This window comes from Lynx rufus, unplaced genomic scaffold, assembly GCF_022079265.1.
Source record: "Lynx rufus isolate CCGP_SWC_20201006 ecotype Redwood Valley unplaced genomic scaffold, mLynRuf1.p SCAF_19, whole genome shotgun sequence".
NCBI classification, from domain to species: Eukaryota; Metazoa; Chordata; class Mammalia; order Carnivora; family Felidae; genus Lynx; species Lynx rufus.
This window is the reverse complement of record NW_025814833.1, coordinates 11,807,187-11,879,275: the sequence shown is the minus strand read 5'-3', so window position 1 is coordinate 11,879,275 and position 72,089 is coordinate 11,807,187. Positions and strand designations below refer to the sequence as shown.

At 41.1% G+C, this 72,089-nt stretch overlaps 2 protein-coding genes and 1 pseudogene across 2 annotated transcripts; 2 read left to right on the top strand and 1 right to left on the bottom strand.

The window, feature by feature from the left end:
- Positions 1-7,398: 7,398 nt before the first annotated feature.
- Positions 7,399-8,507, top strand: LOC124513750 (glyceraldehyde-3-phosphate dehydrogenase-like; annotated as a pseudogene).
- A 22,814-nt stretch (positions 8,508-31,321) lies between these two features.
- Positions 31,322-33,021, top strand: CT83 (cancer/testis antigen 83). Its single transcript, XM_047081763.1, has 2 exons — positions 31,322-31,401; positions 32,718-33,021. Exons 1-2 carry the CDS (start codon positions 31,322-31,324, stop codon positions 33,019-33,021), a joined length of 384 nt encoding a protein of 127 aa, XP_046937719.1.
- Positions 33,022-35,665: 2,644 nt separating this feature from the next.
- On the bottom strand, positions 35,666-59,096 carry SLC6A14 (solute carrier family 6 member 14). The gene is made up of 14 exons (XM_047082127.1): positions 59,049-59,096; positions 57,910-58,075; positions 54,268-54,399; positions 52,536-52,697; positions 51,369-51,507; positions 49,780-49,912; positions 47,512-47,652; positions 43,096-43,324; positions 41,578-41,703; positions 40,019-40,137; positions 39,492-39,591; positions 39,123-39,232; positions 36,780-36,947; positions 35,666-35,812 (listed from the first exon to the last, which is right to left on the bottom strand). Exons 1-14 carry the CDS (start codon positions 59,094-59,096, stop codon positions 35,666-35,668), a joined length of 1,920 nt encoding a protein of 639 aa, XP_046938083.1.
- Between the last annotated feature and the right edge of the window lie 12,993 nt (positions 59,097-72,089).

Sequence of the window (72,089 nt, the reverse complement as noted above, 5' to 3'; positions counted from 1 at the left end):
GGTACTGTCTCTATTTCTTTTTGTCTAGAAACACTAAACCACGTGGTAGCATTGTAGCACCACCTTCTTTTTTTCCCCTCTTACGTAACGACCGCAAGAGATTCTTCCCCACCCCACTCGCACACACCAGGTTTTGTTGGTTTTTCTGTGCGTGGGTGGTAACGTCTTAATGACCAAAGTACATTATCCCCACGGAGTCTTCTATCACGTTTCAATGGTATTCTTTGTTCACGACAAGAATGGGTGTTTAGCTAACTTGGTTTATGAAATGCCAGCTCTCGGTGAGTCCGCGCCTATAGACTTTGATTAGGGGCTGGATTTAAAGAGATAGTTCCACCCTGAACATTTCAGCAGAAGGGAGAAACTGAATGACTGGGAAGCTTGGGGGAATAGACGTGATTTTTTTTTTTTCAGCAAGAAGCTTACCATTTTACAGCTACATGTTTTTATCGCAGCCAGAACTGCTGCTCTCTCACTTGACTTAAAAAAAAAAAAAAAAGGAACCTGTGCTTAATGGGGATAATTTTTCCCTTGTAGATGCTCAAGTTCTAGAACTAGACAGCAGTGATGCTCGTACAACATTGCAAATGCACTAAATACCATTGAATTGCATGCTTTGAAATGGTGAATTTCATGTTCCGTCTATTTTGCAACAACGAAGAAGAAAAGAAGGTGGGGAAAAAGAAGATGACAAAAATTACAACGAAGACCAAGTCCTCCTAGGTGACTCCCAATTGCCCTTTTCCTATTCGTCTGCCAACCTCTAGCCCTCCTTTCCCCTAAGTGTGTGATAATCCTTGCTGTACTCGGTCTATCCCGGGCTGCTTTTTTCTGCTTCTTTTAGGTCTGCCTTTCTGAGTCAGGGCTGTAGGTTGCTCAAAGCAGATCTACATGGTCTCTTCAGCCTGACAACTTAGTATGTGATATAGGAAAGGTGAATCACCATGAGCCTCAATCTTTTATCTATAAAAATGGGATAACACCTATGGCACAGGGAGAGTTGGGACATTTAAGTATGGGTATGTTTAAAATGGTGTTACATACAAGACACGTTCGATAAATATCTCCTGTGTTGTCTAGCTCTGTCACTGATTAAATGTAGAATCGTCACCGAGTTCTTTAACCTTTTTTGCTTCTGTTTCCTCTGAGAGACTGAGGGAGAAGAGCGATGGTTTAACAGTAAGTCAGAAGATGAGTAGATCCTGAACAACAGCAAACAGCTTCAGCCCTGTAAAATTCCTCTGCGTTATTTTCATTTTGGACCACGTAAGACACAGTAGTGTGGAGACCCATATCCTTATCATTTCACGAAGAGCCGGTTCGTTATGTAATTCCATTCGATTTTATAGAAACGAGCAGGGAAGGGGCAGAGAGCGAGGGAGACCCAGAATCCAAAGCGGGCTCCAGGCTCCGGGCTGTCAGCACAGAGCCCGACGCGGGGCTCGAACCCACGAACCATGAGATCATGACCCGACCCAAAGTGGGACGCTTAACCAACTGAGCCACCCAGGCGCCCCCAGAGAGTCTTTCATCAAACTAGCCTACTCAATTTTTTTTTGTCCCACTAGGTTGACAGAAAGTGCATAATTTCACCATCACATATTTTGAAGTACTCGGAATAAGAACGTATGCGGTTGCCATTGAACGTCTCTCGTGTAGGTATTTTTTGTGCCAGTAACGTGCACTGATTGCTCCCAGTGAGTTACTTAAAAAAATCATTCTTTTATCTACTCAACCCAACCACTCGTATGGAAAAATCAAACCAACAAAAAATACGCATTGAGTGCTTGTGATTTGCCAGGCATTGTGTTTCTCTGCCCTCATGGACTTTGTGGTCTAACGGGGCACATAGAGATGAAAGTATCATACAAGTTCATGTAAAGTTACACTCTATGATATGCCACAAGTAAAGGTCCACGGTGCTATGAAACTGTATAATACGGAGATGAACCTAAAGCCATGGGTGTTGGGAAAGGATTATATTAGGTTATCTTGGCATAATGACGCACAGAAATCGTCTCTTAATTTGTGTACTCTAAGTTGGATAATGGTACCCCTGTTCACTCAGTCACCTAAACGTGAATTTCACAACCATCGTTGAGCTGGCCTTCTTCCTAGACTTCGGCTACATTCAATCACTGTATCCTATCCTCCTTCCGAGCAATATCTCACACATCTGAGCCTCTCTTCACATTTCCATTGTTGTTACCCACAATCATTGGCCATTGCCTCCTTGTTGGACTACCAGCAAGGTGTTCAATTTTAGTGGGCCCCCTTAGACCATTTTCACTATCCAGCCGTAATCACTGAGGCCGGAGTAATCTTTCTTAAATCACCTCAGTGTCTGCCTTAGCAACCTGTCCCAAACTCGGTCTCAACACGCCTTTCCGGTCCCAGTTCCCTCTGCTTCCCTACGCATCAACAGCACTACAGCAATTTCTTAAATACCATCTGCCTTTTCCGTTTCTTTGGACATAGGCTGTACTGTTCTTTCTGCTTAGAATGCCTTCTCCTCACTTGTCTGCCAATTACAACCCTTGTTTGTGAAGGATTCATTCCACGGCCCCTTCTTCCATTGTACTTTTGGGACTTCTCCCAAGCTGGAACTGATTTCTCGCTCTCTTGAGAACTCCAGGAACATTTTGTTTATAACACTTATGTGTTCTATTAGAATGTCTTGTCTCCCTTACTAGACCATAATCACATTAAGGCGTTTTCTTAGATTCTTTAAACCCACTGTAATGCTCCATTTAGTTCTCTGGGCAAAGTAGGTGATACAAGACATATTTGCGAAGAGAATGAAACAAATTTCACTACTCTGCAAAGAGCAAAATTGCCTGTGAATGTACTGTTATCAGGACATCTCCCCCCCTAACTCCAAAAGTTCTTGAAGTATCCGTCGCCAATCTAGGCTTTCCGTAAATGTAAGTTTAGCTATAGATATTAGATATATAGGTATATGAACTCATATGGCTTCAATATACACTATTTTCATGAATGGAAAATCTATACTATTTTTTGTCATTCACTCAATCTTACTTCCCAGGCTGACTTTTAATCCACCCATTTTCAAATAGTAAAGGAGAATGATATAACTTCTCTAGAGACAGTGTTGATCATGCCATGCTGTGAATCACTGAGAACACAGCATCGGAGCAGGGACTTCTTGGGATTTCTTCAAGTAGACTTTCCAAGGGTCACTTCTAAAGTTTGATGATTTTTAACTGGTTCTCAGCCAGCGAATTCACCGACACTGTGGATGAAAATTCAAAGAAGAAAACAAATGGTCCTGCTTTACAATTAGCGGTATGATTATTAAAACTTCAAAAATATTTTGGTTTATGCAAAGACCTATGTTTCGTTGACCGGATGCAATCAAGTACCTTTTGACAAATAGGACGCGAAGCCAGTTTTCAGGAATAAGGCTTTCAAAGCAACATATGCCCCAGATTTATAGATAGGTCTAGGTTATTATAGATTTATTTTGTCCTAGAAATGATCAGGTGTTTTATGCTTTGTAGGACGAACGTGAGCTAACATGTGCATTTGCTTATGGTTCCAAAGCCTCTAAGAAGTTTTATTAGCCTAGAAGTTTTTCTTTTGAATTAATAAAGATTTAAATAAAAAGGAAAAAAAGTGCTTATAGCATTGAAGCTCTCTGTTGCTCTGTTTGTTTGTTTGTTTGTTTGCTTTGTCTGATTACCAATTGTCCTTGTCATGAAGGATACGTCTCTTTAGGGATTGTGAAATAAGTTGCATGTCTCCTCTGGAACCTTCTTTCTGCCTCGTCTCCTTGGTGTGTTTGTCTTCCTGCTATCATCTGACGTACAAGGTCCTCTACCGTGGTCATCTTTTTCTCTCCTGCCCCGACTTAAGCAAGCCACTTTCCCACGTTAAAAGTTATCCCGTTTCTTCAGGAGTCATAAAGATAAGCGCTTCCCAACCATATTTATTTATTTATTCATTTATTTTGAGAGAGAGGGAGAAAACGCATGCATGCACAAGTTGGGGAGGGCAGAGAGGGGGGGAGAATCCCAAGCAGGTTCCATGCCCAGTGCAGAGCCTGACGTGGGGCTCAGTCCCAGCCCCGTGAGATCATGACCTGAGCTGAAATCAAGAGTCGGACGCTTAACCGACTGAGCCACCCAGGTGCCCCAGTGCTCCTCGACCTGTAATGTGCATACGTCTCACTGGTTTCTTATTAAAATGCTTACTGTCATTCAGTAGGACTCGTTTGCAGCCTGCGGTTCTACATTTCTTTTTTTTTTTTTTAATTTTTTTTTTTCAACGTTTATTTATTTTTGGGACAGAGAGAGACAGAGCATGAACGGGCAAGGGGCAGAGAGAGAGGGAGACACAGAATCGGAAACAGGCTCCAGGCTCTGAGCCATCAGCCCAGAGCCCGACGCGGGGCTCGAACTCACGGACCGCGAGATCGTGACCTGGCTGAAGTCGGACGCTTAACCGACTGCGCCACCCAGGCGCCCCCGGTTCTACATTTCTAACAAGCTCCTTAGTGATACTCACACCTGCTAGTGTGGAGACAGCACTTTGAATATCAGGGTGTTAGGTGACAGAAAAACATTTCAATCAATTTAACTTTGACGATCTAATCATGGCTTCAAAAGTTTTTCTCTGCTCAGAAAAACCTATGGGTTTAAATAAACCTTCAATAACCCATACGGAAACACGATAGGGAATTTTTAAATTCTACAGTAATACCCATAGGAGACATACTTATAGAAACAGCAAGGCTTACCGATTAGAGGACTCAGGAAGTGGATGTTCATTCCCCCACTTTACGGATGGGGAAACTGAGTTCTAGTGATATTAAAAAACTGGTCTGAGCTCATGAAGACCGTCATTGAAACCAAGAGGCTTTGAGTACTGATTCTCTGGCTGGAAAGATCGATGCTTTTTCTACAATGTAACTGTGCCTACGTGGTAACTAAAGAAATATGCCAGAGTCATAGACAGACTGAAAAGTCCTTCAGGGGATTGAAGACTTAAAATTTGACCATCAAGTTCGTTCATGTTGTAATCATACACACATGCACCCACCTGCGCATAATATTCCTACAACCAAAAGGGTAAAACTTTGTATTCACATACATCTCTAAACTTCCCATGCGGTAAAGTTGATTCAAAAAAAGGTAGCAATGGGCCTTCAATCAATGCAACTCATAGCTGAATTCAAGTGAAGAACTTGCTAGAAAGATAGTTTTGTTACTGTTTGTGGAGTGTTATGAATTTTTGCCCAACATTTAATTTCACCAGATTTGCTTATCAATTTGTAGAATTTCATTATTTATTTATTTATGTGTGTATTTACGTATTTAAAGCTTGACTGCTCTCCTCCGCGTGTAATTTTAATATCCTCTCTGCTGAACGTGTACAATATAATTTGGAATAAAATTCAAGGAGCACTAACAACGGTAGGATGCCAAGCTATAGGCTGATCTTCAAATAGAGGCCAGAATAATAGTCCCCATTATCAGCTTTCGGCCTGAAAGCGACCAAGAAATAAATAGGATGTAATGGGACGAAAAAAATCGAGTTCGTCTTATGGTGTGGTTCCTACTTCTCTGCATTCCGCCAGCCACCGCCATCTCTTAAACCTGAATAAATAAAGCGAAACATAAGAATTAGCACCTTATCGCATGTACAAAATTCAGTAATAATCCTAAGCAGGAATATTCTTTCAAGTGAAATGACTGTAATTTTGTTGAAATGGGTTTTTCTCCGAAGTTGAAAATACCCATACTTTAAACCACTTTTCACATTCGGTCTGTTCTCCTATGATTACAAGGCTACATTCACGGGGAAGCAGGAGGACAGCAGTTCCTTTCAAGTTGATTATGTGACTTGGGTCAGGGCCTTCGCTCTACCTTTGTCGGGTTCAGCTTCTCCTCTGCTATCCAGAGCAGGCTCTCATGGAAGACCGCTGAACCATGTCAAACCTGTAGGACGCGTGTGAAGCATGATCTGATATTTTGTAGAGACTGTGCTTTCCAAACAACGGGAACGGCGGGCTCGCCCTCATCCTCGCACCTCAAGATTGCTTGGGGCAGTTTCAGTTCCATCTGAGACAGAATCCAAAATCCTTTGGGGCGCCTGGGTGGCTCAGTTGGTTAAGCATCCGACTTCAGCTCAGGTCATGATCTCCCAGCTTATGAGTTCGAGCCCCGCATCAGGGTCCGTGCTGACAGCTCAGAGCCTGGAGCCTGCTTGGGATTCTGCATCTCCCTCTCTTTCTTTCCCTTCCCCACTTGCACTCTGTCTCTCTCTCTCTCTCAAGAATAAATAAGCAACAACAACAACAACAAAAAACTAAAAAAAAGAATTCACAATCTTTTGATGAACGAATCACCCATACTGGGTCTCCTTTCTGTGACTTACCCCGGTCATTCTGTCCAGTGTCTCACTCTATTTGCTTGCTTCTTTGATTTCTCCAACTTGCAAGGGTGCCTGGTTTGACACACCAATGATTTTAAATCTCCAGGCCATTGAGTGGAGATGAACAATCTCAGAAAGTTTGTTTGTTTGTTTGTTTGTTTTGAGAGAGAGAGAGAAAGCAGAGGGGCAGAGAGAGAGAGGGAGAGAGGGAATCCCAAGCAGGCTCCGCGCTGTCCGCACAGAGCCCAATGCAGCGCTCGAACACGTGTACTGTGAGATCATGACCTGAGCTGAAATGCAGAGTCCGATGCCCAACCAACTGAGCCACCCAGGCGGCCGACCAGGCGTAATTTGAACTAAATTAGCTCCCCCCGGGGAAAATAAATGGCCTACGCTTGAGAAATGTGAAAGCAAATCACAGGTTATCTCACTCAAACAAAGATACACATGCTGTGTGACATTTGTTCATTATAGAAAAGTGATATGAGGAATGTAGCCAAACATGCCCTCTGCTGGTCTGAATATTAGATCCCTAAAAGCCATAAGGTTTGTCTGCAGTGTTTGTAGTGGAGTATACATTTGTAGGTTCATATGTTTCAGACTGAATCAGAAAGGGCTCCTTTTATTTTCTGTGAAATGGTAAAACAGACACATCTCCTAGTAAATGATCATTAAAGCAAGAAGAAACGCCTACCAAACATACCTTCCCAGTGTTGCATGGAATCATCGTTATCTGAAATACTTGAGAACAGTGGCCTCTTAAACTACAAAAAGTAACGTATGCAGTAGCTTCGTCAGCGTAGCAAACTGACCTAACACCAAACTCTGTTCTAAGGACATAAAAACCCTGAATAAAAATATAGCTATTTTAGTAATCATAATGGATCTTGAAAGAAAAGTTCCCAGCTGACAGAAGTATAAAAAGAACTCAAGCTCTCTGCTTCTCCCTGTACAACAGAAGCCGCATTTTTCTGGAGTGGTGCCAGCTCGTCCCGAGACGCGATGGCAAAGGTTGGACTAAACCGATTTGGCCATATTGGGCACCTGGTCGCCAGGGCTGCTTTTAACTCTGGCAAAGTGGATATTGTCCCCATCAATGACCCCTTCATTGACCTCAACTACATGGTCTATATTCTCCAATATGATTCTACCCGCGGCACAGTCAAGGCTGAGGACAGGAGACTCGTCATCAATGGAAAGCCTACCTCCATCTTCTAGCGGTTAGATCCCATCAACGTCAAATGGGGTGACGCTGGTGCTGAGTGTGTTGTGGAGTCCACTGGGGTCTTCACCACCATGGAGAAGGCTGGGGCTCACTTGAAGGATGGGGCCAAGAGGGTCATCATCTCTGCCCCTTCTGTTGATGTTTGTGATGGGCATGAACCATGAGAAGTATGACAGCTCCCTGAAGATTGTCAGCAATGCCTCCTATACCACCAAGCGCTTGGGCCCTCTGGCCAGCGTCATCCATGATGACTTTGGCATCATGGACCACAGTCCATGCCACCACTGTACCCCAGAAGACCGTGGATGGCCCCTCTGGGAAACTGTGGCATGATGTCTGAGGAGCCACCCAGAACATCATCCCTGCTTCTACTGGCACCACCAAGGCTCTAGGCAAGATCATCTCTGAGCTAAATGGGAAGCTCATTGGCATGACTTTCTGTGTCCCCACCCCCAACGTGTCAGCTGTGGATCTCACTTGCCACCTGGAGCTGCAAACTTCAGCGACATCAAGAAGGTGGTGAAGCAGGCACTGGAGGGGGCCTTCAAGGGCATCCTAGGCTATACTGAAGACCAGGTTGTCTCCTGTGACTTTAACAGCGACACCCACTCTTCCACCTTCGACACTGGGGTTTGCATTGCCTCCAATGACTACTTTGTCAAGCTCATTTCCTCGTATGACCATGACTTTTGGCTACAGGAACCAGGTGGTGAACCTGATAGTCCACAGGGCCTCCAAGGAGTCAGGGCCCCCTAGGCCACCAGCCCCCTCAAGAGCAAGAGGAAAAGAGAGTCCCTCAGCTTCTGGGGAGTCCTTGCCCCAAATCATCCCCCAACACACTGAGAATCTCCAGACCTCTACACAGTTTCCATCCCAGAGCCCCTGAAGAAGGGGAGGGAAAACTGTTTCCCGTTATGTGAAATCCCTCCTGTCTCTAGTAGATGCAAACGCAAAAATTATTTTTAGAGCTATCTTCAGAAACTAGGGAGCCAGGGACTCCTACAGGAAAAAAAAAATCCTGCCTCAATAGGAGGCAGGCATGTGTGCGTGCACACTCGAATAGTAGACACATCATACAAATCACAGAAGTATACAACCTATCCTTTTTTAAACAATACTTATTTACTTTTGAGAGGAGAGGAAGGACAGAGAGAGAGAGAGAGACAGAGACAGAGACAGAGAATCCCAAAGCAGGCTCCGCGATGCCAGCACAGAGCCTGACCTGGGGTTCAATCTCACGAACCCGAGATCATGACCTGAGCCGAAATCAAGAGTCCGATGCTTAACCCACTGAGCCACCCAAGCACCCCATAGGTAACCTATCCTTAAGCAGTTCTGCATATATAGCACACAGTAAATCAGGGATAAAAGAACAATACCAAAAAAAAAGAACCCTAAAAATAAATATATTTAAAATGATTAATGATATTAAAGGGAATAGAGCCACGGGGGTGGGAGTGGGGGAATAAAAAAAAAAAGGCATCAGAATCATCCAATAAAAATTCTAGACATGAAAGTAAGGTCACAGAATTAAAAAAACTAAGCTGATTCAGAATTTAGGTAGAAAATCTTACGGAGAGATTAAGAAACGTAGAAGTGTGAATGACATATCTAACAAGCATTCCAAAGGAAGGAAATAGGAAGTGGAGAGGAACAATAGTGAAAAAAGAGGAGAATTTAAGGAAGACATGAATACTTAGGTTGAAAGAGCAAAGCTGCCATCAAGATAAATCGAATTAAAGTGACATGTTGGAGGGGTGCCTGGGTGGCTCGGTTGCTTAAGCATCCCACTCTTGATTTTGGCACAAAGCCTGCATGGGATTCTGTCTCTCTCTCTCTCTCTCTGTCTCTCTCTGTCTCTCCCTCCGCCCCTCCCCTGCTTGTGCACTCTCTCTCTCAAAATAGATAAGTAAATATTCTAAAAAATGCTTACGATCCTCTCTTTCTCTCCCTCTTCCTCTGCCCCTCCCCACTTACGTGCTCTCTCTCTCTCAAAAATAAATAAGTAAAGTTAAAAAAATAAAGTGGCATGTGGAAACAAGGGAGGAAAGCTATAGAATGACAAATGCAAAGAAAAAGACTACAAGTAATCCGAGGAAAGATCTATATTCTGCACCCCCCCAATAAAATGGCGATCACGCGGACAACAGATTTCATACCAACAACGTGGGCCAGAAGACAGCGAACATCTATCATCCAACAGCTAAGGGAAAATAGCTGCCTACCTAGGGCAGCTAAATATCCAAGAGTGAATGTGAAAAAGGACATTTTCAGACAAACATTGGAAGAGTTTACCACTCATGAATGCTTACTGAAAGTGTGACCCAAGACTATACTAAAATGAGGAAAAGGCTGAACCTTGAAGGAAGTAATGGAAACGCAAAAGGCAATGATGAATGAAGAAGTGGGCATATATGTGAGTAGAGCTGAAGAGGCATTGCTGGTGGAATGTATACTACAAGGAACACTTTGGGGAAGTTTAAAAACAAGTTGGGGGAGGGGGGCGGCGCCTGGGTGGCTCTGTTGCTTAAGCTTCCCACTCTTGACCTCAGCTCAGGTCTTGATTTCCGAGACGTGAGTTCACGCCCCACATTGGGCTCCATGCTAGGTGTGGACCCCACCGAAAACAAACAAACAACAAGCTGGGACTTCCACTTCCTGGAAGATGGAGATGTGTTTTCCCTATTCTGCCTGCTAAGTAAAACCGAAAATACTGGGCGTTATATATAAAAAACAGACGTAGAAAGACTCTGCAAGGTGGAAAAGAAGGCAAATCAACTATGGACTTTTGGGACCAAGGAATGATACATCGGTGAGTTCCGAGACAGGGAACTGTCTGAAGAAAATATATCTTCATCCCACGAATAGCAACAGGAGAAGACAAAAAGAAAAAAAAAAAAGCAAGCTTCAACAAGACTTATCCTCTCTAGCCAAAGAACCAGGAAGGCGAGAGCTTAACAAGACAAAAACCAGTCCACTGCACTCAGACAGCACAGAAAGAGCTGTAACCTGACTCCTACCCGTGAAAGAAAAGCCAAAGGGGCAACTTAGACATCCACTCTCACAAAGCGGCAACAAGGTTCTCTAACAGCCCCGATTATTAGGTGGTTCAGAGGAAGCCAAATTAAAAGCAGGAACTTTCATCCCCGCTGCTTGGTAATGAGCCCCACCCCCCTTGGGATCAGAGGATACCACGGCGGGGGGGGGGGGGGGAGGAAGTGACCCCCCTCCCCCACCCATGGTATCCGTGGAGACCACATGGAGAGCTGGAAGTCCATTTCTTTCCAACAGAAATGAGTTCGCCCCACTCCAAAACTCTGGTGTCAGTGGAAACCAAGCTGGGAACCTTTATTTCTCCTCCACCTTGCGGGAATGAGGCAGCTCGTTCTGAGTAGTGTCAGAAAAGAAGAGAACGTAAGCAAGCAAAACCAAACAAAACATGAAGATTTCAACAAACAGAATGAGAAAAGGCAATCAGTAGATGTCAGTGTCCAGACGAGAGAGATGTTAGAATTATCTGAAAGGAAAAAATTGGCATCCCCGTGAATGTATACCCACCAAAAGTACCCTTCAGGAATAAAGAGAAAATCCAGCATTCTCAGATGAAAGACAAACTAAGAGAATTTGTTGCTAAGAAACACACCCTAAAAGAATGGCCAAAGAAGTTCTCTAAACAAAAAGGAAGTGATAAAAGGGAGAACTTGGAAATGCCAAGAAAGGAGAAAGAACGTGGCAAGCAAAAGTAGGGTAAATACAACGGGCTTTTTTTCTGAGTTTTCCAAATTACATTTGCTGGTTTAAGAAAGGTATACCACTGTCTGATGTGGTTTTAAATGTATGCAGTAGAAGGGCGCCTGGGTGGCTCAGTGGGTTAAGCGTCTGTCTTCGGCTCAGGTCATGATATCACAATTTGTGAGTTCAAGCCCCACATCAAGCTCTCTGCTGTCAGCACAAAGCCCGCTTCAGACCCTCTGTCCCTCTCTCTCTTTCTCTCTTCCTCTCCCTGGCTGGTGCTCTCTCTCTCTCTCACTCATAAACAAACATTAAAAACAAAAAACTAAATGTACGCAGTAGAAATATTTAAGACAACTATATTATAAAATGGGGACAGAACTGGGACATAAAGTGAGGTGAGATTTCTTTTTTATTTAAAATTTTTTTTTAACATTTATTCATTTTTGAGAGTGAGAGAGACAGAGCATGAGTAGGGGAGGGGCAGAAAGAGTGGCAGACACAGAATCTGAAGCAGGCTCCAGGCTCTGAGCTGTCAGCACAGAGAACGACGCGGGGCTCAAACTCACGGACCTCAAGATCACGACCAAACTGAGGTTGGATGTTCAACTGACTGAGCCACCCAGGCACCTCAAATGAGGTAAGATTTCTACACTTCCCTCAGAATGGTAACAGAAGAGAGTACCTGGGTAGCTCAGTCAGTTAAGCATCTGACTCTTGGTTTGGGCTCAGGTCATGATCTTACAGTTCATGGGTTCGAGCTCCCCATCAGGCTGTGTGCTGAGAGCAAAGAGCCTGGTTGGGATTCTCTCTCTCCTTTTTCTGCCCCTCCCCCACTCGTGCTCACTCTCTCACTCTCCTTCTCTCAAAAAATAAATAAGTAAAAACTTCAAAATTAATAAATAAAATGAAAAGTTTCCTTTAAAGGGGCGCCTGGGTGGCTCAGTCTGTTAAGCGTCTGACTTCGGCTCAGGTCATATCTCGCAGTTCGTGAGTTCAAGGCCCGCATTGGGTTCTGTACCTGGAACCTGCTTGGGATTCTGTGTCTCCCTCTCTCTCTGCCCCTCCCCTGCTCGCTCTCTGTCTCTCTCTCAAAATAAATAAAAACCATGAAAAAAAAGCACAGAATGCTCTTTAAAAACCAGATTTGTAAAAATAAAAAAATAGAATTTACATTTTTTCTTAATGGATGATTCAAAGAAATCATAAAGGAAACGGTTATATATATATTGTAATTGAATAATCACAAAAATACTACATATAGGAATTTGCTATAAAGTTACAGTAATTAAATAGTGTGATATTGGCAAAATGAAGAGATTAGACTAATGAAACCGAATGAAGCCAAATGTATGTGCATGTACAATTTAGTATGTAACAGAGATGACATTAAAATTAGTTAGAAGAGTATAAGGTTTTAATAAATTGCCTTGGTATCGGGGCGCCTGGGTGGCTCAGTCGGTTGAGCGCCTGACTTCGGCTCAGGTCATGATCTCGTGGTTCGTGAGTTTAAGCCCCGCGTCGGGCTCTGTGCTGACAGCTCAGAGCCTGGAGCCTGCTTCGGATTCTGTGTCTCCCTCTCTCTGACTCTCCCCCGTTCATGCTCTGTCTCTCTCTGTTATAAAAAATAAATAAATAAACATTAAAAAAATTTAAAAAAAATAAATTGCCTTGGTATCAATTGAGTATATATAGGAAGAAAAATAAAATTGGATCTCTACATCACCTAATAATAAAAACCAATTCCAGATGGATTTAAAGACCTAAATGTGCTACATTGTATGTTAACTAGCTTGGATTTAAATAAAACCTTGGAAGAAGGAAGGAAGGAAGGAAGGAAGGAAGGAAGGAAGGGAGGAAAGAAGGGAGGGAGGAAGGAAGGGAGGGAGGAAGGAAGGGAGGAAGGAAGAAAGGAAGGAAGAAAGGAGGGGAGGAAGACTGAAATATGGAAAATAACACAACTTTTAGACAAAATGTAGGAGAATATCTTTATGACTTGGAGATGTCAATGGCTTTCTAATACAAGAAACCAAAGCTAAAAGTATGAAGTAAAAGACCAAAATTTGAACATGTAATAATTTACATATTTCTGTATGATCAAAGGCAAGGGTAAATTAGAATGTATGACTGGGAGAAGACATTTCCAGTACACATAAGCCAAAATCACATAGGGGATCAAGAATCCATAAAGAACTCCTATGTATTTGTTTTTGGAAAAAAGCAGTGAAAAGGTGGTCAAAGAATATGGACAAATAATTCACAGAGCAGAAATATGAAGAATCAATAAACACATGAAAGGATGTTCAATCTCCATAATAATCAAGAAATACAAATTTAAATAAATATCTTTCACAGCCAACAAGTTGACAACACTCTAAATATGACAGCGTAAATTTAGGCAAGGGTGTAGAAAAAAAGGTTCTCTCAAATGCTGGGCAGTTGGAATGCAGTTGTTGAAACAATTCTGGAAAGAAATTTATTTACGTAATGGAATTCTATTCAACAGTAAAATAAATGAACGAGGCCAATATGGATCCATCCCTAATCAAAATGAGTAATAAAGCAAGTTACGAAAGAATTCATACATAATAGTAAAATGTTTGTAAGTTTTAAGAACCACACAACAGAGTATCAATCTTAAAAAGAAAATAGGCAGTTATTGGACTGGCAAAAGTGAGTTTATTTGGCAATAACATGGGAATTGCTGTCCTGGGCATGCACATTAAGGCAAACCATAGTCAAGTTCAAAGAGCTAAGGAGGAGAGCTTGTTTTCATAGAGTAAAGGTGGAAGTTGAGGGGTTATTTTGAACAAAAGCTCATTGGAGGAGATGGAAAGTTCAGGGTTGTGGTGATTTCTCATTAGCTACGTTGTTACTAGGCAAAGAGAAAATCTTTCTTCTTCTTGCTGGGTACGTAAAGAAAGCTGTGCGGAATGGTATAGGAGTGAGAAACCATCTTTCATTGCTTCCCAACTCCATTTTGAATTAGGTTAGCTTTATTAATTTTCACAACAGTAATACACTATAAATGGTATATGGGAACATTTTGCTGTATTAACATAAAATGAGACATGGAAGAAACTAACTTTAAGATAGTGGTTATTCTAGGAAAGGAAAGCATATGGGAATAGGTTCAGGGTAAAAACTGGGCTGCAACTGCATCTGTAAGCTTTATTTTTTAAAAAAGACTCAAGGGGCACCTGGGTGGCTCAATGGGTTAAGGGTCCAACTTCGGCTCAGGTCATGATCTCAGGTGAGTGGGGTTGAGCCCCGCGTCGGGCTCTGTGCTGACAGCTCGGAGCCTGGAGCCTGCTTTGGATTCTGTGTCTCCCTCTCTCTCTGCCCCTCCCCTGCTCATGCTCTGCCTCTCTCTGTCTCTCAACAATAAATAAATGTTTAAAAAAAAAAGACTCAAGCAGATATGGCAAAATCTTAGTATCTGTGAAAGTGGAGGCGCCTGGGTGGCTCAGTCGGTTAAGCGTCTGACTCTTGATGTGGCTCGGGTTGCGATCTCACAGTTCTTGGTTTCCAGCCCCTCATCGGGGTCTAGGCTGACAGCTGGGAGCCTGCTTGGGTTCCTCTCTTTCTCTCTCTCTCTCTCTCTCTCTCTCTCTCTCTGCCCCTCCCCCGCTCACACTCTCTCAAAATAATAAATAAACACTAAAAAAAAAAAGAAACTGGGTGGTGGGTTTTCAGGGTCCAGATTATTGGAAAGAACATAAAATGTCTCCTAATCCCATCATCCAGAGTTGACCATTGTTAAGCTTGTAACACATTTCTTAGAGTCCCTCTGTTTTTCTCCCTTGGGTTCTTATTGTCTATCCTGTGTGTGTGTGTGTGTGTGTGTGTGTGTGTGTACCAAATCGGGATCATGAAGTTTTACCTACTAATTTCTTCATGTAACATCATATAGTAAGCATGTGGGCATTTGACATGTAGACATTTCAATTCCTTCCAATGTTTTCACTACTTATTTATTCACTATTATATCACTATTATTATTCACTATTTATTTCTTATAAACAAGAAATGGTGGCCATTTCTGATGTGCATCTTTGGCCCCACCTCTGAATAGTCTATTTTTTTAAAAAAGCTTTTATTGGGGCGCCTGGGTGGCGCAGTCGGTTAAACGTCCGACTTCAGCCAGGTCACGATCTCGCGGTCCGTGAGTTCGAGCCCCGCGTCAGGCTCTGGGCTGATGGCTCAGAGCCTGGAGCCTGTTTCCGATTCTGTGTCTCCCTCTCTCTCTGCCCCTCCCCCGTTCATGCTGTGTCTCTCTCTGTCCCAAAAATAAATAAACGTTGAAAAAAAAATTAAAAAAAAAAAAAAAAAAAGCTTTTATTTTAAGTGATCTCTGCACCCAACATGGGGCTCAAACTCACAACCGTGAGATCAAGAGTTACATGCTCTACCAACCGAGCCAACTAGGCACCCCTAAATAGCTTCTTAGGATAGATTTCTGGTGTGGAATTACAATTATGTTAATATTTTAAGGCTTTTGATACATATTTTGCCATATTGCCTTTCAGAACATTTGGGTTAATTTGCATTCATGTCAGTAAAATGAGTAGCCACACTCATCACTGAGGATTGGTATCTTAAAAATATTGGTCAAACATATATACCTCATTTTAATTTTTGTTTCTTTGATTGCCAATTAGGTTGGGCATTACTATTATTACAAAATTTTGGTCAATTGTTTCTCTTCTTTTTTACGTCCTTATCAATTTTCTATCAAAATATTCATCTTTGTTCAGAGTTTCCCAGTTCTCTTTCCATGTCGACATCTTCCCGTTCGAACATCACGTTGTTTTCAAAGTGTTTCTTTGATACATTTTTATGTAAGCAAATATCCTTTCTTTATTTTTGTTGTTCAAAACTTTCTTGGCTGTCTCATGTTTTAAAACTTCCAGATGAGTGTTAAAATCCTTTTCTCAAGTTTCAAAAATCCTATTGGGATTTTGATCTGAATTACAATAAACTTACATCTGAATTTTGGAAAACTTGGCGTGTTTATACTGTTTAGTCTTCCTATCCAGGAACATGTTATTCTTCCACGTTTACGTAAATCTTGTATCTTTCCCAGTGCAGTTTTGTAATTCTCTCCAGCCAACTTTTAATTGTTTGTTTCTGGTTATTTTGCATATGATGTTGCCATTTTAAGTGGTTTTCTGTCCCTACTATATTTTCTAACTAGTTATCAGCAATATGTGAGAAAACTCTTCAGTCTGTTCATTTCCTTTGTATTCAAGCATTTGACTAAACTCTCTCATGAGTTTTAAGAGTTTTAATGCAGAATCTTCTAGATTTTCTCTGCAGATATTTCTAACTGCATTCACTGGAATTTCTATGCCATTACTAAACAATTGTAATGATGAAGCATACTTGTCTTGTTCTTATTTTTTAGTATAAAGCCTCTAATATGTCACTGTGTTACTCCAGAAATGGGCGTTGAAATTTAGCAAATGCCCCTTTGGGCCATATATTGAGATAGTTTAGTAACTTAGTTTTCTTTTGCCCGATGGATATGACACAGTAAGAGATTTCCTGATGTTGTCACGCTGACCTTCAGGAATAAACTGTACTTGATGATAGTATTTTCTTTTTAATACTGTCCATATTTTGTTGGCCTAGCGCTTTATGTTAGTTTGTTGTTTTTTTTTTTAAGTAAATCGGTCTTTAATTTCTATGTGCTATATATCTGGTAAGATTTTGTATCAGGGTTAGATTAGCTTCAAAAAATGTGTTCAGGAGACTTCTCTCTTTTACCAGGATGTGATTTTTTTTTTAAACAAAACGACTGGCTATTCCATAAAAATATGAAAAGAAAACATAAATAATGAGCCTGGGATTTGGAATATAGCTTCCCAATAGAATATAAGCTGCAAGAAGGATTTTTGTCTGTTTTGTTCATGACCGGATTTCTACTGTCTAGAATGGTCCCTGGCATAGAGTAGATATTCAGTAAATGTTTGCTGAATAAATGTAACAAACAGTATCCTCTTACCTATTATAGTATTGTTTGGAAAGTTTCTTTTTTTCTGATTTATTCTGTATTTTGCTCAATAAAGCTCTTCTAGAGTATCACTTAACACACACACACACACACACACACACACACACCTCAAAAAAACTGGTCTATTTTAGACAACTGAAGCATAGGTGTGACTAGAAAGATAGTGTGTTGTACTTAAATCCCCCACTGATATTAAGAACAATTATCAAAAATGTCCACACTTTTCTAACACTACAAGTTATAACGAGGCTGCAAATTATTAAGAAAATTTTCAAGCGGGCATTTCAACGTTTCAGCGATAGACATAATGAATCGTTAGTCTCAATTCGAGATAGACGTGTAGCTCATTCTCTTAGTAAAAAAGCTAAAAGCAATTTCTCTTCCAAGTTCCTTAATACTTTCCAGAACATATTACAGATCTAAAGGTCACTCACAATAAGCTCTAAATGTCACTTAAAGTAAAACGATGTCACTGAAAATAAAATACCAAATTTCAGCATCGCCGCTCAGATTACGTAATCTTTTTATTTTGCCTATATTAGAACAACAGGGGTGGTCTAATACTTTTAACTCAAATATGATTAATTTTCAAAACCATGACTTAGCAAAATATATTCTGGTAATTTTTATGTAGTGACTTCTGGATTACGGCGTCATAGCTCAATGATCTGTGGGATATTTCGCAAATACCACATTCCACTTATTTATTTGACCCTGGATATTATGGTGCATTTCCAAATGAAAAGAAGCTGTGATTGAAAAGTATAGAGCAACCAAAAAATGAAATGAATCTACAATGCCCTCTGTTGATGAAATGTGTGATTAGAAAATGCATGATCAGAAAGGAAAAATTCAGTGTATGTTTCTTGGTTCATTTTTGTATCAGTTTAAATTAGTTTCTCTAAAGTATGTCTTAATTTCATCAAATGAATGTTCTGCTTTTATAGCAGCGAGCACAGAATTATATGTATTAGTAAGGAAAAAAATCAGGGGCGCCTGGGTGCTTCAGCTGGTTCAGCGTCCAACTCTTGATTTGGGCTCAGGTCACAGTCTCACAGGTCATGAGTTCGAGCCCCGAGTCAGGCCCTCTGCTGACGGTGCAGTAGGTTCCAGTCACGTGGCCTTGAATAGGTCTGATCCAGTCTGGCCTTGTTCCAGGAGAACGATAGAGAAGGAAGAGCCATTTCTAGACAATTAACGCAAAGTGGATGGGTGGTATTCTGAACAAGTCAGATTGCTATTCTCCCCTTCATTTTACCTGGTCTTCAAATATCAGCCAAGTCCTCACATATGATGGAGTTCATTCGTGGCTCATGGGTGCAAGGATGGGTTGGTACCTTGAAACAAAATCTAAATCCCCTCTTCTAGAAGGTTCTTCAGAGACTGAGAGACATCCTTTGATAGCTCTTCTCCCTCTCTTTAGTAACATAATCATAAATTTTGGTTGAATATATTGGTAGCCAACATGAATACTATATTTTTTAGCCACCTTTGCAGCTAGATTTGGCCATGTATCCACATTCTGGCCAGTAAAATGAAAGTGGCAGTAACACGTGTAACTTCCGGGAAAATGTCTTTTTTTTTTATTTTTTTTTTTATTTTTTTTTTTAATTTTTTTTTTTCAACGTTTATTTATTTTCGGGACAGAGAGAGACAGAGCATGAACAGGGGAGGGGCAGAGAGAGAGGGAGACACAGAATCGGAAACAGGCTCCAGGCTCCGAGCCATCAGCCCAGAGCCCGACGCGGGGCTCGAACTCACGGACCGCAAGATCGTGACCTGGCCGAAGTCGGACACTTAACCGACTGCGCCACCCAGGCGCCCCTGTCTTTTTTTTTTTTTTAAACGTTTATTTTTGAGAGAAGGAGAGAGAGAGAGAGACAGAGACAGAGAAAGAGAGAGAGTGAGAGCACACCCATGAGCGGGGGAGGGGCAGAAAGCGGGGGGGGGGGGGGCGGTGGACAGAGGATCCAAAGCTGGTTCCACGCTGACAGTAGCTTTAGCATGGCCAGCCCAATGCGGGGCTCGAACTCACGAACCACAAAATCATGACCTGAGCCGAAGTTGGACTCTCAACGAACTGAGTCACCCAGGTGCCCCTGGGAAAATGTCTTTAAAAGAGAGGACGCATGTCTTGCCACACCTTTTCCACCAGCCTGGTAAATCAGAGCAGTTCGGCCACATCTTGGATCATAATGTAGAAAATATATGTTGAAGATGGCAAATCAACAGAATATAAAAAACTTGGGTTCCCAAGACATTTATGAATCCCCTACTCATGCTGGACTGCCTGCCTCTTTTTTAAAATTTCTTTTTAATGTTTTTATTTACTTTTGAGACAGAGAGAGACAGAGCATGAGCAGGGGAGGGGCAGAGAGAGAGGGAGACACAGAATCAGAAACAGGCTCCAGGCTCCGAGCTGTCAGCACAGAGCCCGACGTGGGGCTCGGACTCACAGACAGTGAGATCATGACCCGAGCTGAAGGCGGACGTGTAACCGACTGAGCCACCCAGGCGCCCCTGGACTGCTTGCCTCTTAATCAGCTATTTTATTTTTGCTAAGTTATTATTTTGGATCTCAGCTACACCTGAATCTAAACCTAAATGAAGGGGCACCTGGGGGGCTCAGTGGGTTAAGCCTCTGACTTCAGCTCAGATCATGATCTCGTGGTTGGTGAGTTCGAGCTCCTCGGACTCTGCTGACAACTTGGGGCCCGAAGCCTGTTTCAGATTCTGTGTCTCCCTCTCTCTCTCTCTGTCCCTCCCCTGCTCTCTCTCTCTCTCTGAAAAATAAATAGAAAAAAATCAAAAATCAAAAAATAAACCTAAATGATAAAGAAGGAATATTGGGTGAAATTTTTCAGAGACTATGACACCGTCAAGCATTATGACAACTTTTACCACATATTCAAATGCGTTTGCATTAAACTTTCACTGAATGCGTTAGAGATACATTATATAAACCTAGGGTGAATTTTATTGTCATACAATGAAAAATATTGTAATGCTTTCTGGATATGAAGTACCTTCCTCCTGTGGTCATGTTGACTCATTTGTTAAGGAGAGTCTCGCTGACAGTTCAGGTTGAAGATAGGGATTATTTTGAGAAAACTAGGGTTTTCATTCTGCACTCATATACTTTTCCTTCAAAATCAAACCAAAATGGGCTCCCATCTCCCACACACCAGGAGCTGCTATACTTTGAGCTTAAGATGTATGACATTGTTGGGGTGCCCAGGTGGCTCAGTCAGTTAAGCCTCCCACTCTTCACCGGCTCGGGTCATGATCTCACGGTTTGTGAGTTCAAGCCCCGCGTGGGACTCTGGGCTGACAGTGTGGGGCCTGCTTGGGATTCTCTCTCTCCCTCTCTCTGCTCCTTCCCTGCTCTCTTTGTCTCTCTCTCTCTCTCTTTCTCAAAAAAAAAAGTATGACATTGTTACAGAGGTAGTTAAATATGGCAGCATACCCAAGAGAAACTTCTGAGCGATGACAGAATGTCCATAGTACAATTAAAAAGGGGCAAACACTTAAATTATATAAACAATGTCTTAGTATCATTTGATATTCCCTCTGTCAATTTCACAGCTAGAGAGATAATGAATTATCTGTCATTCGACCTGACATTATATATATTATATAGATTTAACGTATATCGCCATTTGTTAATCTTTTCTTTTTTTTTTTTAATTTTTTTTGTCAACGTTTATTTATTTTTGGGACAGAGAGAGACAGAGCATGAACGGGGGAGGGGCAGAGAGAGAGGGAGACACAGAATCGGAAACAGGCTCAGGCTCCGAGCCATCAGCCCGGAGCCTGATGCGGGGCTCGAACTCCCGGACCGCGAGATCGTGACCTGGCTGAAGTCGGACGCTTAACCGACTGCGCCACCCAGGCGCCCCTTGTTAATCTTTTCAATGCAGGAACAGAAAATTCATACCATAGACTATCTAACTCGTGATTCTTCTCTATTTGGGGATAAGCAAATGAGAGGACCCCAAATCAGGAGACCTGGTTCCCAGCGAACCAATTCTGAGACCTTAAGCAAAGCATTTAAATGATACCAGCTTCCCCTGTCAATGATCGAACGAAAAATCGCATACATTCAAACACCGGCCGTGGAAACACTCACCAAGTTGCCCACAGATATTTCACAATAACATCCAAGTGGCCGAGGAATGTGGTATTTTCAAGTTTAATGTTGTATGATGTATATGTCAAGACATGGGGATAATTGTAATAAAATTTACACGTAGTGTCCTCAGTATCCTTTTTTTCCCCCTCATTCTCTCCTACTCCTTTACCCTCACACAACTCTATTAAACCTATTTTCTCATTTTACTCCCTTCCACCTGCAGAACCCCATCAAGTAACTAACGTAATCCAGGTATTAAAAAATTGATGTCGAGTACATCTTAGCATAGTCAAGTCTCAGGAGGGAGAAGACTTTAAGTCTTCTCTCTAAACTGCGGAGTAAACAAAAGCTTTCACAACCTCCTTCCCTACGGGTTTCAGCTCATTGGTCGGGGGATTAATCTTCTCCTATGTAAAAATGAAGTGGCAAAGGACCAGCCCATGGACTTCAAAACCACAGTAAGTCGGCCAGAGAAAAATATCATATGATTTCACTCATATGTGGAATTTGAGAAACACAACAGATGAACACAGGGGAAGGGAAGGAAAAATAAGGTAAAAACAGAGAGGGAGGCAAACCAGAAGAGACTCTTAAAGACAGAAAACAAACTGAGGGTTGCTGGAGGGGAGGCGGGTGGGGAGATGAGCTAAATGAGTGATGGGCATTAAGGAGGACACTTTTCGGGATGAGCACTGGGTGTCCTACGTAAGCGATGAATTGCTGGGTTCTCCTCCTAAAGCCAAGACTACACTGTATGTTAGCTAACTTGAATACAAATAACATTAAAAATAAATAAATAAATAACCGCCTTCTGTAAGCATACGAGATAAGCCTCATTCTGATGGGAAATCAAGATCGAAACACACTTTTTTCCATCATATCCCAACAATAAGGTAGTCCTCTGTAATTCCTATCTGAACCACGTAGCTTTAGAAAATAGAACTTATAAGACTGCACCAGGTTAGCCTGTTAATAGTAATTAACTAAGAAGCAGAGTATTGTTGTTCATTTCCTATCTTTCCCTTATTTGGGACAATTTGAGCTGCCTCTTTCTCTCTCTCTCTCTCTCTCTCTCACACACACACACACACACACACACCCCCACGAAACCTCTCATCTCTCAGCCATCCTTCTAAACCACACTTACTTGACTTGTTCCCTCCTAAAGGGTTTAAGTTTTCCCATTGCCAACAACCTGCCTGTGTCTAATGCCTACCATCACACTTCATAATATCAAACGTATCCTTTCTGAGATATTTTCACAAGTACTAACAGGACTAAAATGTCAGTAACCTTTCGTATTTCCTAAAATCCAGCAAATCAAGAATATTTCACATGTCACCAAGTTTCTGGTAGTCACAGTACTTAAACAATAGCCAAAAGGATGAGATCTTCATTATAAAGGAATAGCTACTTGGAAACGCATATGTTCTACACAGTGTCAAACTGAACTCATGTTGTTAGGGACCCAGAGAAGGAATAGTCGTTAGCAAACAGAAGGACCTGGAAGGCACCTTTCTGTACTGTTTATAATACCCTTCTTGCCTCTATAAATAGGAAAAGGCACAAACAGGCAAATACAAATTTTTATTTTCATCCACAATTGTTCTCAAAGATAACAGAATAGTCAGAAACATCATTTCATAGCACAAACCAAGATTTTTTTTGGGGGGGGAACTGGGGTGGATTTTCATTTATGCTAGCATAAAAAGTAAAATGCTTACAAGGGGAGAGAAGTCATCGTATAGATATATGACCATTAAGTTAAATAAATTTGCAACAGAGACCGTTGCATAAGCACATTCCTGCCAATGGCCAAGATGTACAAATCTTGAAACGTTTGTAGCGAATATTTTGGAAACACAGTAATAATCAACAATAATTATTAGGAACTTAACTTTTTTCCCTAAATAAGGAACTTTTAAAAAGATGATTTAGTTATTTAGTTATTATTATGATTTAGTTATTTTCTGTATATTTTAATGTAATAATTTCCAGTAAAGGACTCATAAACCACCTTTATTTCTAATCCTAACATAGCATTATACGAATGTGTTTATACCTATATAAGTGTATAGTTACATGATAATGGGAAACTTCTGATCTTATTTTTAAAATCTAATTAACTTTACAAGCATATTAAATAAAACACTGTGCAAGGAATGTTGAATTTATCATCTTAATAAAACTGTAATCATTTTTCTAATAAATAAATAAATTATATACATGATCTCATATGTGTTCATTCCTCTCTAACCACGATACCTAGTCTAAACTCAACCATTTATCTTTACTAGAATCAACCATTAAAACTTCTTTCTGGGGAGCCTGGGTGGCTCAGTCAGTCATGCGTCCAACTGTTGATTTGGGCTCACGGCCATGAGATCAAGCCCCATGTCGGGCTCTGCTGGGTGTGGAGACTGCTTGAGATTCTCTCTCTCCCTTTGCCCCTCTCCATGTTCTCTCTCTCTTTCTTTATCTCTCTCTCTCTCTCTCTCTCTTTCTCAAAAACAAAAACAAAAACTTCTTTCCTTACAGAGAAAACTAGAAGCCAGGAAGTCAAGAACTGTCTAGTTCTTTTTATCACCATCATACATTTCATATTACTTATAAAATTTTAAAGTAACAACAAACATATATATTAATACTATCCAAAGACTTTCTTTATCCTATTAATTTATAGCTGTTATAGAAATAAGGAACAAGAGCAAATGAAAAATTCTGTTTACTGACCAATGCTTTATGCACTTTTCTTGCTTAGAAATTGTTCAGATAGCCAAAGAATATTTACTAATTAGCTCAATTTAATATGAATTTAAGGGCATAAAGTTCACTAAAGACATGGAATTTATGATTTAAGCCAACACATTAAGTCTTGATAATTTGTGGCATCATAAAAATTCACAAGAATAGGCTTTTTAAAATATACGCATCATTAGAAATTCATTTAGTTCACAAAATTTTATATATTAGTAATTTAAAAGTATTTGTGGAGACAATAATAACAATTTATTTGATCTATAAAATAAAGCAGCAAATTTAAATATTTTAAACCTTCATAAATTACATTCTTGAACTATCTAGAATATCACATCTTTATTATTTTTACATAATGGTGAAATCAAGGAGAAGACAAAAAATTGTCGTTAAACTGAAAGGAACTGACTGCGATTGTCCAAAGTGTCATCTATTTATTTAGAATATTACATGAACTATTTTCTGCTTATTTTGTTACCTACCAACCTATGCCAATGTTTGAAGTCACAGCTAATTTTTTTCATCTGACTTACAGTTTTAGTGAGAAGAAAGGAAAATCCAGAAGCCAACATACTCAATGGAACAAAACACATACGCTTAAATTTACATTTTGTTTGGAGGTTCTTGATTGTTTATCTCCAGATAAACATATTTCTGTAGTGTTCACATAATGACAGAACAAATTTTTGATCAATTAAACATCAATATTTCCCAAAAGGGAAAAAGAGAAGAGGAAGAACAAAAGAGAGAAGTGAGTGAACGCCCGCTCCAGATATGTATAAAATTATCACAGTAAAAATCTAACAGGGTTGGGAAATGGTAAAGAGTCAGGAAACCTCAATTTGACACATACATACAAAAAAATGACCATAGCTGGTCGAAACAGTAAGTCAGATGAGTGACAATTCTAAGTTCATACCTTAGAAAAATAGTTATTTCCTGAAGTATGGAAACAAAGGAGGTGGTTTTTAAGTTACTAATGATGAATGGAAAAGGAAAGAAAAAAAATTTGGCATGTCATGAATAGGAGGTAACAAAATTGAAAGTTAATAATACATGTGGCATTCATTCCATTATTTGAGTTTGTTTTTGTCAGTGTCTCACAGGTGGAGAGGCTCTATACTTTTAATTATTTCTACCGGTTGTCATATTTTAAAAATCAATTGTTGGGGCACCTGGGTGGCTCAGTCAGTTGGGCGTCTGACTTCGGCTCAGGTCATGATCTCACAGTCCGTGAGTTCAAGCCCCGCGTCAGGCTCTGTGCTGACAGCTCAGAGCCTGGAGCCTGCTTCGGATTCTGTGTCTCCCTCTCTCTCTGCCCTTCCCCTGCTCATGCTCTGTCTCTCTCTGTCTCAAAAAAAAAAATTTTTTTTAATTTAAAAAAATTTAAAAAAATCAATTGTTAGTGCGTGATATCAACAAGATGGCAGATCAGGAAATTCCAGACTTCTACCCTCTTTTCCTCATGGAACTATCAAACAATGATAGCTTGACTAAAATAGCTTTATAGAAGCTCTATAAACCAGTGAAAGATCTATACCAACCAAGTAATTGTCCAATCAAGAAAAAAGCACGATAAAAACAGGGGGAAATTCTGCAGCCTTTTGCAGCCTTTTGGCTCACTCTTGCTTCACCCCTCCCTGATGGGGGCATGGTTGAAAAATAGCAGACCGATTCCTGTTACAACAGGAACAGTAGAAAATTTTGGATCTCAGTCTGGAAGTCATACAAGACAATGGAGAGTATCTATCTCGGCACGTGAACACTACAGGGGGACCGCAGACCTGTCGGTGCCTGGGAGCAAGAGATTGTAAGTAGAGGAATACAGTGGAACTTCTAAGGCCTCAACGAGAAGCTAGAATGAGACAGCTTGGAAAACTGAGACATTTAAAAGCAGCTGGGAAGGGGCGCCTGGGTAACATCCAACTCTTGGTTTTCGGCTCGGGTCATGATCTCACGATGATTCATGAGTTCGAGCCGTGTTAGGTTCTGCCCCTCCCCCCTCTTAAAATAAATAAATAAACTTTATAAATAAATAAACAAACTAAATAAATAAATAATAAAAGCAGTTGGGAAATAAAAACCAAAAATTAAAAAAGCACACACACAGACCCACAAAAGAACACATGCCCAGAAAAGCCCCTGAGCTGATCCTAAGACTCGGGGAGGAGGGGGGGGGGGCCTCTAAATGGTGAAGGTCCTCTATGTCGGTCTTTAAAGATGAGAAGCGGTGGGCATTTTTCTCAAACGCCGGATTTTCCACAAGGTATCAAAAAGCATACAAAGAAACAAGAAAACATGGCCAATTCAAAGAAACAAAGTAAATCCACAGTAATCATTCCTGAAGAAGCATCTACACAAAGACTTTTAAAAAACTATCTTAACTATGTTCAAAGAGCTAAAGAGAAACATGGACAAAACCTACAGGAATGCGGGGAAAAGATATAAACAAAATGAGAATATCAACAAAGATAGAAATAATAAACTATCAGGTTCTGAGATGGTAAAAGACAATAACTGAATTGAAAAACTTACTGGGGGGGGTTCAAAAAAAGACTATCTTTTCTGAAAGAAATCTTTATATTTTCTGAAAGAAATGAACTGTCAACTGAGAATTCCACATCCAGCAAAGATGTCTGTCAATAAGGGACAAAACAAACAAACAAACAAACAAAAAACAAAAAAACGGGGCACCTGGGTGGCTCAGTCGGTTAAGCATCCAACTTTGGCTCAGGTCCTGATCTCACGGTTCTTGAGTTTGAGCCCCGACATCAGGCTTTCTGCTTTTAGCACAGAGCCCACTTCAGATTCTGTGCTCCTCGTCTCGCTGCCCCTCCCCCGGCCATGCTCTATCTCCCTCAAAAAACAAAATAAACGTGTTTTTTTTCAAACAAAGAATAAGGGAGAAATGAAAACATATCCAAACAAAATCCGAAAGAGTTCATCACCAATAGTAATGTTAAAAAGAAATACTAAAAGGAATCCTTAAGTTGAAATAAAAGGACACTAGATGGTAACTCAAAGCCACGTGAAAACATAAAGATTTCTGGTAAAAGCAAATGCACGGGCAAATGTGAAAAACACACACACACACACACACAACAAAACAGTATTATAGCAATTTTGGTTTGTAATTCCACTTTGCTATTTTCTACAGGATTTACACAGGTACAATCGTGAAAAGTAATTATACACCTATGTAAGTGGGTATCCAACATCTAAAGATGTAATTTGTGACATCGATAACATAAAGCGAAAGCAGGAAGCAGAGTTATAAAAGAGTGAAGCTTATGTATGCAATTGAAATTAATTTTGGTATCAATTTAAGACAGATGATCATAACTTTAGGATGTTCTATGTGGTTATATATAACCACAATAAAATACCTATTGAATATCTACAAAAGGAAATAAGAAAACAATCAAAATGTGTCGCTACAAAAAAATGAACTGAAGATAAGTCGGCAATAATGGAGAAAAGGAGGGGCAAAAAAAGCTTTAAGAGGTACAGAAAACAAAAAAAAAAAAATAAAATGCTAGAAGTAAATGCTTACACCTGTAATTACTTCAAATGTAAATACACACCCCAGTCAAAAGCTATATATTGGCAGAATGGATTAAAAACAGAATCCAAGTATATGTTGCCTAAAAGGGAGCAGTTTTATTTTTTTTTAATTTGTTTAGATGTTTATTTATTTTTGAGAGAGACAGAGACAGAACGGAGTTGGGGCAGAGAGAGAGGGAGACAGAATCCGAAGCAGGCTCCAGGCTCCGAGCTGTCAGTGCAGAGCCCGACGCGGGGCTCGAACTCACAGACCGCGAGATCACGACCTGAGCCGAAGTCGGAAGCTCGACCGACGGAGCCACCCAGGCGCCCCAAAGGGAGGAATTTTAGATATAAGCACATGCAGAGATTGACAGTAAAAAGATGGAAAAAGGTATTTCATGCAGCTAGTAATCAAAAGGGAGTGTAAAGTTAAGTTGTTGATTTAAGTCTTTTTAAAATGTATTTGAAATCTGTTTTTCTAATATTTATTTATTTTGGGGAGAGAGCAAGTGGGGAAGGGGCAGAGAGAAGGGAACAGAGGATCTGGAGTGGGCTCTGCACGGACAGGCAGACAGCAGCGAGCCCGAGGCGGGGTTCGCCTTCAACGAGCCACAAGATCGTGAACTGAGCCACCCAGGTGCCCCTAAGTCCTTTTTTAAAAAGGAAGCACTAAAGCCCATAAATTTCCTGCTCAGCACTGATTTCGCTGCATCTCGCAAACTTTGGTATACTGTATTTTCATGTGCATTTGCACCAAGATATTTCTTAATTTCCTTTCTAATTTCTTCTTTGAGCCATTGGTTGTTTAACAGCCTGTCGTTTAATTGCCACGTGTTTGTGAATTTGCCGGTTTTCCTTCTGCTGTTAATTTCCGGTTTCACCCACTGTGGTTAGAAAAGATACTTTGCGGTGTTTTTGCATTTATTAAGACGTGTTTTGTGACCTGACATATATGGCCTATCCGAAGAATGTTTCACGTGAACTTGAGAGAAACATGCCGTCACCTATTCTTAGGAACAATAACAGAGCGAGAAAAAGAACAGACTAAATTCAATGTTGGCAGAAAGATGAAAATAACAGATATTAGAGCAGAAATGAAGGCAGTAGAGAATATCAAAATAGGGGGAAAAAACCTAAACCAAGGATTGTGGATTTGAAGAGATCTAGATGACCCTGGATTTCGTGATGACTTTTTAGATTTAACCCCTAGAAAGAATTGATAAGCTGGATTTTCTTACTACTAAACATTTCTGTTCTGTGAAAGACCTTGTCAAAAAAAAAGGGAAAATACAAGCCATTTGACCGGGGGCGGATATTTGCAAAAGCCTTATCTGATGAAGGACTGTTATCTAAAACATACAAATAACCCATGTTAATAGCAGCATTATTTACAAGGACCAAAAGGTGGAGGCGACATAGTGTCCATCAGTGGATAAATGGGTAAACAAACTGTGAAACATTCGCCAGCCTTAAATGGAAAGAAATTCTGACACATGCCCCAACATGGATGGAACTTGAGGACATTATGTTAGTGAAATAAGCCAGGCACAACATGACGAATGTTGTGTCACTCTACTCGTCTACTCACTCTACTCCCATGTGGTAGCTATGCTACCTAAATTTGGAGGGACAGAAGGTAAAATGGTGATTTCGAGGGGCTGGATGGAGGGGACAATAGGCAATTAGTGTTTAATGAGTATAGATTTTCAGTTGGGGAAGATGAAAAAGAGATGGTGGGGATCGAGTGTACTTACAGCCACAGAAGTGCACGCTGAAAATTGTTTAAAATGTGGGGCGCCTGGGTGGCTCAGTCGGTTGAGCGTCTGACTTCGGCTCAGGTCATGGTCTCACGGTTTGTGAGTTTGAGTCCCGCGTCGGGCTCTGTGCTGACGGCTCGGAGTCTGAAGCCTGCTTCGGATTCTGTGTCTCCCTGTCTCTCTCTGCTCCTCCCCTGCTCATGCTCTTGTCTTTCTGTCTCTCAAGAATAAGTAAACATTTAAAAAATAAAGAATTAAAAAAGTTCGTTAAAACGTGAAATTCTCTGTTTTGTGTATTTTACCGCAATACAAAATAAATGAAAAAAAAAATCAATGATTAGCAACAGGACTGTAATGTGCTTTATGAGAATATTTTGTAAGTGCTTTGAAGCGTTCCCTTGGATTCCAGTAGGATCAAAATTCAAAATGCTTTGGTCAGAGACAATGTTACTGGGCTACACTCCATTTCATTTGATGAAACGAAGGTGAACAGAGACCTTATTTTTGCTCATATTCATTTCCCCAGAATACATCACGGTGCCCACCCTTGACATGGGCGTTGAAGAAGTAAAGCTTTGAAACCATAACTGGGAAATACGTTGAAGGTGAAAAGTGTATAGTTCCTCTCCTTCCTATCGATATGAAGATGTGAGTTATTCCCCAAGCAGCTAGGGGTTGGAGGGTGACACTCACCTTGAGACGACCCTGGCTATCGCCTTTAGCTCTGAGTGTTTCGTTCGTTGTCATCTTGTACATCTACCCGAATTTCTTGTGCATTTCCTGTCAGGTACAGTGATTTCTCTCCCTATCGGCTCGCACTAATATCAATCGGAATATACTGTTCAATTCCTTGAGGGGGAAATATGAAATACTTGATGCTCACAAGTCAGCAAGTACGGGCAGAGGTCCTGAGGATCCGGATGAGGGCAAGCGAATGGGGTGGCTCTCTCAGGACTCACCTCTATGGAGTCAAGTCCTGCTTTCGCTCCTGGTTCCCAATGAGTTTACTTCACGCCTGAACCTGCTTCTGCACTTCTGAAGTGGGCACAGTCAGAAAAAATTCCTATAGCACGAAGTTATTGTAAGAATTACATGGGAAGATGTCCCTGGAATTACTTTTTAGACGGTACAGTAACACAAGGGCACATAATTAGCCCAATGTGGCTAGGGTTGGAACGACTCCTAAAATAGCAATGGGAGTGTGGAGGAGGTTTCTGGCAAAGACTTACACAGTTTGTGGGTAACTGCTTCTCACAGTACCTCCAAACCTTTCTGGACTTGCTTTTGAAATGAACGGAGTGGCTTGCAGCAAAGACAAACCTGTCTTAAGCGAGAAAGAAAAGGAGGGACGAGCACTGTTTAAAACTCGTGTTTCATCAGTCCGTTTGGCGTCTGTGTTTCTACCACGTTTCAGCTGCCCGGAAATCCCAAACGCCCCCGTTGCCTCTCGCGGCCCTCGCCAACAACCTGACGCAGCACCCAGGTAGGCCATGGCAGGTGCCGCCTGCTTCCGGGTTTGACGTCATCAGATTGTGACGTAGCGCCCTCGCGGAAGCGCTCAATTGTGAGGGCGGCACGCGTCGGTTAGACTATGTGAAGCCAAAGGCTGAGGCGACTCCCAGTTGCACCGAGCGGTGCGGGACGCTTAGCATCGTGGCCCGCGGCTTCCATACTCGGGGGGACGACTAGGGTCCCCTGCTTCCCAACTGCCAGTCTTGTGCCTCCGTGGCCTAGAGGGGAGGAGAGGCCGAAGGGAAAACATGAGCATGCTGTTGCTTCTACTGAGTTTTATCGTGTTCGCTTTACTGCTTGTCGTCTGGAAGAGCCGCTTTCAGGTAAAGTGTGTAAGAGAAATTGGAATTGGATGCAGTCAGGTGGTCGGTGGAGGGGGAGGGAGGTGTTTGTGAATAGAAAGATACTAAAACAGTAAACTAAGAGTAAGGGGAGGTCGCCTCATTCTTCTCTTCAAAGAGCCCCGGATGTTTACCCCCGCACTTCCCTCTTCTTGACCAACCATTCGACAGCCGTGGTCTGTTGGAAAAAGCCCCAAGTCACTAAGTAACATGGTCAGCGTTTCATCCACTTGAAAAGTAGAGCTGAGGCCCACGCTCCATCGTCGCCTCCTGTTTTAAGAATCTATTCCTTCTCTAGCTTCTACTACCCCTTAGGTTGGTTTGCGTCTTTCTCCCCTGGTTTCAGCCATCTTTATGACAGGTTTTTGGGCATTCGCAAATAATTCAGTTCAAACTGTGGGTTTCCTGGTGATATTTAAAGTCGCAAATGACTTTAGGGCTTTAGTGGTCCTCTGAGATAAGGCTCAGGGTCCAAGTATAAACCTATTGGACTGTCCAGGAAATGTAAGCCCAAAATACAACATTTTGATATTAAGAGGCTACTTTATACAAATTTTTTTTTTCAGTCTTTGGGAAGAGTGTATTTCCAAATCAGTGTTGTTGTTCAACGGATTTTCAATCACTTAGGGGGGGACAATCAGTTCATTTTGCTACCCAAGACTAAGCATCTTATTTGATAGTTCAAGTTGACCCTTGAACAACATAGGTTTGAACTTCGTGGGTCTTTATACTCTGATTTTCTTTTGATACAGTACACTACTATAAATGTATTTCCCCTTCCTTACTATTTTCTTTTTTTTAATTTTTTTTAAAGTTTTCTGTTTATTTTTGAGAGAGCAGATGCACGCGAGCAAGCAGAGGAGGGGCAGAAAGAGAGGGGGACACAGGATCCACTGGGGGCTCTGCCCCGACAGCAGAGAGCCGGATGTGGGGCTCCAACTCACGGACCGTGAGATCATGACCTGAGCCGAAGGCAGATGCTTAACTGACTGAGTCACCCAGGCGCCCCCCCCCACAATTTCTTAATAACATTTTCTTTTCTCTAGCTTACTTTATTGTAAAAATACAGTATGTAATACAGACACAAAATACGTGTTAATCGACTATGTTGTCTGTAAGGCTTCTGGTCAACAATAGGCTATTAGTAGTTTAGTTTGGGGGGAGTCAAAAGTTCCATATGGGTTTTTGACTGCCCAGGGAATCAATGTCTTTAACCTCCCACTGTGTTCAAACATCAGCTGTATTTGGAAATTGCTAGACTCAATAAGCTACATATGTATAATTTCCTTCCCTTACAGAGCAGCGTTGGTGAAATGTCATCCAATTCGACCTCTCTTGCACTAGTAAGAGCAACCTCTTCTACTGAGTCAACTAAGAGCAATACTGATAAGAATCTTTCAGTCGACAGCATCTCTCGTGGTATCTTAATTAATTCCCCACACACGATAGCCATGCAGAAGCGAATATTGATAAACCTCAGGATTGTGGAATACAAGCTGGCTGAATTGGAACATTTCCTAATTATCAAGGGTTTAAATGGTACATTAGCTAACTGTAAATCCACTGACAGGCTTAGAGAATGTAATGAGAGTGAAGGCAATCATTAAAAGCACTTTGAGTGAATTCATTTGATTATATGTATTCATACCAAATGAATTGGTGTTTAGAAGGGGAGGGGTTGCCAAGTCAGGTACAAAATCCAGACATTTATAAATTCGCTTTTACTGACATTTAAAGAATTGATTACATGTTTTATATATGTATACATCTATATATATATATTATATATATGTACATATGTTATTTAATATGTATAAATGTTTATTATATATTTATATAAAATATATAAATGTTGTACTGGGCAAGGAATGAAAGCACAATAGAGAATAACAGTTCCAAAGGTTTGCTTTAAAAAAAATAAGCTACAGGGCGCCTGGGTGGCGCAGTCGGTTAAGCGTCCGACTTCAGCCAGGTCACGATCTCGCGGTCCGTGAGTTCGAGCCCCGCGTCAGGCTCTGGGCTGATGGCTCAGAGCCTGGAGCCTGTTTCCGATTCTGTGTCTCCCTCTCTCTCTGCCCCTCCCCTGTTCATGCTCTGTCTCTCTCTGTCCCAAAAAAAATAAATAAACGTTGAAAAAAAAAAAAAAGCTACAGTAAAAATATAGTTAAGATATAGTGATTTTAATTTCATTCACGTGTGAAAAAGAGTTTTGGTGTACAATAAAATATTGCAAATGTCTTTTTGCGCTAAAGAAAACGGGATCTTGGGGCGCCTGGGTGGCTCAGTTGGTTAAGCCTCGGACTTCAGCTCAGGTCATTACCTTGTGGTTCATGAGTTCGAGCCCCGCGTCGGGTTCTGTGCTGACAGCTCAGAGCCTGGAGCCTGCTTCGGATTCTGTCCCTCTCCCTCTGCCCCACCCCTGCTCGCACTCTGTCTCTCTCAAAAATAAATAAACATTAAAAAAAATTAAAACCAAAAAGGAAGTAGGATCTGATGGAACTCTATTCATGGGATACTCCCTCACCACTGTTGAATCTGTGTTAACAGGAGCTGTCATGGAGCACCCTAAAATTTGCCAGGCACTGTTAAGATCTCGTTTTATACACTTGCCAAGATAGTCACACAAACTCTTTACTCCTTGCAGTCAGCTCTTGAAAGGGATTGCCTCCCCATCACCCTCTCCCCCACCAATTTGGTATCATTTCCTTAGAAATGTGCCTAACGCTTCCCTGAATTGCAAGATTCACCTATAGAAAATGGCACGCGTTTTTCTATTTGGTGAAAAATCGACGCCTCCGATGGCACCAAAATATAATGATGGGATGCATGTAGTGTAATATGGACTAAGAATCAGAAAAAGTATTTCTAAACTCTCATCAGCCATCTATTTCCAATATTTTATAAAATCCAGTGTAAGTGAGGAATTAACCTGTTGAAGTTCACTAACAGCATTTGACTTACCCTCAAAGAAAATCCTTAAAATACCGAACACAAGTTTATGTTATATATTTGTACATAGCTCCCTGAGACTTTTCAATCCTAAGCCTATCTGTTTACCTACTTCCTGGCCCTTCCCCCCAAATAAGTTACCAGTCTAAATTTAATACCTTAATCTCTTCCTCCCTTAATCTTCAGTAGAAAAGAAGAGGAAAAGGAATTTAAAATGTATCCGAAATTAAGGCATAAAATGATTCCTTTCCTTCTTCACTTGCCAACAACAAAAAGCCAGAAGAAATAGTGATGCGGTTCTTAAACTTTTTTGAACCACAGATCCCTTTGGTATTCTGTTGAAAGCTGTAGATTCTCTCCCCAGAAAAATGCATGTACACATACACATAGAAAGATACTATGTATAATGTCAGTTTCAAATGTTCTCTGAAGCCCTAGTTAAGAACCTTTAAGAATAGCTGAAAAGTTTCTTGCATATTTCAGCAATGTTCATCATCCCAGGCTGTGAGGTTTAAACCAGTGGTCAGTAATACCTAATCGATATATGAACCTGCCAATGATATGTTTTCATTATCTTCCGTAAGGAAACTGGGACATAGGACTTTCTAATTGCCTTCCTTCATTCTTGACAAGTTTGACAGATTTATCTCCTATAAGTATGTAAATAAGTTACCACGTGTACATAGTAACTTACTCAAATAAGACAAACATCATTTTGCTTCATCTCTTAACTATATATTACAATCATAAGATCTTAGATTTGATCGAAGCCATTGTAATAAACTACTGTGCCCATATACACAGTCCATTTTTCGCATATATGTATAGCATTTATAGTTAAATAAGGCCTTCAACTTTAATACTTTCTTTTAAATATACCGATTTTATTTTCCCCAGCTTTATGGAAAAGAAAGCTTGTATACTAAGAAAATATAGCAAACAATTTTTTAAAACTTGTATAATAGAAAATATAACAATTTTCTAAATAACCAGCTCAAAATAAAGTCTTCAGCATATTAGAAAAATATTATGGTAATATTTACAAAAGTGTTATTGTGAAATAGAGACAGCTGCGTATGTGTTATACAGATAGATGATCTAAAAAGAAATATAATAATCACATTGTTAAGTATTAGTAGATTCACATTATATCACATTCCTGCTTAAATGGGAAAACAAGTTTATACTATTATGGACATAGTATGTACATTTTTCTACTCAATTAACCTACAAATAAATAAAATTTTCCTTGATTCTAAAGTTACCACTTTACATGACCACATCTGTTTAAAACATTAGATCTCATTCTGGTTTTCTACTGCCGCTGACAGTAGGTATTTCATGGTCAGTCTCTTTTTTAGGATCTATCATGTCTTTGTATCTCTCCCCACGATGTCGTTCCAGGTACGGACCCCAGTTAGAAGCTGGTCTACAACAGCTTACGATGCGCTGAAAAGAAAAAAAAATAAAAGCATGTTTTAGACCATATCAAATATCAAACCGTATTTCCCTTGCAGAATATTAAGTTTCCTCGCTAAGCAAAATGACCTAGGAACCACAGAAAAGTCAAAAGTGATCATCAAAATTCTTAATATAGTGTGCTAAAAAAAATGATACTCAAAGTTAACTAGTTGCTAATAGAATTACATTGACTACAAGACAAAAATAACCGAGCCTACAAATGATTTTAAGAGGAAGTGTATGAGCCCATTACTCCACGTCTTTTCACTGAATTCTCCGACATTGCTGTCCTTCGCTGAGAGTGAGAGTCAGGTGAGGATTTTATCCAGTGTATGCCTGCGAGGTTTCGAGGTTTCGAGAACCAAAGAAAGAGAACCCTGGGGTCAAACCATTGATCTGGATGGGCTTGGGAAATTATTTAAAACCTGACTCCTGACGTTTGTCCCAGTCATTGTCCTAGTGAGATGTCATAATCAACTCCATCCCCCTGGGCCTCTGTGCCAGAGGGATCACTCAGGGTCTAGATGGGGTGTGAGATCATTTACCAGGCTTTTTCAAGTCTGCACAGGCTATTAGGACATGCGTTATAACCGGACAATGCTTTTAAAGTGAAGATCGTAGATCTAAAGCAAAAAGGTCATTTGCCTTGTGTCCTCTTCAGGGACAACTCAGCACAAGTATAAATGGCATAACTTGTACGTGCCGAACACTCTTAATAGGGCCTGAGGATACAGCAGCAAGCAACATAAGACTCCTCCCTAAAGGAGCTTATAATCTAGTACAAGACACTCAGATATATAAATATAAAGCAATGTTATGTACACAGTAGTCAGATGATTGTATCAGGCGTAGAAGTAGCCTAAAGGCTCATAATCCCCTCTTACCACCGTATGAGTAATCTTCATGCGGATCGTAAGTACTCTATTTAAAGAATAAATAATATAAATGTGCTTACTTGGAAGATAGTTCCTTCAGCTTGAATTATTTTTACGACGGCCATAATTGGAATCCAAATAATGCAGAAAATAATCATACACCAGCCTAGAGCAACTCCCCAGTCAGGGTACGGAATTTTGGCATAATTAGGCCTATGAAATTTCACCAATGACCAGATCAAAATTGCCTGTGAAAATAAAGTATGAAAAAACAATGCTAAAGATTAGACTTTATTGCATTAGTGATTTCTGTTGCACTAACTGTGAGGCATTTGATCCCCTTCCTTGGAAATAATCCATCAAAAGCAATTACAATGAAGATACACTCAAGCGACCAAAAATAACCCAATGACCAGCCAGAAGATAATTCTAAATGAACCAATCTAAGTAACTTGCATTTGACTTTGAATAGATTCTTCCAAAATGAGCACCTCCATATCTGTGCAAAAGGTGCAAATAAATACTTGTGCCACATGTGTTTCAATGCTCAGGAAATATATCAGGCTGAAAGTTAAATAATACCTGAAAATCTCTGTCCTTGACCTTTTAACTTTAATTTATAATAGTATGGTTTTATTCTGTGCCATAAGCTAGCCAGCGTATAGGAGAAATGTAAAGTACCCTTTAGTGAACGGGCTTTGCTCCCTTGCTTAGCAATTGTTTCTATTATCTCCCACTGCACAGGGCAGTCCTTTCGCCACACCTGAAACACACACGCATTCACACACATTTGGTACATATTTACCAAAGCACACGTCACCTCCAGCCTCTCTGGCAGAGAAAAACAAGCTCAATGTATGTATGGGCAAAACAGTGAAATCGGAATCTTAACAGTGAAAAGACTGAAGTTGAGGTCAAGTTAAAAAAAAAAAAATCTTTAAAAAAATCTAGACATGTTGCCACATTAAATCTAACTCTTTAGAAATCTGTAAAGCAAACAAAACTAAATAAACAAAAGCCAGAGTCACCTCCTAGTTTCTCTAGATTTAGCTGTCTTTGTTTTACTAAAACCAGTGGAGAGATAGAATGTAAGAATCTTTATCAAATAGCTCTTCAAGTTTACTATTAAAACTAAATAGGTTAATTCCATTCATTTAAGTAATTTAAATGTATTTCCCAATTGCCATAATTTTTTACATAACTACAAGAGAATGGATGAAGGATCCGGGAGAGTATCCATGACCTCACATGACTTTATACAAAGTAGATGATAATGTATAACCCTTAATATTTAATACTTTTGCATTTGAAATTAAATCCCATTGTCAAAGCTGTGTAATCGATGAAAACTAGCTGGCTAAAAAGTATAGTGAGGTCTTCTAAATTGACAAAGGGCTTATTTGATTATGGAGACTTGTCAAATGAGGAAAACAATATTTAGTAGCACAGTCAAAATCGTTTAGCTAGAATATGGGGCGTCTGAAATATTTTGACTCAGTACATCCAGTCCCAAACTGCTCGCTACTTGAAACTGACCTTATGAAATGTAAATAAATAACTAAGTAAATAAATAAATAAATCTTAACACCCTCTAAAACAAACATAATATTTCAGATGTGAAGCAAATTCTGGATCAAATTATTTAATGCATGAAGACAGTGAGAACCAACAGATGTCCTCTTATGAATTTTTGCCACCTCCCCATCTCTACCAAGACAGTAATCCTCATCCTGTGAAATGTTTTTGCCAATCAGTCATTTACTGCGCTGAACTGTTCTTTAAAGGTTTCCTGTTTATATGCCGTGTCTGTCCAGTAAGATCTCTTTTGCTTTCCCTCGGTTCTTAAATAGTACCCATTGTTGAATTTAACATGAACCATTGCCTCTGTTGACAGCGGTGAGTTTCTTTTAGCCATTTCAGATCGTAAATACCTTCCCATACAGAGAAAAATTATGCATTAAAATCTGAGTGTTGCTTCTTAGCAATTTGTATATTTAGATCGCATTCCTTGAAGACAAGAGCCTGCGTCTTAGCAGAGAGGTTAGGAACATTGTAGATGACTCGGCGTATTTTTAGGGAACGAGCAAATGAACCATTTTTACTTCTTCTATTGAGAATTTTTAAATATGTAAGAACTGTAAATCTATAGGAGCCTGTTCTTCTTCTCAAATGGTAAATGTTTAAACCTATAGCCTCAAAAGCAATATTGCAAAGGCGTTTTAATTTAGGCCACTTACAGGTGCCAGTCATAAAGCAAAAGTTGGAAGCCATTAATTTATGACATTAGTTTGCTTTATTGTCTCCGATATGAATTATTCTTCAAGTTTATATTAGAAATGTTATATATATATATATATATAACATTTATATAGATAATAATATATATATTATTGATACCAAATTCATGGCATATTAATACTTACAATCAGAAGAAGAGGTGTAATGACAAACCAGCAAGCTCTCCACCAAAGCCAGAATATCCACCTTTTTGCTCCAATCATCATTTCTATATCTTCAATGAATCTGTTCCCACCTTAAAAAAAAAAAAAAAAAAAAAGTGCGTTCAGCCCTTGCTCACATTTTCTTCCTTTAATCATTGTGGCCCCGAATTATCTTTCTATCTAAACATTTCCCTATACTGCAGCAATGGAGTATACGCTTTTAACTACAGTTGCTTCATTATCAATTTTCCCAGTTATATTATACTCTACTATTATGGTAAACATAATGAAAAGGAACCAAACTAAATTACTGTAATGAAATGTGTAGATAATTCTGTAGTTACTATTTACCGTAAATCCAGATGATTCCTATTATTTCCAGTATAGCCGCAATCAAAATGCCCCATCCAGCACAGAAGTGGTCAATCAGATGAACCCAGTAAATTCCAGCCTACAAAAAGAATACCAAATCACCTCTAAGTATATTTTAATTATTTTTATGACTGACGAAGTCTTTAAAGTGAATCTATTCATTTGATTTTCACAAATGCTCCTTGGTTTCACCTGTGCTAAGATGTGAAACAAGAACATTTTCAAATGCAAAGACAAATGTGGCTTTAAACATCTCAAAAGGGATATGTAACTTCATTGTAATTGGGGAAGTTGTCCATTATTGGGTCTCCTCCCCTCTTCAAAATAGACTGCCCATTGAAATTGTGCTATAATGGGGAAAAAAACTGGGCTAAAACTCAGAAACCCTTGATCCAAGGCAGACTTAGACTTGTCACGGAACATCCTCTTAAACCTTTGTTTCCTCATGTAGATTATGAAGTACATTCCAACGAACGATTTGTCTGTGTAAAAATACTATAGTATACCTGAGTCACACAGACGAGACCAAGGAGAAACAGCACCAAGCAGCAACCCAAAGTTATAGGAACCCTCATTTTCTTCATCACTTTGGGAAATAAATCTTGGATCGTTGTTGTAATCGTTTCTTCAGAAGGGGAGAAAAATGGCGGGTTAATGTCAACTCACTTGCCGATAGTTTTAATCTAAGAATTCCACTTCTATTAATCACATTTACAAATATATGAAGAGAATATACTCTGGGTCCTACTCCCGGCTTTTAAAAATCCATAGTGTCCTTTCTCTTCGCAGTCACCACTTGGTTCTGATAAAACACCGAACGCGGCCCTCTTCATTTGTTGGTTCTAGTCTGTTTTTTAAGGCTTTTCGTTGGTGGTAACTACAAGGTAACAGATCTCTGGGGCTGAAGTAGTTTGCAAGAGGGTTATGGGGAAGGAAGAATTCTAGAACTTTTAAATAAGGTGAATATTTGAATAAATACCATGGAGACAGAAAGGCCTTCCAGGTTTAAGAAATAAATGGGTTCGTGAAACAATCCTGGCTAAAAATAGAAGGTTGTATGACCGAAAGGATTAAGATGCAGGTTTAAAATGTTCAAGGGCTTTGAAAGTCAACTAGAGAAAGCCAGACTTTATACTGTACAGAGTTAACTATTAAAATATTTTATGTAAGAGTGATACGATGAAGAATGTTCCAGAATCTCTAGCTGTGTACCCTAGGGAAAATCCCCATGTGTACGCAGAGCCATGTGCCAGAGTAATCACTGCAGTAGCGTGCGTGAGTTTTAAAAGTGGAAATAATCCAAATGGCCATCATTTTGGGGACAGATTGTGAATTAACTAGATCTACATGAGCACGTGTCAACAAAGGTTCACAATACATGTAAAAAAAAAAAAACAACCGTCAGGGTGACATGTATGCTATGAGACTTCACGTTTACGTGACAAAATTTCATTTAGGTGTTATTTATGGATACATATGTAGCGTCTACAAACATGGACTGAGTCCCACACATAATCCGTGGTGACAGTTGCTGCTAGGAAGGAAGAAATGTGAATCGTATTCGGGACAGAAACACAGGGAGCCTCAATTTCATTTCTGAAGCAAATATAAAGTATTAAGCGCCTGTTCCTTTCGGGTGTCTACGGCGTGAGTACTTTGTATTTTTCTGTATTTAAAATCAAGTTAAAAAGAATTTGCAGACCCTAAGAGTCAAAGCTGACGAGGACAACAAGGATAGGAAAAGGATATTTTCTTTTTTTTATTTTTTTAAAAAAAATTTTTTTTTCAACGTTTATTTATTTTTGGGACAGAGAGATACAGAGCATGAACGGGGGAGGGGCAGAGAGAGAGGGAGACACAGAATCGGAAACAGGCTCCAGGCTCCGAGCCATCAGCCCAGAGCCTGACGCGGGGCTCGAACTCACGGACCGCGAGATCGTGACCTGGCTGAAGTCGGACGCTTAACCGACTGCGCCACCCAGGCGCCCCGAAAAGGATATTTTCAAGCAGGGGAAACATGAGTAAAATATAAGAGGGATATGTTAACCCTGGAAGGATTACTTACCAATGGATGCAAACTGAGAGTCGAGACCCAAAGTCAAAAGCATGAAGAAAAATAATATGGACCAAAATGGCCCACCTGGGAGTTGGGCTAGAGCTTCTGGATAAGCAATGAACGCCAGATCAAAACCTAAGAAAAATGTATGACACGGAATTTAAATTAGTTGCCAAAGAGTTCACATATTTGGACAGTTTCAACATAAGATACTAGAAAACTTTCATTTTAATTTGGCAACCCGATCCATGGTATACATTCTTGAGCAACTATTTCATTTCCACTTTTAAAAACATTTGACTTGGTTGTTCAGTCGATGCGATAACGCGAGCACGTGACAAGAATTACGCTAGTGAGAAAAATTTTCTAAGCGGCACATGTCTCACATAAGAAATCTTAACTATTTCAACGATTTTGTTTAACCAAATTTCATGTTTTTAAAGATTCGTGAAGAATAACGACGGTCTTACACTCCAGGAATCTAAAGGAAGTTGCCTTAGCCTAGAAAGTCTGAAAGAATTACGCTATCGAGAAAGATATGTTTATGGAACTACCTTTCTAGTCTTGGGCCGTCTCTCCAAATGTTCACCCGGAATCACTATTTGTAGCGGCATTTTAATTAGTATACGGACACTTGCAAGATTGTATGTAACTAAACTAGAAACTGACTCTTATTTCATATTTGATGTATATTAATTTTAGAGGTGCTTTTGAATTTTTTCCAAGTAGGTGGTACTTAGTTTTAAGTATGTTGAGTTTCTCCAGACTCCCAGAGGACTGGCCTTGCATTCAGGAGAATTAGCTGCGAGCCTGTACTGTGTCACTATCCGTCCCTCCTCTGGAAGTGAGGAGCTGGACATTGGATTATCCATAAGGTCCCTTCTAGTCCTAACATTCTATTCTCCTGCATTGGTCTCTCCATCAAGTGCTAGCCATAAATAAAAATTTAAGGAGGAATTCCTACTACTAAGGACCCTAGAATTCTTTTCCTGAGAATCTCAGCCAGATAATTAAGCATCCCTAGCTAATGGCTTTAAAGTTAGGAAGTTCATTAATCAGGTTCCTTTAAAGCTGGACACTCAAAGTCACTTGGGTTTCTATCTATACAAGATCTGATGTGTCTTAAAAGTTCAGACACAATACTGTACTTGCACTCATACAGTCATATATATATGAACACACACATGTATATATACACACACATACATGAAGATAACACATGTAAAGGCACGCACGATGCCTGATACTTGTAATTGTACAATAAGTAGTTCATGTTAAGGACTAAACAGAATTCAATAAAAATATCTTCTTAAACAGTTGTTCCCTAATATAGTCCTGTTTTCCGAGATCATCCGAGAAGTACCACATCATTAAAACAATCAAATTACCTAAGATGAAATGAGAAAGAAAATGCAACGCCCTTAATCCTGCTTGAGTGCTTTCAGTAAATTGCTATAAAATGTATTAGTGTTTCCTAAATGAGCTGCACTGAATTAATCAAAGTTGTTAATATATAGCGCTACATACCTGATTTTACAACTTGAGAGACCTCCTTTCCCGATATATGAGCCATGTGTCCCAATATAGAAAAAATAGCAAATCCGGCGAACACGCTCGTGAGGCAATTTGTCAAACAAACTACAATAGCATCTGAGAAGCAGTTGTTATTGAACTTATTGTAAGATGATAGAGCAACTAAGCCGCCCCAAGCCACCGAAAGGGAGTAAAATATTTGAGTGGCCGCGTCTTTCCAAACCTATAAGAAAAGGCAATTTAGTATTTCAAAACATGCACTTTAAATGTTATACTTCTGTAAAATATGTTTATATATACAAATGAGTGAATATGAGTAGTAAGGAAGTAAACGCCACCTACCCACTGCTCAGCTTAGAAAGTAAAAAGTTACCAGTGTTCGAAAGCCTCCAAGCACCCTTTTCTGACATCACCCTTCAACTTCCAGTGGTAACTGCTATCCTGACTTGTGTGTGTATGACTTCCTTGTTCTCCTTTAAATTTTTAAACTAGATAAATGTGTCTACCCAAACAACACGGCATTTAGCGGAGTTTACAGAAAAGTTTTCTTAATGCCTTGGAAACTTGCACAACTTGCCTTTTTTCATTCAGTGTTGTATGAGATTTCTCCATTATCAATTTGAACCAAATGAAATTGCAATTTCGTGAGTCAAAACTGAAAACATATTGACAGATTCATATGGTTTAGTTAAAGATACATGGTTTTGAACACTTGTAAACATATTTTTAATGTTTATTTTTGAGAGCGAGAGAAAGAGAGACAGAGTGCAAGCGGGGGAGGGGCAGAGAGAGAGGGAGACACCGAATCCGAAGCGGGCTCCAGGCTCCAAGCTGTCAGCACAGAGCCCGACGTGGGGCTCGAACTCACAGACTGTGAGATCATGACCTGAGCTGAAGTCGGACGCTTAACCGACTGAGCCACCCAGGCGCCCGTTCATGAATCTATTTCTGACACTACTGTCCCAACTGGTCAGAAAGAATGTGACCAGAAACTATGGAACAGCACATTGTTTCAATTCCTATAGCGTTATGATATTGTTTCGTATCTGGTAGAACAGGTGTTCTTTACTTCTTCAAAAACACCTTTCTTCTTTTGCCTTTTTCTCCTTCACATACGCTTTACTATCGGCTTTCCAGGTCTAAGGAAGACCGTGCTGCAAACCTGATGAAAATTCTACTGACTCGACACATCAATTTGGGGACAACAGAAACATATCAATTCTTAACAAGGCATCCCTTAGATCACCAATTCCCTTATCCTGTGTTTGTTTGATTAGAGCCTCATGTAGCCGGCCTCAAGTCTTTAACAGCCTCTCCCTCACGTCATCTCATCCTACCCCTTTACCAATCTGCCTTTCACAGTGTACCCCTCCTAGATCATTGCTAAAGGACAATAATTAATCATAGAAATGAATCGAAGTGAATCCACTTTAACAGTGAAATTCTGTAGATCTAACGCGACCCAAAGGAAAAAAAAAAAAAAACCCTAGTTGTGTAGATTTCAAATAATAAGACCGGCCAAGATTTGGGCAAAAGTGGGGGGTTTTTTAGTCCATCTAAACACAGGACTGCTCAGTGAAAGGCAGGCACTAGAATATGGTGACAAAGAGCCATAGCCCTGTAATCACAAAGAAGGAAGTTTACATCCAATGTCTCTCACTCTCCTTGACTTCACTTTATATAATGTTTTTTTTTTAATTTTTTTAACGTTTATTTATTATTGAGAGACAGAGACAGAGAGAGAGAGAGGGCACAAGCAGGGGAGGGGCAGAGAGAGGAGGAGACACAGAATCCGAAGCAGGCCCAGGCTCCGAGCCATCAGCACAGAGCCTGACGCGGGGCTCGAACCCACAAACTGTGAGATCGTGACCTGAGCCGAAGTCGGACGCTCAACCGACTGAGCCGCCCAGGCGCCCCTATATAACGTTTTTAAGCCTGTTTGTTCATCTGTAAAATGGAGATGGTGATGAAGATGATGATGATGATGATAAAATAAATCAAAAGAGGGGCGCCTGGGTGGCGCAGTCGGTTAAGCGTCCGACTTCAGCCAGGTCACGATCTCGCGGTCTGTGAGTTCGAGCCCCGTGTCGGGCTCTGAGCCTGGAGCCTGTTTCCGATTCTGTGTCTCCTTCTCTCTCTGCCCTCCCCCCGTTCATGCTCTGTCTCTCTCTGTCCCAAAAATAAATAAACGTTGAAAAAAAAAATCAAAAGAACAAAATATATACAATTATTACTATTGATGTCCTAGGGATGATGTGTGAGAATTTACTAAGATAGTATCTGTAAAGCAATTAGGATGCTCAATGGTAGCTATTATTGCTATTAAGGAAAATAATCATAAATTGATACTTGGTTTCTTTTATGGAAATTAAAAACTCTAATTCCCCCCTTGAAAAGTATGTAATCTATTTCCAATTTCAATAGGAATAAAAGTTGTCAGGGAGTAAAATATTACTAGGTCTTCAGAATAGAGCTTGATGTTAGATTATTATTATATTATAATTACTTTATAATGGCAGGAAGCCAGTAGAAAGCAAAATGGATGGATGGATGGACGGACGGATAGATGGATGGATAGACAGGATAAGATAGATAGATAGATGATAGATGGATACATACATAGATGGATAGATACATAGATACATAGATGGTATATAATGGTTATTTCACTTATTCTAACAAAATCATTAGAAATGAAATGCTCATTTCTTAGGCAGCTGTACATTTTAAGAGATGAACAACGTGGTTATGTTGATCTCTCAGCTGCTTTTACTTGACACATTTTGTATGCATATGTGAGTTAAGGGGATCTTAGAAATGAGTGTGGCAGGTCTGGGTTCTATGCAAATGCTAGACGTGTACCTAAGGTTGCAAATAAGAGTGAAACAAAATTCCAAACATAGTTATAATCTCCATATCTATCAATCTCATAGCTATCTACAAAATTATTGATTTTGGGATTCGAAAACCTTAATTCAAGATGTACCAGCTGGCTGTGTAAACTTAACTAAATGTGACTCTTTCTGGGTTTTAATTTCATCACTATAAAATGAAGGAGTTCGCAAAATCATCACTGAAGACCAGAAGAGTCTTCTAGCTATGAACGTGTGTGGTCCTCTGCTCTCCTAAAGACTGTAACAGAGTTCAGATAGCCAAAGAAAAGGAAAAAATATATATATTTGTGATCCCAGGCTCAGAATACAGATTATGAGAAATAAAAAAAAATCTAAGAAATAATTCTCATTACCAGCAAACCCAAAGAAAGAGTGAAGGTACTGTTTGTATGGGGGGGGGGTGGGGAAGAAGGGGGGTTCTATTGTATGTTTCACAAGGAGCTTTAGGTTTAGGTCTGATATCTTAAAGGTAATAGAGACAATGAAACACAGACCAATATGAAATAATCACATACATTTTTCAGGCTTGTAAACATCTCTTAAAGAATATCAAAGGGGCTTTTCATCTGTGCTCAAAGTTATGAAGTTTAAGGAAAATGGAGGGTCCACTTCTTAGGGAAAATGTTGCCATCTATAGTAGTACAATGTAACCTAACAGCAGTGATTAAAATCATTGCCGATATTTAGATTGCAGTTTACCATTTTGAAAGCGCATTAATTAATATTTTATCTTGTCTAACAACCTAACAGAGAGAAGATGATGAGTACCAACTTCCATTTTATTTGTTTCTTATTCATCGTCAAAAATGTCCCTTGAGTTGGGAAGATATTAAAAAACAAGGTTAAAAGACGTGAGACTCAAGATAAATGAAGAAATAAACAAATGGCCTGCGGGCACATCAAGCTACATCTCCAAGACTAAAACAATAAAAGTTCATAATTCTAAAAGAACATAAGGCCGTTGTGGTTAATTATTGAGGGAAAATTATTTGGGCACAGGAAACCAAAGGCCAGAGACTGACATCTCAATTTTCGAAAAAGGCAAAGGATACATAGATTTCCATGACTAAAAACTGATCAATTTGACTGGATTGCCAGAAAGATTCTACAGCAAATAATTAAATATCCAGATTGGAAGTATTTAGAAAATAGCAAACTGCTATCTGGCAATGGACGAGAGCTAAAAGAGGGTTTACCCAATTCACATTCATGGCACATGGTTAGGTTTATAACAGTCTTGTTTATGGAATGCTTCATTCACTTCAAATTTGTGTTGTAACAGCATAATCCATTAGGTGCGCTTTGATTTTAATTTGGGGATATTCACTTGGAAGACAATTAAAATGCACATTAGACCATTAAACTCGCGGCTGTAATCTTGAAATCTAGTGTATCCAAGAAGTCTCACGGTCTCACGGTCCTACTCGGCAACTTGTAGGCATTATGACACTCCTGTTCAGTGTTTGCTTTTAAGGTTTACCTCCTCGGATAATTTGAAATCCAAATGGAGTCTTACCTCAGCTTCCCGAAGTTTGGTAAAGTTTGACTGTGCTCCAATATAGTATGAAATGCCTTTCGACGCACCCTCCAGAGTCGCACCTCGAATTAACAGGATGAGTAGGACGACATAGGGGAAAATCGCTGTAAAATATACCACCTACCAAGAAAAACAACCAGAGGTTAAGAAGTTAGATTTTTCAGCCGTGGTATTGAATTGTATGCAAACAAAGTTATTAGCCAGTCGAGATCAGCAAAATACAGTATCAAAGACTTCATAAGTTACTAATGAATCCGGTGACACCCCTACCAAAGTTGCCATCGTTTTGTCTTTCTGTTCTCCCCACTCTCAAATGATCCATTTTCAAAACACTCCGATGTATGAAGCAATATTTCCTGGGTTCACGTTGTGAATACACGAGACCTCAGCAGTAGCAACTTGGAATCTAGATAGACTGCTTTCCTAAATATGTCTTTTTAAATGTCTGAGGAGACAGAGTATTGCTTCTTGGTAAATTACTACATTGAGATGGGAAGGGAAATGGTCTTAAACCCTGCGATGGTTTGTATATATTCACTCCCCAAGGAGAAGGAACATAATCTCCCACGAGATGGCCAAATCTCATGAAGGCTGATTAGAGCGAATACCGAACCCTTGATATTATTATCCTTAAAGCTGCCATTAAGAGATTGGATAGCACAGATACAAGTGCGCTGCTCGTAGCCTAGATAACACATGGTTCCAGATGAGCAGATTGCCTCTGAGGCTGGCTTTTCATCAATGCGGATGATTTCTTTGATCCATAGATGTCCTATGTTTGACAATAGGCCCAAGGAGACGATTTAAAGCCAGCCAGAGACCAATAACAATTAACTGCCTAGGCAAATGGCCTTTCAGGGATTATTTCAATATTAACGTCAAAAGGGAGCCACAGGTTTCAAAAATGTGCAACTGAAACATTATTTTCGAAGGTTTCCACGGACTTTCTGAGGGGCACAGTATTTGTGTGATGTAGTGGCATCTCATTATAATTTTACGTTAACTGAATGTGCTAGATATTCTACCGGGAATTCATAGAGAGAGTCCACAGTTATGCCTGTCCTCCGTCTTTAGGAGATTTCGGCCTAGCAGTTACAAACACATAGATATTCATTTCTCTGGGTGCTGCACAACTGTTCATGGAGAAAATTTCACGTTGTTCCCTGAAATTGCCAAGATGCTCTTTGAAAGTTTAAAACATAAAACCATACAGAGGGACAATACTAATGGTTTTTCAGAAGGGGACAAAAAGAGGGTTCTGAGCCATTCTGGGGAAGCTGTAGAACAACTGCGTCTTTGATTTTTTTCTCTCTCTCTCCAACTGAAGGATTCCTGACGCTGATGCTATCTAACAAGGATCTAGACTTTTCCAAACCCAACACTGCAATACATAATTCCATTCAAGATGCTTATTTATATAATAGGACAGACAATTTAAAAATATATGCCCAAGCCTCAGAATGCTGTCTTGACTAGCAGGGTCCAACTTCTGGGTACAGCTGACCCTTGAACAACACAGGTTTGAACTGCACGGGTCCACTTATATGAGGATTGTTTTCGATAAATCCAGTACCGTGAATGTATTTTCTCTTGCAACTTTCTTAATAACATTTTCTTTTCTCTAGCTTACTTTATTGTAAGAATACAGTATATAGTATATGTAACAGGGTGCCCCGGTGGCTCAGTCGGTGAAGTGTCCAACTTCAGCTCAGGTCATGATCTTGCCGTTGGTGAGTTCCAGCCCCGCGTCGGGCTCCGTGCTGACAGCTCAGAGCCTGGAGCCTGTTTCAGATTCTGTGTCTCCCTCTCTCTGCCCCTCCCCCGCTCACGCTCTGTCTCTCTCTCTCTCTCTCTCTCTCTCTCTCTCAAAAATAAATGAACATTAAAAATATGCACATAACGTACAAAAATACGTGTTAATTGACTATGCTATCAGTAAGGCTTCTGGTCAACAATAGTAGGATTTTCAACTGCACGGGGTGGGGGTGTTGGCGCCCCCTCCCCCCAGACTTGTTCAAGGGTCAGCTGTCATTGTCAAACTCTAGTACTAGTTTTTGCTTGTTTTATTTATACCAATAGCGGGGATCTTATGTATTTTCTTACAGCCAGGCCGCCTCCTTAGAAAGCTTGTCACGCATTTGAATTGTTCCCGTTATAGAAAAAACATGCATTTGATTACGCTTGCCACTGAACTTCAACGAAGTTGGAAAAGAGCTACATCACTCTCTAATGTGTTTTCCGAATTACCTTGCCAGAAGACTTGATTCCTTTAAATAGCGCTGCTCCGACTATGAGCCAAGCCAGAAGAAGACAAAGTGCTAAATACCACACAATTACCCCAGTCTCATCCATTCCACTTGACCGCTGGAGCGCCACTTTGCTGAAAGCACACAAGTTCTTATGAACACAGAATCGCGGTCCTACTACATCGAATTCTGCAACATCCGTCATCCAGGAGGATGTTCCATCTCAATACATCAACGTCATGGGACGTTTCTATTGATACCATTGTAAAGAGGGGCAAACGTCGTTCAATGAAAAGCTAGGCTATGCATGTGAGCGTTAACCGTGGCCAGTGCAGAGTTCCAAACCCTCGAATAAAACATCTACTAGTTCCTGTAGCTATGGTTTCCCCCCTCGTATTTCAAAGCTCCTTTATGTAAAAATAATAATAATAATAATAATAATAATTAATAATAACCTTACATCAGGTTATTTCTTTCATTCGTCACCATATTTTTTCTCCAAGTAAAATGATGAAGAAAACCCCGAAAGTTATATTCAATTCTTCATCGCGCTTTTAGTTAGCATCAAACCTAGACTGGTCCCCATTTGTATGCCTTTTTCAAAGGCTTTCTGTAACATTCAGTGATTTCTGTTAGAGACGTGCGTGGATCTGGGATTTTAATTCTTCGCTTTATGTTTGGGAACATTTTAAGATCCAAATTTTAAAAGGGCCACAGAGCATTAGCACATCGGTGAGGAAGAACTCATTACAGCGTTATTCAGGGAAATCTGGTAAGGGTCAAAGGTAGGTAGAAGTAAGGAGAGTAAGAAGAGATCATTTAAAATTAATACAAGTAAATATATATATATATATATACCTCTATAATATATACATAACATATATATAATAATATATATAATCTCACATATCTATTTTTACCATGTAATGACAACTATAAGTAAAATAGGCAATGAAGAATTTCAGCCTTAAATAAATAGCAATTTTACTCCAAATATTACTCATCACCCAGCTGTTTATTATTAGAATTTGCTCATTGTAGTCCAAAATGTGAGTATTTTTTTCTTCAAAGCAATGCCCTAACTTAGACCTAAAAAGCAATGAATAAACCACTGCTGACAGTATTCTGCTCATTTAATAAGGAATTTTTAAATGACCATTTATTGACTATGAGCTGATTTTGCAGGTTACTACTACTCACACAAGCTGGGTAAGCATTTGAGTCAAATGCAGCATAATTTGTTCCGATTCCCCTTTTTGTCCTACTAACATGAGGTAAGGAAAGAGCTGATCACTATTTTACTGTTATTTACAAAAATTTTACGTCACCTCTGTTTAAGAAGCAGATCATCTGGGGCACCTGGGTGACCCAGTCGGTTAAGCGTCTGGCCCTTGGTTTTGGCTCAGGTCACCGTCTCACGGTTTGCAAGTTCAAGCCCCGCGTCGGGCTCTGAGCCGGCGGCACGGAGCCTGCTTGGGATTCTCTCTCCCTCTCTCCGCCCCTCCCCTGCTCATGCTCACTCTCTCTCTCTCTCTCTCAAAATAAATCAACACTGAAAAAAAAAAAAAGTAGATCGTCTAACATACTTACTTCCAATATTGTTCACTGGGAAGCTGTCCTGGCTGATAAGCCTCACTTCCATTGATGCAGGTCAAATTGTGGGTGCTTAACCAGCTTTTATTTACTCGGATGATGTCCCCCATCGTTATACTCACATTACAATGAGTAACTAAAAATTACAAAGAAGAGCACACACAGACACACGTACTTAGTTTTAGAAAAGTATTTTCCTGGAAAAAAAAGTATGAATGGTAAAATAAACTGTTTAGATTGTTACTTGGTGAGGGCAGAGGAGAAATCTTACAAATGGAATAAACCCTGAGTGTTCGGCATCTTAAGTCTTCTCTAATACTGAGCTTGGGGTGAGTATGAAAATGTCTGCCCCTTTACTAGGATTGTGTTTATAGTAATAACCGCCATAAAGTAACAATCATTTCAGATGGGATTTAGTGCTCTAAGGAATTTTTAGGATGTGGACTTATTGAACCTATATAGATAAGTGATACCTTTAAATGGCTAAGAAGCATGAAAGCTTTATCACTTTATTCTTTGATAGACATAGGCAATCCCAGTAGTAATAGCCTACAGTCTCAATATCACGTGATCCCAAAGACCAGCAACGTATGATGGAGACAACGGACATTCTCCAACTGCTGAAACACAATACAAATCTTGGTTTGCGAGCAGAACTCGTTCCGGAAACATGCTTGTAATCCCAAGCACTCGTATATCAAAGCGAATTTCGAGAACCGTTGGCGCAGTTGTGATCACGTGACACTCGGTGCCATGTACAACTCATATGGCAAGACGTCGCCCGTTTATCACGTTAAAACTTATCGGAAATGTTTGCTCGTCTTGTGGAACACCCGCAGGACAAGTTACTCGCAATCCAAGGCTTCACTATAGTACTATCATGGATAGAGCTTTTCTCTACCACTTCCCCATTTTCTTCCTTCTCTCTTGCCTACTCCAAATGATGGCTTAGTTTTTACTGGCTGCCCTCAGAAATGAACGAACGGATTGCACTAATCAATTTTCAAGTTATCCAGGCTTTATTCTGCTTTCATCAATAACCCATGGCTCACTTTGAATCGCACCTAAATTGGTTAGAAAATAATGTAACCCTTTAAGCTTATTAGAAAATATAGAAGAACAATGTTCAGTTCACAAATTTTTTAAAAAATAAATGTAGCTTACCTATAGGCGACCTGCTACAGTTATCATCTGCCCAAACCGAACAATTTTTCCATGGTAGCTCACTTTGAAAAGAAGCAAACATGTAGAAAAGACTATAGGCAATTATGACATTGTAATAGATTGTCACAAAAATGGATATCAGGACCATCGTAATTCCCACACCTGGAAAAGAGAACAATTAAAATTTTTTTAAAAAGTGAACTTTCTTTTGCTAATTCGTTAAGAAAACTGCATCTCAATTTCCCCAAATCTATCTTATTTATTTTATTTTATTTTATATTTTTGTTAACGTTTATTCATTTTTGAGAGACAGAGAGAGACAGAGCATGGCAGGGACGGGGCAGAGAAGGGGAGACACAGAATCTGAAACAGGCTCCAGCCTCTGAGCTGTCAGCACAGAGCCCAATGCGGGACTCGAACTCACAGACCGTGAGATCATGACCTGAGCTGAAGTCAGACAGTCAACCGACTGAGCCACCCAGGCGCCCCTCCCCAAATCTATTTTAAAATGAGAAGTCTGGTTCAGACATTTTCTTTGCCTTTCCTTGTTTTGAGCAGGAGTGGGGAGGCAGTCTAACTACTGTCTAAATAGCTTTCTTCTCAAATTTAAAATTATGTTGGTGATTGGCTTTCTCAGACCGGTTTTTCAGTTAATTAGAAAATGGTACTAAGATCAAGGGCAGAAAACCTCTATTCATCCATCAAGTTCACATGAGCAATCACCCATGGCCATTACTCTCTTATTCAGTCAGAAAATTCTTGTCACCGTGGGTCCTATTCTTAAAAACAAACAGAGGCGCCTGGGTGGCTGGGTTAAGCGTCTGACTGTTGATTTCAGCTCAGGTCATGATCTCACGGTTCGTGGGTTCAAGCCCCACATCGGGCTCTGGGCTGACAGCGCGGAGCCTGCTTGGGATTCTGTCTCCCTGTCTCTCCACCCCTCCCCTGCTCATTCTCTTTCTCTCAAAAATAAATAAATAAATAAACATTCAAAACCAACCGACAAACACTAGTTATGGCTCTACTTACTTCATCTATAAACCAGTATTTTAATAGGTGGAAGACAAAGCCTCCAAACGAGGGCACAGGATTTCTCCAAGTACATGTAAAGAACATCCAACAACCCCGTACCCATCTGAATTTAAACTTCTGAAGTTTCTTGAACTCTCCGGTGTCAAACTGCAGTGTAACATTGAATAGAACTCGAACGCTCAAGGCTAGCTTCTGCGGTGGCTTCTTCAATATTCCAGCACGACTGTTCTACGCACCTCACTATCAATTTATTTTTGACGCTGCATTGAGGCTTTTGCAAATAGTTTGCAGCCGTTGAAACTAATCTTCAGGCAGGAGGGCTGTTTGATGTTTAATGACAATCAAGGCACTTTGAAAAACTTCCCGGGAAGTTAATACGCAACACGACTACAATTGTGCGCCAGAGGAATTTAAAAGGTGAAAATAGGAGAATAATGACACCCTTAAACACCCTCTAGCATCCCCCCTCCCCCCCGTCCCTTCCATACCGTCAGCCCGAGAGAAACAGAACTCCAAATTAACATTTGGTCTGTAAATTCTATGCTGGCAAACGTTCAGAGGAAAAAAAAAAAAAAAAAACGGATGCCTCTTTTGCCTTTCCCATGTCTAAATTGGAAACATTTTAACGCCACATAGTGGGGACAGCTCTATACGCCAAATAGGCCAATAAGCACCATAGGGAAAACGTTGTGATACCAACCTTGAAACAATGGAAGAATCCTCCAAACTGAAACTGGGCCTAAGCTAGCAAATTGTCCCAGTGAACACTCCAGAAAGAACAAGGGTAAACCAGCCAGCGCGAGCATGATCGCATAAGGTATCAAGAAGGCACCTGAAACATGCAAAATAGAACCAAAGCGCCATTATGTCACGAAACCTCGATGACCGTTTGACAACCAACATAACACTCTGAAAGCATTCTGATACAGTGGGTCCTGTATCGGTCCTGACGGGGTTTAGTCCCCAGATTTACTACTCTCTGTGAGAGAGTAGTTGATGCTCTAAACCTTGACCTCCTCATCTGCGAAATGGGAGTCCAGTGTTACCTAAAGACGCTACTGGGGTCATCAAAAACAATAGCCTAAAGGGGCGCCTGGGTGGCTCAGGGGGTTGAGCATCCACACCTCTTGATTTCTGCTCACGTCATGATGTCACTGCTGGGGATCGAGCCCCTCTGCCCCTCCCCCCCCCCAGCTTGCTCTCTCTATCTCTAAAAATAAAAATAAATAAAAATAAAAAACTATAGCCTATAAAAAGCGATCCAGAGGAGGTGAATGATCACAGGCTTTGGAGCCAGATACACCTTGGTTTATACCCTGACTCCACCATGTGCTAGTTATGAGACCTGGGGCAATTTACCTAACCTCCGGACCTTGGGTTCCTCATATATGGGGAGGACAAGAGTAACTCATCAGTATGTGGCAAGGGTTCAGTTACAGAGCCTATGTGAAAACACTTGGCAAGATGGCACACACATCGTAGATGTTCAAAGTTAGTTTCCTTCCTTTGTCCTTTCTAAATAAGCAGTCTATTTTTTTTAAGGCTTCGGGTGCAAATGCTAAGGGTGTTTTAGAGCAGAAGTGTTTGCAACTAAGGATATTATTCCCCAAAGAGTCGTAAGAGTCGTTCCTCAATAAGAAATGTCCTGTTTTTGGTAAAAGATTCTGAAGGTTTGAGGTCTACTCATAGTTAACTTTTCTATTTTATTCTTATTTCTTTTAATGTTCATTCATTTTCGAGGGGGAGAGAGAGAGAGAGAGCATGAGCAGGGGAGGGCCAGAGAGAGGGGGACAGAGGATCAGAAGCAGGCTCAGAACTGTCAGCACAGAGCCCGATATGGGGCTCGAACAGACAAACTGTGGGATCATGAACTGAGCCAAAGTTGGATGCTCAACCGACTGAGCCACCCAGACGCCCCAACTTTTTTATTTTATACAGACTAAATCTCCTACCGTTAGAGTATCCAGATCCCTTTTGGCACTGTAAGTTAAAACTTTTATTATTTTAGGGGCGCCTGGGTGGCTCAGTCGGTTAAGCGTCCGACTTCGGCTCAGGTCATGATCTCACAGTCCATGGGTTCGAGCCCTGCGTCGGGCTCTGTGCTGACAGCTCAGAGCCTGTAGCCTGCTTCGGATTCTGTGTCTCCCTCTCTCTCTGACCCTCCCCCGTCCATGCTCTGTCTCTCTGTTTCAAAAATAAATAAACATTAAAAAAAAATTTTAATAAATAAAATAAAACTTTTATTATTTTACTTTTTTTCTGCCCACACCTGGGGCATAATATTGCTGATTTGAACATTTGCCAGATTGTAGGCTGAAGCAGGGACAAAGTATTAAATTTATTGATCAAGCACTCTAGAAGTCTTAACAAAGTTTAATAAGAAAACATGGGGATCATTGAATAAAAAAAATGGGTTTTTGAATTATGTACGTTTCATGCACCCATGTTACACTGTTTTCCTCATGTATCTTTCATATTACGATATTGTAACATCATACCTGGGGATTACATTTTCCCAACCCTCAAAATTTATTCTATTAAAAATAATGAGACAATAAAATACTTGTTATGTACAAGTCACTAGTCACTAGAACATAGAGACAAATATGTTTTTATAGATGTTGCAATGCACATGGCATCATTACTATGACTAATAGAAGTTTAAGTCCCACCAATGATAAATATAAAGAGAAGTAATACAAAATATCCCTGTCCAAATACAATAATAAGGTAAATTTTACTAGCCCATTATATTTTTTTCAAAAAAAAAAAGGATTATTTTCCTCAGTGGTATATATAGCTTTTTACTTATTATATTATTTTTTTAATGAATAACAACCACAACTGGTGAATTATGAATAAAATACAGTGGCCACAAATTGTTAACGCTGCTGACCTAGACCCTACGGTCGTATGATACCTTTTTCATAAACTGGTAAGAAGAATCTACAGATAACAATGAGTCGAGATTTTAGCAATGGTTTTCCAAACCTGACCATATTTAAAACTCTGATCATTAATACTTGACAAATCTGAATTTCCTGTTCCTCTCCTACCCTTGGACAGAAGAGCAAAAAAGCAGTCGAAAGAGCCTAGATCCCCGTTACCCAAATGATACGATCTTTTAAAACTGAGAGCTGATGTGATATATTAATATTTGGAGGAAATGAGGGCGAAGATGATAATAGCATTTGGGGGCCTACGTTTAAAACTCTCTATTTGACCTTGTTTAACATAGTTCCTGGAAATGCATGGCAACTACTGGGTTTATATATGATATCAAGTCACAGGGAATTTCTGAACCTAGGGATAATCTGAACCTGAACACCAGAGGCTAGACGGGAGTCTGCACGCTCTTCACTACGTGTGACCTGAGGACTTAGACGCCAAAATGATTGTATTCCTAACTCATTTTCAAGTTCAAACTTAGACCAAGCCCATGACTAAACAACGTAGGCTCCAGAGAGGGGAGTTTATGCCACCAACACTTGAAGTGTTTGATAAACAGACCTTGCTTCTTGAGGCTCCAAAGGCCCATATGAATGTTCTAATGCAACCAATTAACAAGGAATATGAGATTGAAACATCACCACACAAAATCCTCTTATACCAAGAAAAATAATTATAGTGGCACAGTTTCACTGGTTCCCAATTATGAAATCTAAGGGCATGGAACCTCTACACTTCTAATAGAACCTGTAATTACAAGTAAATAAAATATGGTGTAAGTGAAAAGTCGTTTCGACATTACTAGAGAATTGTGCAATTCATTTTGTTTCTCTCTGTGTGTCACCTCAGAGTTATTTTATTCTCTTGGTTCTAATTGAGTCTTCCCTAATGATCTATAGGTATAAACAGTATCATTTGGCAGAAATTGAACATCTGGTCTTGAACTAAATTCTCATTGCATTTTGGAAGGATCTTCTACATGGCCCATCCAGTCTGGAATACATGTAACTGAATATTGCAGCTTAAAATACTAAACCTTTATTTTTGAATCAACTCTTTCCACACTCATGTTTCCAGAATGGAATGCCTTACGCTATTCAAGCAAACAGTGTATTTGAACTTCGCTTTAGAATGAGAATTCCCCGCCTTTCGTCTAGATTCAGCCTTACATTAAGCCAAACACATTTAAATCAGAAACTCAGAAGTTGCCACCTGCCCAACTTGAGCTAGCAACTCGTAGTCTGATGATGAATGAAGTATGCTTACTCCCCATCTTCCCACTAACTCAAACTATCACCTGCCTTTCCTCAGTTCTCAAAATAGCCTCTGAGGCCACACAGCACCCCATTTAAACTAGAAGGGAAAGAAGTTGGGGGGTGGGGGTGAGAAATACCTCCGCCATTGTTGTAGGTCAAATAGGGGAATCTCCACACATTTCCCAGGCCCACTGCATATCCAACCATAGATAGAAGATAATCCGATTTTTTGGACCAGTTACCACGGTCCTGATTCTCATCATTTTCACCAACATGGAAATTCTCAGATGAAGCTGTCACTTTCTGGTAGAAGAGACGATATCAAGAGTTTGTCTTTATGCTATTAAAAGTCCACAGAAGCATAATTACACACACACACACACACACACACACACACACTCAAAGACAGACAGACAGACAGACAGACAGAGGATGAACCCAGAAAGCCACAGCCGAGGGAAACGCTTTTCAAAGGTTGAGGACATTTCTGCTAATGGCTGTTTTTACTTTACAACATTTACCTCTTAAAATGAAAAAAAACAAAAAACAAAAAAACCTCTTTAGGTGGAGATGTTTACTCCTTTTGGGGATAAGATCATCCCAACGTTGATGGAAAGGTTACACGGGGTACCCAGCATGAAGGGCAAAAGAAGGTGGACGAATCAATAAGGTTTCAAATACAAAAGCCTTAAAGATGAATTAGGTAAAATGAACACCCTGGAGATTGTATGAGATCTTTGAGAAGAAGGATCCAATTTAGCTTCCACTAAAACAGACAAACGAAAAGAATTTACAGACTCTCTTTCCCATGAGCTGATAGTTTGGGATGTTTGGAGTTAAGGGAAGTTTAACTTGTCTCCTTGTCTTGGAGAGTAAAATCAGTGCTTTTCGGAAAGCCCCAGTATAATATTCCTAGACAAATTCTCCCAACCTGTTAGCTGCTCTAGGGTATAGAAGTTTCCTCAGGTCAGATAAGGACAGTGCATTTCCTCATTTCCCTCCAGCGTACGGACACAGTCCGGAGAGGGACAGAAAACAGGATTCTGTGGGCGTGCCCAAAGCACAGGTTGAGGTGATCCTAAGTCTTCTGGCGACCCCAGTAAGACCTGTTCTGTTTGTCCCGTACTCTATGGGGACATGTCAGGCACACTTGAAGGCAGTTGAAGAGAAACGTGGAGAATAAGGAACAGCCACAGACGGCAAATACAGGGACTGCTTCCCCTGAAGTTATTCCTTCCCCGGCCCCCCACACCTCCCGCCGCTTCCAGACTCCTACCTCCTTCCCTCTGCACTTGAAGAAGCTCGGGCACTTCAACTTGTCCATGGTTGACTCACTCCCTCTGCTCGCTCCACCTCGTCTCGCAGTGCGGCTGAGCTTGACTGCTGACAGGTGCACACTCCCCCGTTGCTACCTGCCTGAGCGAGCCACCTTGCCCAGGGGTGGGACCATTTATGGAGGGCGCTCTCCCCTCCCCTTTCAGGGCGCCCTGTCGTGTCAATTACCGGAAGGGACCAAAGCGAGGCTCTGGTTTTTCCCCAGGTAAGCTGGCGTGTAGCAATCCCCTGCCCTGGCCCGGGGAAAGGGCTGGGCTGTGAGCGAGCGGCGGAGCAGGGAGCAGCCTGAGCCCAAGTGACTGACAGCCTTTGACTCAGAGCCCAGCAGGTGCCTTCGCAATCTCACCTCCTTTCCCGGGTTCCCTGCTTCCTCCTAGCCTCCTCTCTTAGTCTGGTCTCTGTCCCGATGCCACATGCTGATCTCCGCCGGCGTGCGGGGGTGGGGGTAGAGAAGGGGGAAGAAGGACACCGTCTGGGGGCCCATCCTGTTCCCCAAGGTTCTTCTGAACAGACCATATCGTCCTGGGCCCTGGGATTTCTCAAAGTTTTCCCCTCACTAGAAAGCACTTGATCTCCTGGGGCAAACGCTGCTCCCGGAGGCAAAGGCTCCTGAATCGGGCACCTTGAAAAGCAGCCACCTGAGATAAGATTACTCAGCTCGCTCTGCCTGAAAAGAGCAACCTGGAGCCGAATTCTCGGGGACCTTTTTTCTCAGCCTTCGGGACAGCGTTGCCCTTTACAGGGATGGCTTTGTGTAGTATTTCAAAGAGGCCAAACAAAAACAAATTATCGAGCGGGTTTCTGGGAAATTCTAGCCCCAACAAAGGACTCCACTCTGCAAGAGTAGGGCCTTAGAAAGTAAACTATGAGGAAGCATCCCAGCTTGGCCAGGGAGGAAAAGAATTATATAGTGCTGTTTACCAGCGTGGCACCTCGTCATCAAAAGGCGCAGAGTTATTTCATCGGACTCGGGTTACAAGATGGTGGCAGTTGCATGGAACAGTGTGAATCGGTGCCCTCAGAGGAACCAGCAGAGGGTCAGATTCTGTACGGTGTGTGCGGCTCCTTTGTTCTTTGTCCTCCGTTGACCGACATGAATTTCCCGTTTGCAGCAGAAATATACCCTGAGGAATCTGGGCAGGTAAAGCAGAGGGAAGCTCACGAGGGAAGCGAGCAGGTAGTAATGAGAAGCCATCAACGAATTCCACCTGACTTTGTCTTGAACATGGCACAGGCTGGTGTGTGTGTGTGTGCGCGCACGCGCGCGCGCGTGCACGCGCGTGTGCGCACACCTATTAGTATTAGATACTACCTATTATATGCACGCTACTAGGTGTGACCTAAAGGCCAAAATGAAGGGATTATTCTCCCGTCTCAGATATAGAAGAGAGGAGAGGAAAAGGGACGTATAACCCTCTCTGTAAAAGGATGAACTGAAAGGCAAATCTAATAGCATTTCCCAAACGATCAACATCTCGTAGAAATTAAAGGCACCCAGCAAGGGACAATGAAACAGATGGCGACTGTGGGAAGAGAAGGAGAATAGGAGTCTTAAGGATAGATACATTATGGGGATATCGAGGCAGGAGTGGGGGGGGATGCAGAGGAAGCGGCCCCCAATTCTCCCTGCCTCTTATGCAGTAGAGGAGCTTCTAACGACAGTTTAGAGCATCAAGGCATAAACTTTAAAATAGAAGGTATTTAAAAAAAGGGGGGGGCGACTGGGTGGCTCAGATTCTGTCTCCATCTCTCTCTCTGTCCCTCCCCCACTCGCTCTCTCTCTCTCTCTCTCTCTCTCTCAAAAATAAATAAACATTACAATAAAATAAAATAAAACAAAATAAAATAAAATAAAGTATTTTAGGGGCGCCTGGGTGGCTCAGTCGGTTAAGTGTCTGACCTCGTCTCAGGTCATGATCTCACAGTTCGTGAGTTTGAGCCCCGCTTCGGGCTCTGTGCTGACAGCTCAGAGCCTGGAACCTGCTTCGGATTCTGTGTCTCCCTCTCTCTCTGCCCCTCCCCCACTCGTGCTCTCTCTCTCTCTGTCTTTCTCTCTCTCTCTCACACACACACACACACAAATAAATAAAACAAACATTACAAAAATAAAACAGAAGGTATTTTGGAGAATGTATCATTTGTTTTTTGTTTGTTTGTTTGTTTGGGGGAAATGTTTCCGTTGTCGTGCATCTCTTGCCACCCACCGCCCCAGACTGTCAAGCTTGTGTGTCCTTTCCTGTGCGTGCACATACATGTTGTTTCACACCTCTGTGCCTTTGCTCATGCTACTTCTCCTGGAAATTCCCACCCTCCTCATTTGGGTAACTACTACTCATCCTTTGAGACTCTGCTTAGATGTCACTTCCTCCAGATCTTTCCACAATGGTTGCACCTCTATTACGGCGGACCGGGTTTGGGTGCCTCTCGGTAGGCCTACGCTACCTACCGTATACTCCGTTTACGCTGTGAGGAATTATTTGCCTACAGCCTTTGAGACTGCCACTTCTCTGAGGAAGGTCAAAGAACCTGTCTTAATCATCCCTGTATTCCCAACACCTAGCACAAAACCTGACACAGACAGGCAACTCAGTAGATGCTTATTAGAACATTTGACTCAGGGAGGCCACGGAATAACTCCGTGGTCAAAAAAAAAAGGGAAAGGACAACTGGCCCACAACCCATCCCCGAGAGAGCGTGAAATATCGGGACTGCATTTCCTTTTCTTTGGGTTCTGCTTTATGAACTGATAAGTTGTGTTTACGATTTTTTTTATTCGAGCATTCATGGGAGAATATGGAAAGACTCTGTTCATTGATAGGAAAATAAGAAAGAGGGTTGGAGAGAGAAAGTGTGGCCATTTATGTGCCTTGAGATCTAGGCCAAAGCCATGGTCTAGTAGGCAATAGTAAAGTGATTGTTAACTTGCAAATGACACATAGTACACTCTACTTTAGTTGTGCAAAACACCTCGAAATTATACTTAACTATCTCCATGCACCGAGGTGTGCAATGCTGGACTTGTAACTGTGGGTCATCCATCCCTTCCAAGGATACCCACACTGCGGCCACGAATCTGCTTAGCTTTAAAAAAAGAAAAACAGCATTGACGGCGATTTTTTTTAAATTTTTTTTAACTTTAATTTATTTTTGGGAGACAGAGACAGACAGAGCACAAGCAGGGGAGGGCCAGAGAGAGGGGGAAACACTGAATCCGAAGCAGGCTCCAGGCTCCGAGCTGTCATCACAGAGCCCGACGCGGGGCTTGAACCCACGAACCCTGAGATCATGACCTGAGCTGAAGTCAGGCGCTCAACCGACTGAACTGCCCAGGCGCCCCGAGAGCAATTTAAAGATTTATTTAGTAAGTCACCAGCAACTAAAGATCATCTTATAACTGATTTGTCCAGGAAAAAAAAATTAAATAAAAACCAATCCAGTAGTTATGACTAAGACTCAATTTATGTCATTATTCATGGAAGTCCCTTCAATATTGTTTTTCGTCACGGAGAACAAAGGAGACTCATTACCTAAAGCCTTCTTCTAGCTATCTGGATGTGAAAAATTCGCACTGCTCACAAGGCCTTTGAACGATCTCACCAACCCAATGCCTTATTGAGCAACCACACATTGAACTTCACCAGCTGAAAGTCGAAGAAAAGGAACCCTACCAGTCTATTGACGGCAAAAAGAAATAAAGCTGTAGTTTAAAAAATCCTATCATGGTAAATGCGTGCACATGAGTTATCCCTTTAAAGTCTACAGTTTCAGACATTTCAGACCACGTCATTAAAAAAATCAGACTCTGCCCGTCGTCGAAACAAATTAAAAAATAATTAATAACTTACTTCTTTGAAAAGCGTCTTTTCAATTCTAGGAAGCAAGACTTACTTAGGAAAGACAATTGCACAGACGTCCTTGCTGCCAGCCAAGGGGATAATGATTCTCGAGCTGGAAAAACCAGTGGAGGGACAGAGAAAATACGCATTGTGTTCCTACAGAATATTAGAGGGTACTGTGCCAGAGGACCTTGAAAGGAAACAACAGCTCTTATGTGTAATTTCCTATGAGTGCTTTCTTTTTTTAATGTTTGTTTATAATTGAGAGAGAGGGACAGAGCACAAGCGGGGGAGGGGCAGAGAGAGAGGGAGACCCAGAATCCGAAACAGGCTCCAGGCTCCGAGCCGTCAGCACAGAGCCCGACGCGGGGCTCGAACTCACGGACCGCGAGATCGTGCCCTGAGCCGAAATTGTGCTGACAGCTCAGAGCCTGGGGCCTGCTTCGGATTCTGGGTCTTCCTCTCTCTCTCTCTCTGCTCCTCCCCTGCTCTCTCCCTCTCAAAAATAAATGAAGATTGAAAAAAAGAAGGCCCTCGTCAAAGTTACACAGCTACTAAGTGACGGGTCTGATATTTGAACCCAGACTCTCCGACTCTGATGTCTGTGCTCCCAAACGACCTTACCACAGGAGCACGACCACTAGACGTTAGACGATGCTTTATTCGTGGGGCTCCTGCCACGTCGGACGACGTACTGCATTAGCATGAATGATGATGTTGTACAATCAGGCATCATTTGACCCTGGTCGAGCGGTCCACAGAGAAGGAAACTTTTTAACGCCATCTTGGGTAAGATTGAATGAGCTTTTCCCGTATGGCCTCCTTGAAAGAGAAGTCTGACTTAGACACTGGTGACGCCTTCCCAAGTGAGTCTCACATTGTCAATTTGCACGAGTCACCATCGGGACACTTGCATTCAACTGACTCACAGTGAGGCTAATCAGTTCTGAGTGTGCAGGGCTGAGGGCTGGATTTCAGTAGCTAGAACTTCGAGACAAAGAAAGACATTCAATACTCTCGCTGTCACAAACACACAGGATTTGGAGCCTAGGGAACCAATGCCGCTTTTTAAAAAGATGTATCTTTAGGGGCGCCTGGGTGGCTCAGGCGGTTGAGCGTCCGACCTCGGCTCAGGTCATGATCTCACAGTCCGTGGGTTCGAGCCCTGCGTCGGGCTCTGTGCTGACAGCTCAGAGCCTGGAGCCTGCTTCGGATTCTGTGTCTCTCTCTCTCTCTCTGACCCTCCCCCGTTCACGCTCTGTCTCTCTCTGTCTCAAAAATAAATCAACATTGAAAAAAAAGAAAGATGTATCTTTACCCAAACCAATCCTTAATGTAAGAGATACGTGAATCAAACTAGGCAATAGAGCTAATGTGAATTGTTTTAATTTTAACATTCTCATTTTATACGACGTATTCATTCTTTCTATCACCCTGAAACATTGACTGTAGCCGCCAGAGGTACTCTTTAAACTGTTAGCAACCGTGAACAAACATTTTAATTTGAGCCACTTCTCTGATACTATTGTAATGAAGCGTTAAAGGAGAGAAGTATTTAGGCTTGCTCTCAGTTTGCATTTACAAGGATAAACTGTATTATTACAATAATAAACTGTGCCATAACTCTTACACATGCAGGCCCTTTATAAAAAGATCCACGTGCCCGATCTTTTGCTTTCCCACGTAAGGAAATCGTTCCCTTCATTTAAGCCACAGAACAATTCCTCTTGTTAACTTCTTAAATAAAAGCAACCCTTAAAAAAAAAAAAATCACTTCACGGGGCGCCTGGGTGGCTCAGCCTGTGCTCAGGTCACCATCTCGTCGTTCCCGAGTTCGAGCCCAGACGCGGGCTCTGTGCTAACAGCTCAGAAGCCGGAGCCTGCTTCCGATTCTGTGTCTCCCTCTCTGCTCCTCCCCCCTCTCACACTCCGTCTCTGTCTCTTAAAAATAAACGTTAAAAAAAATTAAAAATAAATAAACATTAAAACATCATTTTAAAAAGCCACGTGCGATAGAATGCCTCATATGTGAACAACATAATGCCATTCTCTCCCTCCCTCGCCAACACAGTGATGTTCTAGCTTCTTTTGCTAAAACTGACATCTGGAGAGCCAGCTGAGGTCCTCTTCGTCTCTGCCCTCTCTTTTATTTTTGTAAATGTGTATGTCGAGCGAGACAGAGAGCAAGCCGCTGAGGGGCAGAGAGAGAGAGAGAGAGAGAGCAATCCCAAGCAGGCTCGGAGCTTTTAGCGCAGAGCCAGATGCGGGGCTCGAACTCACGGACTGTGAGATCGTGACCAGAGCCCCAAACCCAGAGTCAGCCGCTGAACTGACTGAGCCACGCAGGCGCCCCTGTGCACTCTCTTTTACTGATGAATAGCATGGCAACTGATCTGTTTGTGTTGTATTACCGTCCGATAATACGGCCACTAACAACGTCACCGCCTCTAAGAATAACAACAATAACCACCTACAACGGTAATAATATCAGCTACCCCGTGTTTGAGCAGCTGCCATACGCCATGCACTTTGCGAACGCGCTTTTCAATCTTTGTAACAACTCTGCCCAATAGGTGCTACTCTTATCCCCACTTTTATTATAGATTCATAAACGGGCACAGAGGGGTGAAATCACTTGTCCAGGGTCGCGGAGCCGGGAAACGCCAGTTCTGTTAACCAAATCCGAGCTGTCCCCCACCGATCCTTCTTTGAGGCTTCTCCTTCCCACCGCAGCCTTTCTCGATTGTTCTCCAACTTCTTTCTCTCTTCCCAGCGTTCCACCCTTTTGCTGTTTCTTTCTGTGACTGCGTCCTTCACCCTTTCTCACGCCTAACCCAGTCCTTCATATAACTCGTATTCTCACTCTTGGCAGTCTCCCTCCCTGGACCCCTCCCCTCTCAGTCAGTCTCTCTTTAAAACACAAACAAAGGTTAATCAGTATTCATCACCAGCCTGAAGAGACGACACCTTAACACCTGCCAGGTATCCCACCTCTCCAAGCTGGGGATCTCTTTTGGGAGACTGCTGAAGAGAGGAGGGGTGACTCAGTGCATAAGCCAATTGGATCAGTTCCACGGGCTTAACCTACATTCAGAGACCAGTTTATGCAACCAGGCCCCTGCCGATACCAAGGGAGGAAGGGCTTAGAGATAAAATGGAGGCCGGCTCTATGGTCAGTTTTCTTACAGTTATTAACATCAGGGTGCAGCAACCGGCCCCTGGTGGTCAGGATTTCAGGTCGCCCACGACCCTATGTTGTTGGGATGCGGTTGTTTTGGGGCTTAAGAGCGGTGATACACCTGTTTCGTATTTACCCAACACCAGCCAGTGCCTCCGTGTGGGTTACGGACTGACTCACTTGTTTAGATCTTTTGTGTCTGGAAATGAAGACAGCTATATGATTAAGACTTACTGGGAAATATCACTGAAAAGTGCAGGAAAAATGAAAACACAACCTCTTACGTCATGCTTTTCCCTGAAATCATTTTCCCAATTTGAGCTGCTCATGCCAGTGAGGTGTATCGGGTGAAGTAGGTACTATGCGTATTAGCCTTCTTTTTCTTTTTCTTTTTTATCTTATTTTTCTATACGGTTAACCGAAAAACTCTCGCGTTGTGGTTTCAGAACATCGTGCTGCAAAAAAAAAAAAAAAAAAAATCTGCAGGGCTAGAAACAATGGCAACATCTCCTGATAGAGATACTAAATCCTATTACCCGTTCTGACTAACATATCCTTTAAGACATAGAACACATAATCATATTGCTATCCAGTTTATTGAACAGTGTTGGGTAAACACGTAGCTTTTTTTCCCCCCCGATGACTCCCTTGAACCACGGTGTGTTGAATCTCCACTTCCTGAACCTTAGAAACACCTCAGGAGTAAAACCATCCCCATTTACAGGTGACATGGTATCATATATAAAAAACCCTAAAGACTCCCCCTCAGAATTGTTAGAACTAATAAAACACTTCAGTGCAGTTGCAGGATAAAAGAATCAATATCCAAAACTCTGTGGCTTTCCTGTATGCTAATGACATCCTACCAGAAAGAGAAGCTAAGAAAAAGTTCCCAGGTACAATTGCCTCCAAGAGAATAAAATACCTAGGGATAAATGCAATCAAGGATGGACAAGTTCTGTACACTGAAAACTATAAGACGTTGATTAAAAAAAAAAATTGAAGGGGCGCCTGGGTGGCTCGGTCGGTTAAGCGTCCGACTTCGGCTCAGGTCATGATCTCACGGTCCGTGAGTTCGAGCCCCGCGTCGGGCTCTGTGCTGACAGCTCAGAGCCTGGAGCCTGTTTCCGATTCTGTGTCTCCCTCTCTCTCTGCCCCTCCCCTGTTCATGCTCTGTCTCTCTCTGTCTCAAAAATAAATAAACGTTAAAAAAATTTTAAAAAAAAATTGAAGAAGATACAAACGGAAAGATATTCCCCGGTTATGGATGAGAAGAATGAATATTGCCAAAATCTCCATGCTACCCGAAATCATCTACAGATTCAGTGCATTCCTTATCAAAATTCCAATGGCATTTTTTCACAGAAAGAGAACAAAAAATCCTAGAATTTGTGGGGAACCGCACAAGACCCTGAAGAGCCAAAGTCATCTTGAGAATGAAAAACAAAGCTAGAGGCACCACAACCCCTGATTTCAACTATATAAGAAAGCTATAGTAATCAAAATAGTATGGTATTGATATAAAAATAAACACATAGATCTATGCAACAGAATAGAAAGTCCAGAAATAAACCCGTGCATAAGTGGTCAACTGATTTATGACAAAGGAGGCAAGAATATGCGATGGGGGGAAAAAACAGTCCCTCCAGTAAGCGGTGCTGGGAAAACTGGGCAACCACATGCAAAAGAATGAAACTGGACCACTAACTTATATCATACACGAAAATTAACTCAAAATAGATTGAAGACTTGAATATAAGACCCCAAACCAGAAAACTCCAAGGAAAAAACATAAGTGGTAAGCTGCTTGACATCGGTCTTGGTGATGACAGTTGAGACCTCACATCAAAAGCAAACAAAAGAGGGGCGCCTGGGTGGCTCAGTCGGTTGAGCGTCCAACTTCAGCTCAGGTCATGATCTCACAGTTCTTGGGTTTGAGCCTCCTCATCGGGCTGTCTGCTGACAGCTTGCTCAGAACCTGAAGCCTGCTTCGGATTCTGTGTCTTCTTCTCTCTCTGCCTCTCTCCCACTTGCTCACTCTCTCTCTGTCTCTCAAAAATAAATAAATGTTTAGAAAAAATTTTTTGAAAAAGCAAAGCAAAGAAAAGCAAAATAAACAAGTGGGACTACATCAGACTAAAATGCCTCTGCACAGCAAAGGAACCCATCAACAAAGCAAAAACACCATACTGATGGGGAGAAGATACCTGCAAATCATATATCTGTTAAGGGGTTAATATCCAACATATAGAAAGAGCTCCTACAACTCAATAACCAACCAATCAACAATCAAACAGTCCAATTTACAAATGGACAGAAAACCTCAATAGGCATTTTTCCACAGAAGACATACAGATGACTAACACCTGATTAGATGCTCAACATCATTAATCATCAGGGAAATGCAAATCACAACCGAAGTGAGATGTCGCCTCACACCTATTAGAATGGCTATTGTCAAAAAGGCAAGAAATAAGTGTTGGCAAAGATGTGGAGACAGGAGAACCTGGTGCACTATTTGGTGGAAAATGTAAAGTGATGCCACTTTGGAAAGCAGTGTGGAGTTTATTCAAAAAATAAAGATAAAAACAAAACTATCAATTTCACTTTTGGATCTGTATCCACAGAAATCAAAAACTAACTCAAAAAGATATCTGTACCCTCATGTTCACTGTGGCATTATTTATAGTCACCAAGATTTGGCAACAATCTTGTGGACAAATGGATAATGAAAGTCTGGTATATATATATATATATATATATATATATATGCACATATATATATGGGTATATATGGGTGGCCCAGTCAGTGAGGCACCTGCCTCTTGGTTTCAGCCCAGGTCATGATCTCAGGTTCAGGAGTTCAAGCCCCACATCGGGCTCTGCTCTGACAGCACGGAGCCTGCTTGGGATTCTCTGTCTCCCTCTCTCTCTGCCGCTCCCCTCGTCGCTCTGTACCTCTCTCGAAAAAAAATAAAGAAAACCAAAGAAACATTTCAAAAAAATAAAATTGTGCCATTTGCCACAAATGGACATGGATAGGCCTGGAAGACATCATGCTAAGTGAAGTAAGTCAGACAGAGAAAAAGAAATGCTGTATGACATCACGACGTCACTTATATGTGGGACTTACGAAGCAAGCTCCTAGATTCAGAGAACAGATTGGAGGCCGCTAGAAGTTGGGAGGTTGAGGGGGTAGACAAAAAGGGTGAAGGGAGTCCAAAGGTACAAATGTCCAGGTATAAAATTAATAATTCACGGGATATAATATATAGCACGGTGACTATGGTTAATAATACAGAATTGCATGTTTGAAAGTTGCGCAGAGAATAAATCTTAAAAGTTCCTGGCACAGAAAATTTTAACTATGTGTGGTGACAGACATTAACTAGACTTACAGCGGTCATCATTTGGGAATACATACAAATATCGAAGCGTTATATTGTACACCTGAAACTAACATGCTATGTGTCAATTATGGCTCAAAACAAAACAAAACAAAAAAAGCAAAGGACACACGAGGAAAAAATCCCCGACTCCTCAGGCACATATCACAGCTCTTCGGTCACTTTAATAATTTGGTATTAAAAATCCCACCTAGTCCAACCCATTTTAATGCTCCAACTCATAGGGCATCTGGGTGGCTCAGTTGGTTAAGCGACCGACTTCGGCTCAGGTCATGATCTCACAGTTTGTGAGTTCGAGCCCCGCGTCAGGCTCTGTGCTGACAGCTCGGAGCCTGGGGTCTGCTTCGGATTCTATGTGTCCCCCTCTCTCTGCCCCTCCCATGATCATGCTCTCTCTCTCTCTCTCTCTCTCTCTCTCAATAGTAAACCAACATTAAAAACTTTTTTTAAAAAAAAGAAGAAAGGGGTCTTATTGTTGTGATCACTTCACAAAATATGCAAATATTAAATCATTACATTGGACACATGAAACAAACATGCTATATGTCAATTACACCTGAATTAAAAAACAAAGAAATCCAAAGAAAAGGGGAAAACTATACCACTTCATACATACAGCTTTATACACATAATTTCTCAAAGGTCCCCTATGCGAGGGGCAGATCCAGGAACCGGCTCTGGTTCCCTGATTCCCAGGCCCCTGCCAGTTGCTGGAGCCCCCCACCCCCCCACTCTAACACTGACTTCAGAGGCTCTGCCTTATTCTTGCAGCCAGACTGACACGAAGACTCTCGGGCAGAGTTGGTCCAAGATAGAGCAGCCTTACTCAGGATTTCATCTTGCTGACGAAAGCCAAGTTCTGGTAAAGAAAGGGTTACCGACTGCGTCCGCTACCCTGGGTGCCGTGGGCACGCTTGCATAATTGAGCTTGGGGTCTTTTCTCACGAGGGTATTAGGGAGTTGAAGGAGACAATGAGCCGTCAATTGTGAACACAGATTTAAGCGCTCAGATGATAGGAATAGCTGGGGAGAGTTTCACGGGGGGACTAAGAATAGGGCTGGACGGCCAGGATTAGTGCTTACGGGACAAGAGAACTGTAATCAGGCAAGAAGGGGCATAAAGCAGGTCTGACTAGAGCACAAGATTTTGTGTTGGGGAGGGAGAGTGGAAGAAGTGGTTGGTTCAATTCAGTAGAATTGCCAGACCGCAAAATTCGTGGAGGCACCTTGTCTTGTCCACCCGTGTGTCGGGAGGCCTGGAGCGTAACAGGCTCCATGAATATTTAGTGCTTGCTGAGCCAGTAAAGATCCTTGAATCCGGATTCCATCCTGTAGGTAAGAGGGAGCCTTCACGTTATCATCAAGAACAGAACCACTTGAGGGTTTCCAAAGTGGCTTGAGAATTAGTTCAAGTTTCATTTTGTATCCAATCTTCACCATGCTGCACCTCTAGCCTACGGAAGGATATCTCCAAGTGAAGAAGGGCAAACCGGCAGTCCCCGCCCACGAAATAAGGCTGAGGAGTGACCAAAGTAGTGTTCGTTTTTATTTCTTTGGCTGTCATCAGAATAGAAGGTCTGATGACATTTGTGTCACTTCCTGTGGTTTGAAAACGCAGATTCACGTTCATTTGCGTAGTTGATAGGACTGTAAATTTGCACAAACTTCTGAAAGGCAGTTTGGCAACACGTATCAAACGTTTGAAGAATGTTCATATACTTTGACTCGGTATTTCTTAATTCTAGAAATGGAGCCCAAGGAAACAAAGACATAAACAAAAATTGAGCATAATTGAGAAAAACTAATAGCACACTGAGTACCTAAACGTTTGTGAATGTTCAAGTAAATTTCATACTAGTCAACCAAGAAAATGTCTGTCGTAGAATAATGACATACAAAAACGTAAACATATCCACAAAATAGATTGGAATAAGTCTGGAAAAAATAACGCTAAAATATTGGAGGGTGTTTGCTCCAGGCGGCGAGATTGTTAATAACTTATATTCCAAGTTATCATGGGTATTTTTTATAATCAGAGAAAAACCACGCTTGCTGAGTTTATTTCATAATCTATCTTTGATTTTGTCTTCTCGTACCTACTGCAGAGGCAAATGGAAAAATGGAAAGGGACGGAGAAATGGAAGTAACAATAAATTCAGTGCAGTTTTGTTCTGAACATACCAGTGGGTCTTTGCCTGACTACCCTAAACCCATTCCCAGAGTAAACCTGCAAATCCCTCCCTTACGTTCGCGTTCTTGCCCCAATATGGCTGCCCATGCAAATAACCAAAAAAAAAAATTATTTTAAAGAAAAACAAAAAAACACAGTCCAATTCAGATGGTCCTCTGCTCTGTGAGGTCGCAGGGAGGAAAGAGAGTGGCGTGTGTAGCTCTAAGCCTGGGATTCTCTTTGAAACTCTAGCCTAAACCTCCATTCTTCTGCTGCCGGTCCTTAAAGTTGGTCTAAAATTTGGGTTTTTTGAAAGTTTATTTATTTATTTTTGAGAGAGAGAGAGAGAGAGAGAGAGAGAGAGAGAAAGCATGAGCATGAGCAGGGGAGG

Coding starts and splice junctions, on each gene's coding strand:
- CT83 (XM_047081763.1), top strand. CDS start 31,322: ATGAGCATGCTGTTGCTTCTACTGAGTTTTATCGTGTTCGCTTTACTG. Junction 31,402..32,717: donor AAGAGCCGCTTTCAGGTAAA/GTGTGTAAGAGA, acceptor CTTACAGAGCAG/CGTTGGTGAAATGTCATCCA.
- SLC6A14 (XM_047082127.1), bottom strand. CDS start 59,096: ATGGACAAGTTGAAGTGCCCGAGCTTCTTCAAGTGCAGAGGGAAGGAG. Junction 58,076..59,048: donor TCAAGTGCAGAGGGAAGGAG/GTAGGAGTCTGG, acceptor CTCTTCTACCAG/AAAGTGACAGCTTCATCTGA. Junction 52,698..54,267: donor GATTCTTCCATTGTTTCAAG/GTTGGTATCACA, acceptor TCTCTTTTCCAG/GTGTGGGAATTACGATGGTC.